Genomic DNA, 72089 nt, shown 5'->3' with positions numbered 1-72089 from the left:
TTATTTATATTTTTCATGTTTCTCCCCCAAACATACTAAGATGGATCATTGCAGTGCAGCTTGACTCCCTTTTTTACCTGCCTTGACTCTGATCAGGTAGAGGTTACTTTCACATAGGGCTACCATATTTTAAAAAAGACTCAGGAGGCAAAACCCTGCCCAATTCCATCTCCAGTCCTGCTCCATTCTACCCCAGCCCCATCCAGTTCTGCCTCCATCCCCACCCAGTTCTGTCTTTAGCTCCGCCCATTCCATCCTCCAGCCCTGCCCCCAGAAAGCCCCCTCTCTTTGCGACGAGCTCTGGCCGCGTTTGGAGGGCCTGAAGCATGTGTGGATGCGTGTGATGTCACCCACGCATGCTCAGAGGCCCTCCAGATGTGGCTGGAGCTTGTAGGGGGCTTTCCAAAACCTGGACAAATGCCAGGTTTCGGAAAGTCCCGTACAGTCTTCTAAAAAGAGGACATGCCCAGATTTTTCTGGACGTCTGGTAACCCTACTCTCACACAGTGATCTCCCCCTGCCTGGAATCTGTGAACCCTGCCAGATTGGGGAGTGGATGTCCCACCCTAACAGTTGAACTGGGACAATTTTCCCTATGAGGAAAAGCTAAAGAGGCTAGGGCTTTTCAACTTAGCGAAGAGATGGCTGAGGGGAGATATGATAGATGTCTATAAAATAACGAATGGAGTAAAATGAGTAGACGTAAATCACTTATTTATGGTTTCCAAAAGTACAAGGACTAGGGGGCATGCCTTCAATCTATTAAGTAATAAATTTAAAACAAACTGGGGAAAATATTTCTTCACTCAATGTGTAATTAAACTCTGGAATTCATTGACATTCTAAAAGCGGTTAGTGTAACAGAGTTTAAAACAGGTTTGGACAAGTTCCTAATAGAAAAGTGCATTATTAAGATGAGCTTGAGAAAATCGACTTCTTATTCCTCAGATAAGCAGCGTAAAATATGTTCTACTCTTTTGGGATCCTGCCAGGTGTTTGTGACCTGGTTTAGTCACAGCTGGAAACAGGATTCTAAGCTTGATGGACCTTTGGTCTGTCCCATTATTGTAATAAGAACATAAGAAGTTGCCTCCGCTGAGGCAGACCATAGGTCCATCCTGCTCAGCGGTCTGCTCCCGCGGCGGCCCTTCAAGCCCATTGCCTGAGTAGTGGTCTATATCTATCTATACCCTTCAATCCCCTTTTCTTCTAGGAATCTATCCAAACCTTCTTTGAAACCATTTAATGTGTTCCTGTCTACCACAGCCTCCGGAAGTGCGTTCCATGTATCCACCACCCTCTGAGTGAAAAAGAACTTCCTAGCGTTTGTTCTAAACCTGTCCCCTTTCAATTTCGCCGAGTGCCCCCTTGTACTTGTGTTGCCCCATAATTTGAAAAATCTGTCCCTGTCTACTTTTTCTATGCCCTTCAGGATCTTGAAGGTTTCTATCATGTCTCCTCTAAGTCTCCGCTTTTCCAGGGAGAAAAGTCCTAGCTGCTTTAATCTGTCGGTATATGAGAGATTTTCCATTCCCTTTATCAGTTTAGTTGCTCTTCTCTGTACTCCCTCAAGTACCGCCATGTCCTTCTTGAGGTACGGCGACCAGTACTGGACACAGTACTCCAAGTGCGGCCGCACCATTGCACGATACAGCGGCAAGATGACTTCCCTCGTCCTGGTCGTGATACCCTTCTTAATGATACCCAACATTCTGTTTGCTTTCCTTGAGGCTGTGGCACACTGCGCCGATGCTTTCATTGTTGCATCTACCATCACTCCCAGGTCTCTCTCCAGGTTACTGACCCCTAGTGGTGTTCCCCCCATTTTGTAAGTGAACATCGGGTTCTTTTTCCCCACGTGCATGACCTTGCATTTCCCTATGTTGAAGCTCATTTGCCATTTTTTCGGCCCACTTTTCCAGCTTTGTTAGATCCTTTTGGAGATCTTCGCAGTCTTCCCTCATTTGAGCCCTGCTGTATAGTTTGGTGTCATCTGCAAATTTAATGACCTCACACTTGGTCCCCGCTTCTAGGTCGTTTATGTAGATATTGAACAGGAGCGGACCCAGCACTGACCCCTGTGGAACTCCGCTCGTAACCCCTTTCCAGTCCGAGTAATGGCCCTTTACGCCAACCCTCTGTTTCCTGTTTGCCAGCCAGTTTTTGATCCATCGGTGGATCTCCCCTTGCACCCCATGGTTCCATATCTTCTTGAGCAGTCTCTCGTGTGGTACCTTGTCGAAGGCTTTTTGGAAGTCGAGGTAAATGATATCTATGGATTCCCCTTTATCCACCTGGCTGTTCACCCCCTCAAAGAAGTACAATAAGTTTGTGAGGCATGACCTACCCTTGCAGAAGCCATGCTGACTCGGTTTTAGCTGCCCATTGTTTTCGATGTGTTCACAGATGCTGTCCTTAATCAGTGCCTCCATCATCTTTCCCGGGACCGAGGTCAGGCTCACCGGCCTGTAGTTTCCTGGGTCGCCCCTTGAGCCCTTCTTGAAGATGGGCGTGATATTTGCTATTTTCCAGTCCTCTGGGATCTCTCCGGTTTTTAAGGATAGGTTGCATATTTGTCGAAGTGGCTCCGCTATTTCGTTTTTTAGTTCCTTGAGTACCCTTGGGTGAATGCCGTCCGGACCTGGCGATTTGTCGCTCTTTAGTCTGTCTATCTGCTTGAGTACATCCTCTTGGCTTACCTCTAAATTGACCAGTTTATCATTTTGGTCTCCCATTACGATTTCCTCGGGTTCCGGAATGTTGGTTGTGTTCTCCCTTGTGAAGACTGACGTGAAGAACTCATTTAACTTGTCAGCTATCTCTTTCTCTTCTTTTACTACTCCCTTTCTATCTCCATCATCCAATGGTCCCACTTCTTCTCTTGCCGGTTGCTTCCCCTTGACGTATCTGAAGAAAGATTTGAAGTTTGTTGCTTCCTCTGCCAGTCTCTCTTCGTATTCTCTTTTTGCTTTTCTAACCACTCGGTGACATTCCTTCTGGTGATCTTTGTGCACTTTTTGGTTCTCCTCTGTTTGGTCTTTTTTCCATTTTCTGAATGATGCTTTCTTGTCGCTTATCGCCTTCTTCACTGCATTTGTTATCCACACTGGGTTTTTTGTTCTATTTTTTTGCACCATAATGTTTATGTCGTTATGATTAAGCCCTTACCATCTGAAACACTGGGTCATCTCATGCATGTGAATGTTCATAAACAGGTAAATCATTATAATTGTGCATAAATAAGAATAGTTAATTTTTTTTTCATCCAAGATATTTTATTGGAGAATATAATTAGAAAAACAGTAGATGCTCAAAAATCTTAACAACATAGAGCTTAAGAAAGCAAATTGTTACATTAAATACTACAAAATTCAAAAGTTGGAAGCACAATGCATTAAAAAAAAGAGGGGGGAGGGGGAAAAAACTAATTATACCACTATGCCATTTTCTCAAAAGGATTGAGACTAAGAAGGATCACAAAAAGAAGATAAAAGGGACCAATACTTGTGAAAAGTTAAATAGTATAAAAGAATGATTAAAGAAAAGCGTTATAAACATTATTCCCAAATAATTCTCCTACGCTAAATAGCAAAGAACTTTTCAGAATAGTCAATTCTCTGTTTGATTTTGATCTACATAAACGTTCTAACACAGATCTCCCACCCTCTGCTGCAAACTTAGCCGACTACTTTGCCACAAAAATTCATAGTTTGAGATCGTCTCTTGTAGGTACAAGCATAGACCTATCAATCAATCAGTTTGCCTTAGAAAATGAAGGTTCAACTGCTGATATGATCTGGATTCATTTCAAAAACCCAGATTGGAACCAATTTACTCTAAATATGCAAAATCCAACTGCCTACTAGACAACTGTCCACCGACTATCATGAAATCAGCTCCCCTCTCCTCCCCTCATTCTGGCCAGTTAAATTGTTTTGAAAATCGGTAAAATGTGTAAAAGCCTAAAAGGTAACGACGATAAGAGGTAATTGTCTACTGCAGTGTTTTTCAACCTTTTTACACCTATGGACCGGCAGAAATAAAAGAATTATTCTGTGGACAGGCATCGGTCCGTGGAACAGTGGTTGAAGAACACTGGGCTATGTCGTGGGCCAGACCCCGCCCATCTCTACCCAATCTCCACCCCAGACCCCGCCCCCATAATAGTACTAATTGCACCTTGCGCGTCCCGTGCCTCATCTGGAAGCCTTCCCTCTGACGTTGCAACGTCAGAGAGAAGGCTTCCGGTTCAGGCGCAGGATGCCCGTAGGAGCCACTGCCCGTGGCTTTGAGCACTGAATCAGTGAGGAAGAGGGAGCTGGTTCGAAGATAACGCCGCATCGATCGCACTGTGGACCTTCAATTGAAGAACACTGGGCTAAGTCGTGGGCCAGACCCCGCCCATCTCTACCCAATCTCCACCCCAGACCCCGCCCCCATAATAGTACTAATTGCACCTTGCGTGTCCCGTGCCTCATCTGGAAGCCTTCCCTCTGACGTTGCAATGTCAGAGAGAAGGCTTCCGGTTCAGGCGCATGATGCCTGTAGGCGCCACTGCCCGTGGCTTTGTGCACTGAATCAGTTAGGAAGCGGGAGCTGGCTCGAAGATAACGCCACATCAATTGCACTTTGGACCAGTGGTTGAGGAACACGGGGCTAAGTCATGGACCAGACTCCGCCCATCTCTACCCAATCTCCACCCCAGACCCCGCCCCCATAATAGTACTAATTGCACCTTGCATGTCCTGTGCCTCATCTGGAAGCCTTCCCTCTGACGTTGCCACGTCAGAGAGAAGACTTCCGGTTCAGGCGCAGGATGCCCGTAGGAGCCGCTGTCCGTGGCTTTGTGCACTGAATCAGTTAGGAAGAGGGAGCTGGCTCGAAGATAACACCGCATCGATTGCACCGTGGACCGGCGGTTGAAGAACACTGTTTTGGGCCTGATGCACGTGCTGGTCCTGTGGACCGGCAGGAAATTTCTGTGGACCGGCACTGGTCCATGGACCGGTGGTTGAAGAACACTGGTCTACTGCATGAACATCAAACACACAAGAAAAGACTTTGTAAAATAAGGACACATTAGCAACTGAACATATTTTTATGAACAATAGGTGCTAAAACCTTACCCTTAATATAGAGAACAAAAGATTAATTTTGGCTTTTCTAGTCCACATATGATAATTATGGAGGGATCTATTTTATTCCTATGGGATCTGCTGCAGAAAGGCCCCCTAAATGAAGAACACACAATAAAATACCAATATTAAACTCAACTGCCCCAAAAATCTTTGGCATAACCAACTTTTCAATTCATGACTATGGGTTACATAAAATGGGACAAAACAACCAGACAAAAAGCACAATTGGCCTCAAGAGAAGGGATGTTAAACACTTTTATTAAAATGACCAGACACGGCCCATGTTTCTACTGAAAGTATTTCCCAGTAACTTCATCAACTGTCCCCTAGTCTTTGTAATTTTTGACAGTGAAAAATTGATCCACTTGTACCCGTTCTACTCTGCTGAGGATTTTGTAGACTTCAATCCTATCTCCCCTCAGCCATCTCTTTTCCAAGCTGAAGAGCCTAACTGTTTTAGTTTTTCCTCATACAAGAGGAGTTCCATCCCCTTTACCATCTTGGTCGCTCTTCTTTGAACCTTTTCCAGTACCGCTATATCTATCTTGAGATAAGGAGACCAGAATTGAACGCAATACTCTAGATGAGGTCGTACCATGGAGCGATACAGGGGTATTATAAAATTCTTAGTCTTGTTAACCATCCCTTTTTTAATAATTCCTAGCATCTTGTTTGCTTTTTTGGTCGCCACCACACACTGGGCAGAAGGTTTCATCATATTGTGTATGATGACACCCAGATCCTTTTCTTGGGCACTAATTCCCAAGGTGGACCCTAGCATCCGGTAACTGTGATTTGGGTTATTCTTTCCAATGTGCATCACTTTGCATTTGTCCACATTAAATTTCATCTGCCACTTGGACGCCCAGTCTTCCAATTTCCTAAGGTGTGCCTGCAATTTTTCACAATCTGCCTGCGTTTTAACAACTTTGAAAGCAAGAAATTAATTCTAGTTCCAAGTATCTAACTTAACCACTAGACTATTCCTACTGAAGGCCAGTAGCATAGTAAAGTGGGGGAGGTGGACTGTCCCAGGCACTGGCACAGCTCTGCCCCCTCCCACTCCACAATTGTGCCTTCCCTTCCACACTCCCCTGTACCTCTTTAAATCTTTGCGCCAGCCTGGCTCCCTCTGAAATCACTTCCGGGTTGCTGAGCCAGGAAGTGACATCAGAGGGAAAGCCAGTGCCAGCGTGAGCAGCAGGCCAGAGAATGTGCTCATGCTGGTGAAGGTTTAAAGAAGTATGGGGGTGGGAAGGGAGGGTGTGAGTCTGGCATGGGGGTGCGGAAGGAGCAGGAGGGCTGAGAGGATGGCATGGGGGGGCGCACTGCCCCAGGTGCTTCCTACCCTCGCTACACCACTGCTAATGGGTTTAATGAATGCTAAAAATCACGGAGCAAGCAACTCCTATCAACTGTTTCATCGTGCTTTATAAACGCATCTCTTTATTGGGAATTCGATATATTTTGTTGTCGAAATTCATTTATACTCTTTATCTTTTGCAAACCGCATAGAACCTAGCAGTGTTTGCGGTATAACAGTGAGTTTTATGTTATGTTATGAAATAAACACAAATATGAATGCAGAAATTTCATGTAATAATAAGATATTTAAATTAACTTGGGGTCTATTGACCAATTTTGTTAACACTGATTAGCTGGATTATCCTATTCGATTTGCACATCCAGGGAGGGGGCATATTATATTTCATTGTATTAATTGACCAAATGAAAGAGTTCAGGTTCTTGAATGGGGGGGGAGGGAAATGTTTTTGTAGTATTTCTTTGAACTATTGTAAGTGCTGATTTGAAGTCAGTTGTATGTATAATTCAATTATCTGTTTTTGTATAGAAAAATTAATAAAGATTTATTTAAAAAAAAACAACAACCCAGTTTCATCATGCTTTATAAACACAACTCTTTATTGGGAATTTGATATATTTGGGGAATTCAATATATTTTGTTGTCAAAATTCATTTGTACTCTTTATCTTTTGCAAACCGCATGGAACTTAGCGGTGTTTGCGGTATAGCAGTGAGCGTTATGTTATGTTATGAAATAAACACACACATTTAGAGGTCTAAAAAATTTTTTTTAAACTACATGACATGAAACGGTACAGTCCTGGTGTTTTGATGCCATTTTCACATGATATTGCACTTCTACCAGTTAATGATAAACTCTTATTTGGTGTTTCAGCTACTCAAGTCTCAAGTTCAAGTTTATTAGGTTTTTATATGCCGCCTATCACTAGGGCACCCTGCAGGAAACTACCCTAATTGGCAGCGGAGTTAAAACAAATTTAAGGTGGTATTTTTCAGCCAATACACAACTGATCTGTGGCCTTTCATGCCAGAGGACGTAATCAACACCAGTAACGCAGCACAGCTTAAAAGTCCTGATACCCCGAACAGAAATATTTTCCTGCTTTAAAAGGGTATAAGACAAACCATGCAAACGAACATGCACACTCCATTCACCCACTGCAGTCACACATACCCTCCCTACCTCCCCCCCCATTGTATGGTTTGTGTTGTCTGGTGTGCCTGTTTTCCCTTGTATTGATGTAGGGCAGGGGTCTCAAAGTTCCTCCTCGAGGGCCGCAATCCAGTCGGGTTTTCAGGATTTCCCTAATGAATATGCATGAGATCTATGTGCATGTACTGCTTTCAATGCATATTCATTGGGGAAATCCTGAAAACCCGACTGGATTGTGGCCCTCAAGGAGGGACTTTGAGATCCCTGATGTAGGGGGAGGGGCATGCCATGTTGCCAAAAAGAGAAATTATGGAGCCAATGTAGGAGGCAGTCCTGTAATCTCTTGCTGATTTTTGTTTTCTTGGTGATGCCTTTGTTTGCCTATTTTTACCTTGCACCATGCTTGTTTCTCTTGTTGACTCTTTAATAAAAATGATTTAAAAATAAAAAAAAGGTACAGTATAAGGAAAACGATTTTCCCACATTGCTTCTAACTCTTTAAGGGAATGAGTGCCAAGCCAGTTTGCCTGTGCCAAGGCCTGCCCTGACTTGGCTCTGTGGCATCTGATAGGGAGAATTACAGCAGGAGGAGCTGCATTTAGGGAGAATTCACTTTGCTCCTGTGTGACTGAAAGGAAGACAGAGAGGCTGGTGGCGAGTAAGGCTCACTCTTCACTTGGCGTAAGTGCGTCTTATCTTCCTTTCCCCCCCCCCTAGGTTTATAGTGAAACCTGAAGGCCATGTTTTGTGCCACGAGAGACTGTTACATGACAGTCAGATTTACATATAAGCTGGACAAGCTACAGCTTAAGAGTCTCACGTGACAAGGGACCTCACACTTCACTAGCATAGAAAACTATTTAACCTCAGAGTGTGGCGCAGTGGTTAAAGCTACAGCCTTAACACCCTGAGGTTGTGAGTTCAAATCCCTCGCTGCTCCTTGTGACCCTGAGCAAGTCACTTACTCCCCCATTGCCCCAGGTACACTAGAAAGAGTTTGAGCCCACTGGGACAGAGAGGGAAATATGATAAAGTACCTGAATGTGAAACCACTTAGGATATAAGTGGTATTTAAATACATTTACTTCCTACTTAACGGAGGGGGCCTCTTTAATGTTACAGCTAAGCTGAAGGACTCACAAGATGCATAAATCTAGCCCTGACCAGGAGCCGTTTGCTGTCTTAGTTATGAACATTTGAGAAAGTGCAAGAATGAGACTTTGTTAGCATCCATTTTTGTGCAGGCCCCAGTTAGTGTATGTCTGGCTCAACACTCAAAATCAGAAGGACTTTGCCTTCCATCTCCCAACTGAATGCTCAGGCCGTGGTTAGAGCCTCCAGAGAGATAGTATTCAGCTAGTCTGGTCAGTTTCTGTGAAGGAGGGCTGGTGACCCATGACTGGAAAAAAAGATTTGGGGCTCAGGTCCACCTAAAAACATATCTGTTCCTGAAGTACTTAGGTAGCTGATTTGTACAATCTTATTCCACAATAACTGATCTCTACAGCTGTTAGTCACTAGCTTTTAACTTTGCTAGTTCTACTCAATTTGTAGTATTTTAATCGTTGTAAACCGCATAGAACTTCATGGTCCTGCGGTATATAAACTGTTATTATTATTATTATCTCTAGGCCAAGTGGCACCATGGTGGGAGAGGACTAAAGGAATACAGGCTGTCTTAACTTATCTCTGCCATGCTCTTGTCCTACCATTTAATGGAGGTTTCTTTCCCTCCCTGTATTTTATCTTCACAATATAAAGCGCAGTTATTTTATGAAATGGTGCTACCATAGCAAACATACTAATAATTCAACTCTAATTTGTGACAGAACAACTAATTGGGGGAGTGGCAATATGCCACACACATAGCATGCCCTTCTTTGGTGGCAGAGGCAGCTCTGGCATAGCTGTCCCCACTTTCAGTAGTGCCACTGGGAAAGCATACCCCTCTCTCTCTTGCAACCAGAATCACCTTCTTGCACTCCTGTTCAACTTCCTCCTTTCTATCCTTCCCTGTCTCTCTCTCTGTCTCAACTCATTATGGAGTAGAGGAGTAGCCTGAGAACGGGGTGGGGTGAACCAGGTTCAGTTCTCTCCTTGTGACTGGGCAAATCACTTAGGGCTAGATTCACAAAGCAAACCAATCGTGTTGTGACCCGATTTACTTACCTCTCTGCCAATCCGTGCATGCAAAGTAGGCCGGGATGCGATTCACAAAACAAATTTTGTGAACCAACTGGGCTGGCCGATCAACCTAAGAAGAGACTGCTGGGGACCAATTGCAAACGTCCTTTCCGACTCTCCATTGCCGCCCTGCGCTCTGCTGCCCCGAGAATTATCTCTCTGCCCCGAATCTCTCCTGCCTGCTGCTCTGCCCCAAATCTCTCCTGCCTGCTCTCCCCTGAATCACTGCCCTGCTGTCCCCTGAATTTTTCCTGCCTGCCGCCCCGAATCTCTCCTGCCCTTCCCCCCCCAAAAAAACCCGCAGCAAATGAACACGAACGCATGCGCAGACCATCTACAGGGAAAGCAGATGGTCTGCGCATGCATCTGGATCGCACACTAGCGATCCGTGTCAGTGCATGGGGCTGTTCCTCCGATTGCCCCCATTAGAATATTGTGGCTTGAAGAATCCATCGGACCTGCCTGGATCGGTCACACAATCGAGCAGGTAGGTGAATCTAGCCCTTAATCCTCCATTACCTGTATATAATATGTAAACCACTTTGATTGTAACCACTTTCCCCTTATGATCCAGCACCCTTTTATACTCACCTGTTTGGCACCCTTTTCTCTTTCTCTAATACTCGGTCTTCTTCCCTCGTTTCTCCCACCCAGCTCCGCCAGTCTTTCTCCCTCACCCCTTGCTCCAAAAGTACAGTTTTCCCGTCTTCCACGCTACTCAGCAGCATTCATCATTCTTTTTTACTTTTTCACGCAGCAGCATTCTCACCCCTTCTCTCCACCTCCAAGCATCTAAACTCTTTTCTCTCTTCCCTCCCACCCAGCAGCATTCCGATTTCATTTTGCCCTTTATCCAGCAGCACTCATCCACCTTTCTCTCTCCCCTCTTCTCCTGTGTCCCATGGGTCCTTCCCAGCTCCTCTCTCTCATAGTTTTCAGTAATGCGCTATCGTTTTTCCCCCCAGAGTTGGGCACATAATTTTTCTGAATGGGAGGAAAGTACTGCCTCCGTTTCCATGAGCTGTTCCTAACCTTAACATGAGCCCAGAATGTCTACTACTATTATTGCTATTATTATTTCTATAGTGCTACCAGACGCACGCAGCGCTGTACAGTCACAAAGAGTAAGAAAACAGTCCCTGCTCGAAAGAGCTTACAAGACAAACAGGATGTCATGGATACAGTTAAGGGGAAGGGTTAATCAGCTGGCTGGGTTGGAGGGCAGTGGAGTAGGGAGAAGGATTCATAGACAACGGCGCGAAAGACAAAGGCGCGCCCGGACAATTGAGCGCAGCGCGGAGGCGTGCGCTGCTCAAAATTACTGTTTTTAAGGGCTCCGATGGGGGGTTTTGTTGGGGAACCCCCCCACTTTACTTAATAGACATCGCGCCGGCGTTATGGGGGGTTGTAACCCTCCACATTTTACTGTAAACTTAACGTTTTCCTTAAAAACAGGGAAAGAGTGAAGTTTTCAGTAAAATGTGGGGGGTTACAACCCCCCAAACCCCCCACAACGCGGTGTGATGTTTATCCACGCCCCCCCGTCGGAGCCCTAAAAACAGTAATTTTGAGCGGTGCACGCCTCCGCGCTGCGCTCAATTGTCTGGGCGCGCCTTTATCCTGGCACGCTTTTGACCTGACACCAGGAGAAGGATTGAAGGCTATATCAAATAGGTGGGTTTTCAGTCTGCTTTTAAACAAGGGAAGGGGCTTGATGGATAAACTCGGGTAATTTATTCCAGGCATAGGGGGCAACTAAATGAAAGGAATTGGCCATGGAGGTGAAAGGAATTGGCAATGGAGGAGAAGGGTAACGCTAAGAGTGACTTAACTGAGGAACGGAATTCTCTGGGAGGTGTATAAGGAGAGAGGAGCGAGGAGAGATATTGAGGGGCAGCAGAAGGAACCCACTTGTAGGTCAGCAGTAAGATCTTGAACTGTTTGCGATGGCAGATAGGGAGCCAGTGAAGTGACTTAAGGAGAGGGGTGACAGGAGCGTAGTGAGGTTGGTAGAAGATGAGTCGCGCAGCAGAGTTTTGCACAGATTGCAGGGGGGAGAGGCGATACTGAGGGACACCAGTTAGGAGTAGATTGCAGTCATCTAAGCGTGAGGCTACAAGAGCTTGGACAAGGGTCCGGGTAGTGTGCTCAGACAGGAAGGGGTGAAGGTCTCACTCTCCTTTATTCTTTTCATTTAATTTCTACTTATCATCTTTTCTCACTCCTCCCTAGGCTTTTCACATCTTTCATTGCTCAGCTAACACCCAACCCCCTTATCTATTTTTTTTTTTTTTAATCTCAACCCTTCTACCTTCTTCCCCTGTTCATTCACCTCAAAAACATTCCTCTCATATTTCCTTTTCTATTTTCAATTCTTGCAACCAACCTTCCCTTTCTGCGTTCTTGCATCTGCCTTCCTAAGAGCCATTCTCCCTTCAGTCTACTCAGTCTGCGGCCCACCTCCATCCTTAGCATCTGCCCATCTTTCCCCAGTGCCAGTAACATAAGTAGGATGATTGATGATGGCGTAACTGTGTCGGTATCAATAACTCTATATTGTAACACCTCGCAGAAGCTCTTTGTAGCTCTGTATTGTAGCATCTCTACAGAAGCTCATGTAGCGTAACACCTTTACAAAAGCTCATGCAAACCTCTCTGAATTGACTCCCCAGTCATTGGTAGCGGTATAGAAACTCTTAACAAACATAAACATGCTTAAATTACCTATTTAAATCCCCCCCTTTTTTTTTTTTTTATTTTACAAAACCGCATAAGAGGTTTTTAGCATCGGCCAGTGCGCTGAATGCTCTGCTCTGATGCTCTTAGGAACCCTTTGACCGTCTGAGCAATGCAAAGCATTCAGCGTGCCGGCTGGTGCTCAACACCTCTTGCGCGATTTTGTAAAACGGGGGGGGGGGGGGGGGAGGGAGGGGTGTGTAAAATTTTTTTTAAATAATACAAATGGTTAATCAAATTTAAACATTTCTTGCAGGACGCAACATGGATTTAGAAAAATATTTCAACAGAATCAATTATCGAGGAACGCACACAAAATTAGACTTGGACACGTTGACTGAAATCTTTCAACATCACATCAGAGCTATTCCATTTGAAAATCTCAGTATCCACTGCGGAGAAACTATTGGACTAAACGTAGAAGCCACTTACGACAAAATTGTCTTGAAGAAACGAGGTGGTTGGTGCATGGAGAATAACCATCTTTTATCCTGGGTGTTGAAAACAATGGGATACGACATCACACTTCTCGGTGCGAACATTTACATTTCGACAGATGACACTTACAGTCCTACCATGTCTCATCTCTTGATTAGAGCGCTAATTAATGGCAAATCTTATATAGTCGACGCCGGTTTTGGAGCTTCTTACCAAATGTGGCAACCCATAGAGCTGGTTTCCGGAAAGGCATACCCTCAGATGCCTGGCATTTTTTTCCTGACTGAAATCGACGGGGTTTGGTATTTAGACAAAGAGAGACGGAAGCAACAGCTTACCAACCCGAGTTTCTCGCAGTCCAGTCTTATAGAGAAGCACGAGTATAAGAAAATCTATAGCTTTACTCTTGTGGCCCGAGTTGTCGAGGAGTTCCTGGACATTTCCACACACCTGCAGATAGCGCCCGACTCCCTGTTCACAAATAAATCTATCTGTACCCTCCAACTCAGCGATGGGCTTCGTGCATTGATAGGCTGGACACTCTGCGAGATTAAATATAATTACAAGGAGAATGTGGACCTGATGGAGTTCACAACTGTTAAAGACGAAGACATGGAAAATACACTAAAGGAGAAATTTAAGATAACGCTTGAAAACAAACTTATACCAGTTAATAACAAGATGAACATAGTAAGGTACACAATTTAGTTTAGTGAACAAAGGTGTCGCTGGGACATTCCCCTCCCTTTTACAAAACCGTGGAAGCGGTTTTTAGCTCAGGCCAGCACACTGAATGCTCTACGCTGCTCCAGACGCTCATAGGAACTCTTATGAGTGTCGGGAGCAGGACATTCAGCGCGTCAGCCGGCGGTTTTGTAAAAGGGGTGGATAATGCAGAAGAATGAAGCAGCTTTCATTTTCTGCCTTTTTTTAAATTTTTATTTCAATGACTTGATTTCATAATGAAAAATAAAAAAATAGTGCCTGTTTTTAAAATTTTGAAGTGTGGGTAATTTATTAAATATTAAAATAAAGTCAAGTAATTTATAAAGGAAAAACAGGGAGGTGGTTGGCATCCTATGTTATAGGAGCATGTATAAGGCTGTATAGCTATATGATCAGAACCTTGAATTGGTTGCAGGAGAGAGTGTGCATTGTTCCAGCCATTTATTTTTGGTTGGGGGGCAGTGGCGCAGGGGTGTTCTGAGTGAGCACCCTCTTGCCAATTTTCTCTTGTACTGTGTTTGTCAGGGGTCATTGGGGAGGGCCGTCATTCAGCGTTGGGAGACTTTTTTGGGGGGACAGATATTTTGAAAAAAAATTACCCCCCTCCCCCATCAAAACCCCCCCCAGGCAGACCTATTACCAACAGGTCTAGTTCACCAGTTGGTTTTTCTGATCGCTAAAACCCCCCTTTTTTTTTGTTTAAATAGCTAAGTGATGTTAGTGGATCAATCGCTTGGCTACTTTGTATGGGGTTTTAGCGAATTGGCATGGCCGGATCTGAAAATGGGCGATCAAAGGGGAGAAATACACGGTGGGCCGTTTTGTGCTTTGGGGCGGTAAAAGCAATTGTTGCTAAAGCTATGAAAACAGGTTTAGCAACGATCGCTGACTTTAGTGCATCTAGCCTTTAAAGACCTAACTTGTCAATCAATTTTTTGGGCCTCGTTAATACAAAGCGGTGCTAAATCAACTGTCAACTTTTGCGCATTCCATGTCTACTTTACTATTTTCAATCTATTAACTTTAGCAAATAAGAACATAAGAATTTGCCTCCGCTGGGTCAGACCAGAGGTCCATCGTGCCCAGCAGTCCGCACCCGCGGCGGCCCATCAGGTCCATGACCTGTCATGTTATCTTGATTTAGCCCTATAGCCCCCTTGTTTTTATCTACACTCTTTCCATACTCTTATCTACCCTTATCTGTATCCCTCAATCAATGTACCTGGGCAATGGGGGATTAAGTGTCTTGCCCAGGGTCACAAGGAGCAGCGTGGGTTTGAACCCACAACCTCAGGGTGCTGAGGCTGTAGTTTTAACCACTGTGCCACTTTCTCTCCCCCCCAATGAATTTATTCAGGTACTCAAGCTATTTTTCCTGTCCTGGTGGACTGGCAATCTACCTAGTGTACCTGGGGGGATTGGACAGGGTCAGAAGGAGCAGCGTGGGTTTGAAACCACAACCTCAAGGTGCTGAGGCTGTAGCTTTAACCATTGGGCCAAAATAAATGGTAATTTTGTGTTAAAATAATATTTTTCTGCAGTTTTTAACTGCACATGTAGAAGTTATTTCAGCTTCAGTTCATTGATTCGTGGATTCATCAAAACACAACCGGGGAAGGGGGCTAACTTTTGCATACAGCTGTACATTAGCCATTCACAATACAACTAAAACTGCTAAGCCCTGGATGGTACAAGATGAATATGTGAATGGAACTTGGCTGTCCTGAAATGACTAGCTGAACATACGGCAGGAAGAACCACAAATATTAACATTGGCAGAGACCCACTGAACATTTGCAGTTAAAACTAGCATCTTTATTGCAACGCTTCAGTTTTCCAACTGTCTCCTGAAGCGACCCTAACAGGCTCGATTATCAGGATAGCCTTTATTTAAAATATTTCCCAATCATCTCCTGGAAGCACACCAAGCCAGCATTAGGACTGCTAAAATTTAATATGCATTAGATCTATAGGCACAGGATTTCCGACTTTTGCAAATCTACCAGTATCTTTTCACCAAAAAACGTCAGATTGAAAACCTCTTGCAAGAACATAAGAAGTTGCCTCCGCTGGGTCAGACCAGGGGTCCATCGCACCCAGCAGTCCGCTCCCGCGGCGGCCCATCAGGTCCATGACCTGTAAGTGATCCTTTGTCTAAGACCCTTTAATCCTCATGCTTCTTCTGTCTATACCCTTCAAGGCCCAGCAAGAAGAGGAGGCAGATCTTCAGGCACCGGCACCAACCCACAGGACATGCCAGTCAAGTAGAGAAGGCTTCATCTAAGGCAAGACAAATGTTGGGTTGCATCCGCAGAAGTTTCGTCAGCCGGAAGCCTGAGGTCATCATGCCGTTGTACAGAACCATGGTGAGACCACATCTGGAATACTGTGTGCAATTCTGGAGGACACATTATCGTAAAGATGTGTTAAGAGCAGAGTCGATTCAGCGGATGGCCACCAGGATGGTCTCGGGGCTCAAGGATCTCTCATACGAAGAGAGGCTGAACAAATTGCGGCTCTACTCTCTCGAGGAACGTAGGGAGAGGGGAGACATGATTGAGACGTTCAAGTATATCACCAGGCGTATCGAAGTGAAGAGGGCATCCGCTTAAACTCAGGGGAGGGAAATTTCACGGCGACACCAGAAAGTATTACTTCACTGAAAGAGTGGTTGAACACTGGAACAAGCTTCCGATACAGGTGATCGAGGCCAAAAGCGTTCCAGATTTTAAGGGTAAATGGGATGCCCATGTGGGATCCCTGAGAGGGTGAAGTTACGGATGGGTCAGTTAGAGCGGGGGCTCTAGAGCAGACTTAGGGGGTGGGTCTGTGGAGTGGGCAGACTTGATGGGCTATGGCCCTTATCTGCCGTCATTTTCTATGTTTTCTATGTTTCTATGCCGGTGCCCAGGCCCAGAAGACGGTAAGAAGCTGTGGGGAAGGGGGGGTGCCGGAACGCGGGGGGGGGACGACTCGTAAATCTAGCCACGCTCGGTTTCCGAGGTGCCGATTTTGCGAATGTTTTGCTCGTCTTGCAAAACACTCGCAAACCGGTGCACTCGTAAATCGAGGTACCACTGTACAGCTATTGTATGTAGAAGGTGGCTACTTGTTTCTTGTAATAAGAAGTGACAACAGCACACACCTGTCTCCTTTTTTATAACATTTATTAAAAACTATTTTCAGCTGGGGGCTCTACAGGACTCTGACCCTCTCCCCCCCCCCCCCACATATCACTCTTATTCAGAGTATATATATCTGATGGCTTCCAATCAGCAGGAACCAGCATGTGACAAGCAATGGAGAAAATGCTCCTAAGACACATTTATTTAACTCAGCTAATCAACACTTTTTTTTAAATAACCATCACTATCCCAAACACTGTCACTACCCCTACTTCATTTCAAAAGACAAACCACCTCATATTCAGCGTTATTTCGCTAGCAAGGAAGGGCTAATTTGTGCTAAGCTGGCTATCTCCTGCTGAATACTTTGCATGACATAGCCGGTGAACACCAAAATTCGCTGGCCGACCAGCTATGTTTAGCAACCTAAATGCCAGGTTGATCTTTGAACATTATGACTTTGTGTAACATTCACATTAGACACTCTAGTCACTCAGACTGTGGAATGGAGGTAAAATGTTGTCATTTAAATCCACCTTAATAATTAAAGTACACGAAGGGCATTTTAAAAGTTCTCTGAAAAGCTTTCTGTTTATAGACGCCTTCAACCTATAAAAACACCTCAAAAAAAAATTCTATTTCTTTCTTCATACACTTCTCCCTCCGTATTCATGGAGATAGGGGATCAGCATGGCCACGAATACAGAAAAACCGTGAATAAACTTTGTATGTTATTCGCAGTTTTTCTGTAAAAAGCCTGAAAAAAAAAAAAAAAAGACAAAACCGCAAATAAAATTACTCGTTCCTGTCAAGAAAGTGCCGCAATTTCCTTTGTACAACGCTGAGAGGATCGATTTTCTCTGTGCGTCGCTTGGAGGATTGATTTTCTCTGTGCATCGCTGGGAGCTTCCTTTGATGTAAATTTGGGAGGGAGCCTGCGCACAAAAAAACCGCAAATAATCGAAACCGCGAGCAACGAAACCACAAATACGGAGCGAGAAGTGTATTTTTCCCTCCCCTATCCTTATTGTGCTTCCTATATCTGTTACCTTATGTACTAGTTAGTATACGTACTTGTATTGTCTAAAATAGTTGGGTGAGAATTATTTTTAAATTATATAACTTTGTTTTTATTAAAAAAAATTTTTAATCTTGTACTTCGCTTAGAAACACGCGATAAACGATCAAATCAAATTTTAATAAAACTTGAAAACGGGACATTTTCTAAGCAAAGGTGATCTCCAACGCTCGAACAAGTAGAGGGGCTTTAATGCCCACGCTAACTAAAATGTGATAAGCAAAGGATATATAACATCCATAACATGCACACACTTTTTATAAAAGCATACGCCAGTCGTAGGACAGAACAGTTATGTCTGAATAATTTTACTTTTATGGCCATCTTTCAAAGAGCAACTTTCATGAGAGAAAACAGAAAAGGTTTATTGGCTGGGAAGGTGCACGACACAATTTAGTTATCGCATGCCCAGTTTCTCCCCTGCTTAAGTGATGTCAGCTCATCCTGGCCCCTTGACGGGAAGCAGAGGAGAACAGCCACCTTCAGCACTTGCCCGATAAATAAACCTTTACTTTATCTTGCTGTGGTAGCTGCCCTTGAAAGAGATCAACGATTATTCAAGACAATAAAGGCTTCACCAGACACTCAGTTTAAGATCTCCTCCGCACAATGTGGAGTTTAAAACCTTTTTCTTCCCTTCCAGAGGGGGAGTTTTGTAGGAGTCTAGAAGCAAAACTGGCATGTGGCATAAGCCTTCAAGGATATCCAATGAAGTTGATTGTTGTGCTCGAAAGCTTGTGCTCCAATAAGTCACGGTGCTGATTTTGCTACTTCAGTCTAACTCGGTACTCCCTCTGACAGTGTAATCACCATGGAAGGCACCAGATTCTGTCAAACAAAGCTGAAATCCTTAATGCATCCGATGGAGGTGGACCCTTGACCCCGAAGGCCTGCGCTTCGATACATCTATTAGCTTAAGTGCCACCAGCCTCTGCATTGTTTTTTTGGTCCAGTTTCTTGGTCATTACCGCTTTCCTCGTCATCAGCTATTGCACTTTGGTCTCTCTTTTTTGCATATTTTTTCCGGATTGATCCCACTAGGGTTTCATACCTGCAGAGTTTAGAAGGAAAACAATAAATATCAAACCTAAATTGGGTGAAGCAGTTTAGTTAATAAGACCTGATGTGCCAAGGCTTTTCTTCCACTTTTGTGTCTACGGGGGACTCTTAGTGAAGTAGATTCTACCTCCCACTTTGGTAAGTGAAAGGACACACAAAACATGTTAGTTATACAGTGTTCCTGTGCGAATTCGCGGACTGCTCCGACCGCCTCGTCCTGTAGTAAAGTCGGGCTACACCAATCAGGACCTGCATGTCAAAGCAGCTGACTTTACTACACGAGGTGGTCAGAGCAGACCGCGAGTGATTTTCTTTACCCGCCAGCGCTCCAGCTGCCCTGTCCTGCCTCCCCTGCCTTTTGACAGGCGAAAAACTGCATTTGCGATTTTTCAAAATGTGCGGGAGCTCCTAGAACAGAACCCCTGCAAATTTTGGGGGGAGTACTGTATATGTACAAGATATAGACAAATCTATGTATGTGTTTGTAGATGTATTACGTTACACGCACTGTGGGGCAAATTCTATAAGAAGCGCCCAAAAGTTAGGTGCCGAAATAGGCATTGTTCAGCTTGATTCAAGTAAAACTGGGTGCTGTTTAGTGAATCGCGCTGGGCGGCACCTATTTTGGAGGCGCCCAATAAATAGGCCAGCTCTAGGCACATCTTCTTTCCCAAAGGACCCTTGGTCACAAGGGGGCACCCGCTCAAACTCAGAGGAGGGAAATTTAATGGTGACACCAGGAAGTATTTCTTCACAGAAAGGGTAGTAGATCACTGGAACAAGCAGGTGATCAAGGCCACCAGCATGCTTGACTTTAAGAATAATTGGGACATCCAGTGGGATCCCTACGAGGGTCGAGTTAAGGAACTAGGTCACTAGCACTCAGACTTAATGGGGTGGGTCAGTAGAGTGGGCAGACTTGATGGGCTATAGCCCTTTTCTGCCGTCATCTTTTTATGTTTCTAACTAAAAGTTAGGCGGCCATGCGAGCGCATAAGCACGCTTAAGAGCAGCGATTCTGTAGCAAGGAGCCTAACACGAAGCCACGCCCACCATGCATAGCGCCTATTTTTTTTGGAAGGCCACCTAAATTTTTAGAGGCGCCTTGTTACAGAATCGCGCTTTCTTGAGCTTGTTATTCAATTTAGATAGCCGCTTATCTAGTTGGCGCCTCCAAAATAGGTGCCTAACATTAGGCGCCGGTTACAGAATTTGGACTTATTTGAAGCGTGACAAGAGCATGTGGTGATCTGCACACAACTACTATTCCGTTCTTCCTGAATGTTAACATTTTTTCAATTCCAGTTCTTCAGACTTTCATACAGGAAATCATTCTTTCCCACAATACATACGCTTTATTCATTTATTCTAGTTATTCATATACCGCCTATTATCTAAGTGGTTTACATTCGGGTACTCAGTCATTTGTCCCTATCTGTCCCAATCTATCTAACATACCTGGTTTAAAAGTCACACAGCTTGGCTACCCGGAAAACCAGACATCCCTGGGACTGTTAAGAGCAAAATCTGACAGCAGCCCTGTTCTATCCGTAAGGAAGATCCAGCCCAAAGCGCTGCTCTCCCCATCCCCCCCAAAAAATAACTGTCATCTAATAAAGCTATTTTCCCCTCAGGAATGTAAATGAAATTGCAAAACACAATTCTCTTTTTCTCATGTCTATCCTCAAGCATGCAACATACCTCCTGGCCATTTCTTCGTCCGATATATCAGCTTCCATTTTCTCTTCCTCTTCCTCCTCTTCTGTTTTGTTCTTGTTGTTCATTGTTATCATTAACTTCTGAAAATAAAATCAAGAAAAGTCTCAAGAATTTATATACCGTTTAAAACTAAGCGATTTACATAATTTACATACATATTTAAAATAGACACATGATACAACAAATACATAATAAAATAGACATGTGATAAAATAAACATACAAACAATCCTCAGAGAGATAAACATAAAAAATCATGGCTAATTCATCAACTTTACCAGAAATGTCTAAAAAAAGGCATCAACAAATAACTGTGTCTTAAGTAATTTTCTAAACCTGCCCTTCGAATCTATCGAGCAATTGGACACTAGCCTACCATGGAGAGGCGCAGCAGTGAAGAAAAAAAAAAAAAGTGATCAGGCAGCCCAGAACTTAATTCATCCTTTCCAAATAACGGAGCAAGATCCTCCAGACATTAAAAAAGGGGACAAATCTTTCTTCAGGTATATTAGTGATAGGAAAAGGAACACAGACGGCATAGTACGCCTTAGAAGACCAGACGGAAACTATGCGGTGGCGGATTCTGAAAAAGCCGAAATACTAAATGAATATTTCTGCTCAGTCTTCACCTGTGAGGCACCGGGACACGGACCACAATTGAAGGCAAAACAAATTGCGGAAGACCCGTTTCAGAATTTTGAGTTCACACCTGAAGACGTCTACAGCGAGCTGACAAGGCTCAAGGAGAACAAGGCCATGGGACCGGACAATTTACACCCAAGAGTGCTTAGAGAATTGAGAGATGTTCTGGCGGAACAGTTGGCCGTGCTCTTCAATCTCTCACTAAGCACGGGGAAAGTTCCGTTGGACTGGAAAATAGCCAATGTCATTCCTCTGCATAAAAAGGGTTGCAAGGCTGAGGCTGTGAACTATAGACCGGTGAGTCTCACTTCAATAGTGTGTAAACTCATGGAAACACTAATTAAGCATAAATTAGACACGGTCTTGAATGAGGGGAATCTCCGGGACCCCAGTCAACATGGATTCATCAAGGGTAGATCCTGCCAGTCCAATCTTATCAGCTTCTTTGACTGGGTAACAAGAAGGCTGGACTCGGGAGAGTCCTTAGACGTCGTATACCTTGACTTCAGCAAGGCTTTTGACAGCGTTCCACACCGCAGACTGCTGAACAAGATTGAATCGATGGGGTTAGGAGTAACACTAACTGCATGGGTTAAAGATTGGCTAAGTGGCAGACTTCAGAGGGTGATGGTTAACGGTACCCTCTCTAAAACGTCGGAAGTGACCAGCGGAGTGCCGCAGGGCTCAGTCCTGGGTCAACTCCTCTTCAACTTATTCATTAGGGATTTGACTCAAGGGCTTCAAGGTAAGGTAACCTTATTCGCTGATGACGCCAAACTATGCAATATCGTAAACGGCTACAATCTACAGGACACTATGGAACAGGACCTCCGTACTTTAGAAAGTTGGTTCTCTATCTGGCAGCTGGGCTTTCAACGCCAAGAAATGTAAGATCATGCATCTCGGAAATGGAAATCCATGCAGAACTTACACCTTGAATGGAGAAACTTTTACCAAGACTACGGCAGAACGAGACTTGGGAGTGATCAGCAAGCAAGGCTTTCAGCTTTGTACGTGCTGAGCTCACAGCTCAGCATGGCTGTTTCCCGCTGCGACGCCGGACTTGTATTTAAGCTGCTTGCCTGCATCGCCAGAATTTAGGCCCATCCGCAGCATACGTCAACTAAAGTACAGGTATGTAAAACGAGAGGAGCGAGAACATGGTAAACAGAAGCAGGTATTTTACCTGTAAATCAGGCAAACTCTTATTGGAAATCAATAAAACCCAAAACAATGCAGAGGAGCTGTCAATGTACAGCGGCGCACGGATCCAATGAGTGAACTGAACATCAAATATGTCATACGTGAGCTTCATGAATAATTAAGGATCTTCGCAACACCTTTTCTTTTCCCGCACTTCAGTTATCGTAAAAAAACAGCAATTGTTCTTGATGTTTTATTTCCCTGAAAGTGCTGAAAAGTGGAAATGACAAAAATGAATGCTCTAGAGCAGAGCTGCCCAAGTCTGGTCCCGTGCTCTATGGCTGCAAGGCTCCTTACTCTGGGGCACCAGACCTCCCTCATACAAAGGCCGGGAATGCAGAATTGATTCCATTCTCGGTAGGGGATGCCGATCTATCTCTGCTCTTCCTCTTTTCTGCCCCCTCTGTCATCCCATCCATCATCCACCCTTCTTTCCCCCCTTTTAGCCCAGCATCTGCTTCATTTCTCTTTCTCCCCCTTCTATTCAGCGTCTGCTACATCTTTCTCTTTCCTCCCTTCCATCTCTATCCTCCCCCTCTCCTCCTTTCCATTCAATGTCTTCCTCCCCTCTCCTTTTCTTTACATCCATCATCTGTCTTTTTCTCTCTCCCCAGGCATTCCAGCTTGTCTTATCTTTCCCCTTTCATCCAGTGTGTCTGATCCCTCCCCCTTTCTATCTACAGTCTGTCTCCTCTCACCTCCTACATCCAGTATCTACCCCCTCCCACCTGAAACCTCAGCCGCCGCCAGACTGATGCAAAGCCTTCTTTCCGATGTCAGCTCTGACTTCGGGGGAAGACTTCTGGGTCGGCTACATATGGCGTGCTGCAGGCTGCCTCCAACCCCTGCTGTTATCTGGACTCAAATGAAGTGGTGGAAGGGAGTGCATTTTTGGACACAGAAGTCATGAACTGGGGAGAGAGGAAGGGAGGGAAAGAGATGCTGAAGTGGGGGAGGGAATAGAAAGGGAGAATTGGGTGTGGTTGTGTCAATGAGCGGAAAAGAGAGATGGTTGTGTACACACGGCAAATGGAAGAAAGAGGAGAATTTTTGGTTGTAGGGAGGGAGTTACAGAATATGATAGGGAAGAAAAAGATGAGAGTGAGAAATGTGGCAAGGGAACAATGGGACAGATTGAAAGGGATGCAAGAGGGAAGAATGTTAGACAGTGGTGAAGGGAATGGAGGGAGAGATGTGGCATGGTGCTGGAGAGGGGTGATATAAGGAGAAATGTTGGGCATGGGGCTGGTGGGCAGGCACGAAAGATGAGAAAGAAATAAATGCTGGACCATGGTAGGGGGAACCAATGGACAGCAACAGAAGAATTTACAGAAGATGGGAAAGTGGAAAAAAGAAACTGGGACCAACTTTATGGAAAAATAAGTCTCCAGACAACAAAGGTAAAAAACGGAATTTATTGACTAAAATATGTTAGTTTTGGGAAATGTATATGGCAGATGTCTTTGTTTTGTGTTCAAAAGAAAAGGATATGCATTTCTGGTTTTATTTCTACAGTGTTGAAGTACTTGCTGACCCTTGCTGTGACTTGTGGGGATCCCCAAGCACCGCCAGCAGAGGACCTCCTCTAGAGATGGCCAGAACTCCCCTCCACCAAGCGCAGCAGTCGCTGGCAGCATCCATGAGCCACTGAGGTGCCAGCATCTGTGACTCAGGGATGCTACTGCTGCCTGCCAAGCTTGGCAAAAGGGACCCCCGGCCAACTGCAAAGGAAGTCCTCAGCTGACAGCTTGTGGGTTCTCATCAGCTGAGTATTTATATTTTATATTTACATTAGAGGTTCTGGTAGAAACCCATTTACAAAGTATGTATTCTTCCCAATTAATATTTCTAAATTAATAAAGTCTCTTTGCTTATTTGTAAATGGGTCTCTACCAGAGCCTTTAATTCAGTAGCATAATTAAATAAAATAACTATTTCTGAAGTTTATAGGGAAGGGTGGGGACGGAGGGGATTCCTCGCAAGGACGGGTGGGGACAGAGGGGATTCCTCGCGGGGACGGGTGGGATTTTGGCGGGGACGGGTGGGATTTCTGTCCCCGCGCAACTCTCTAGTGCAGACATGAAGACTGCCACTCAAGTGGAGATGGCTTCATCTAAGGCACGGCAGATGATGGGTTGTATCAAGAGAAGTTTTGTCAACAGGAAGCTTGAGGTCATGATGCCATTATACAGAGCCATGGTGAGACCTCATCTAGAATACTGTGTGCAATTCTGGAGGCCACATTACCGTAAAGATGTGCTCAGAATTGAGTCGGTTCAGCGGATGGCCACCAGGATGGTCTCGGGGCTAAAGGGTCTCTTGTACGAAGAAAGACTGAACAAATTGGAGCTCTATACTCTCGAGGAGCGTAGGGAGAGGGGAGACATGATTGAGACATTTAAGTACATCACAGGACGGGTCGAGGTGGAAGATGATATTTCTTCTAAAAGGACCCTCGAACACAAGAGGACATCCGCTCAAACTCAGGGGAGGGAAGTTTCGTGGAGACGTCAGGAAGTACTTCTTCACGGAACGAGTGATAGAGCATTGGAACAAGCTTCCAGTACAGGTGATCGAGGCCCGCAGTATCCCAGACTTCAAGAATAAATGGGATACCTATGTGGGATCACTGCGAGGGTCATACCAATGAATAGGGTCGCTAGGATAAAGACTTAATAGAGCAGGTCAGTAGAGTTAAGGGGGCCAGTAGACTTAAAAGGGTGGGTCAATGGTATTGGCAGACTTGATGGGCTGTAGCCCTTATCTGCCGATATCTTTCTATGTTTCTAATCTGCAGAAAATCTGATCTTTGTGCTCTGAACCTGTCGTATGAAATACAGGCAATCTATCTCCCTGATTGACTTGGAAGCCGAGACCACTGTCGACAAGAAAGAAGATACAGTGCGGAGGAAAACACCCACATCTGTAAAACGGAAAAAAGGTTCTCTACACAAAAGAGCTGAAGCTCCAAAATACACCGTGCTAAGACAACGGTGACCAGAAAAACTGTTATGAAAGTCAGGTCCAGAAGAAATACATCCTATACAGGGGGAAAGGGAGCCTCACCAAGTCCCTGTAAAATGATGTTAAGAGTCCACAAAGGGAAAAGAAGACGCAAGGGAGGATGCGAATGAAGCGTCCCCCTCATACACCTGGTCAGATCTGAAAGAGCAGTAAGCGAACTAGCTCCTCTGTGTGCTCAAAAACACGCAAAGCCTACAACCAGGCCCCTGCCAGACTTCTGACTAAACCCTGCTGAGGAACACCAGGACTACCTAACTGGGAGCCTGCTCCGGCTTCACCTGATTCCTAGCACCCCCCTGTGAGAAAAGCCTAACAGGCTTTGGCAGAAGAAGCCAAAAAAGAGAGTACTTCGAGTGCAAAAGTATTGAGTTAACTACCTCCAAATAACCGCTCATCATCAAGGCTGAGCGCTCAAAGAGTCGTGCCGTAAGGGTTCTCCATGGACAGGGGCCCCCGACTGAGAAGATGTTGATGAAAAGGGAACCAGAGCTTCATGTCCCACTAAAGACATGGACTTCCAGAAAGCATTCGACAAAGTTCCGCATGAAAGACTTCTCAGGAAACTACAAAGCCATGGAATAGAGGGAGATATACAAAGGTGGATAGGCAAATGGCTGGAAAACAGGAAGCAGAGAGTGGGCAAAAATGGGAAGTTCTCAGACTGGGAGAAAGTGACTAGTGGTGTGCCCCAGGGCTCGGTACTTGGGCCGATTCTATTTAATATATATATCAATGACCTGGAAGGCGGAATATCCAGTGAGATCATTAAGTTTGCAGACGACACAAAGCTATGCCGGGAAATCAGATCGCAGGAAGATAGCGAGGAACTCCAGAGCGACTTGTATCAGCTAGAGAAATGGGCAGAGCAATGGCAGATGAAGTTCAACGTGGAGAAATGCAAAGTAATGCATTTAGGTAGTAAGAATAAGGAACACGAGTATAGAATGTCAGGAGCAACTCTGGGTAAGAGCGAACAAGAAAAGGACCTGGGTGTACTGATAGATAGGACCCTGAAGCCGTCGGCACAATGTGCGGCAGCGGCAAAGAAAGCAAACAGAATGTTGGGCATGATAAAGAAAGGAATCACGAGTAGATCGGAGAAAGTCATAATGCCGCTTTATAGAGCAATGGTCAGACCACACTTGGAATACTGTGTACAACATTGGTCTCCCAACCTAAAGAAGGATATAAAACTGCTGGAGAGGGTGCAGAGACGAGCAACGAAACTAATAAGAGGTATGGAGAAATTGGAATACGAGGAACGACTCAAGAAACTAGGATTGTTCTCCCTTGAGAAGAGGAGGCTGCGAGGGGACATGATAGAGACGTTCAAAATACTGAAAGACATCGATAAAATAGAGCAGAAAAACAAATTATTTACATTGTCCAATGTGACACGGACAAGAGGACATGGTTTGAAACTAAGGGGTGACAAGTCCAGGACAAATGTCAGGAAGTTCTGCTTTACGCAGCGAGTGGTGGACGCATGGAATGCTCTTCCACAGGAGGTTATTAAGGAATCCACTGTGCTAGGATTCAAAGGCAAATTAGATGCACATCTCCTTATGAGAGGCATAGAGGGATATGGGTGATTAGAACAATCAGGTGTATACCTGACTGGGCCTCCGCGTGTGCGGATCGCCGGACTCGATGGACCATGGGTCTGATCCGGAGATGGCAATTCTTATGTTCTTAACAGCATACCACGGGCAGCGAGGCCAATCCGGAGTTACTAAAGACACCAAGACAGGATGTGTCGCTGTCCGGCAGATGACCCGACCAACCAGAGGCCCTGGAGGGATCATTATACAGGAACTGTGAGCCAGCCAGAGCCAAACCAAGGCAACCGGCCCTAGCTTCCATGCTGCTTGTCGACCGAAAAGGCACACGGCCTTCTAGATCTCTGGTGAATCCAACAAGACCCACCAGAGCTAATCCCAGTTCTCCAACAGTAGACCACCGGGGAGGGGTCTCAAGGCACTGAAGCCCCCGAGAAACGAAGTTTAAGTGAAAAAATAAGAAACAGACGCAGAGCAACAGCAAAAGACTTCTGCTCAGACTGCTTGCAGAAACTGAACCTAATTCTAACACTAGCGGGAGTGCAGCATGTGTTCTGGAAAGATGTGGATATCTGCAACACCCGGACTACGGGTTGGAATTGAACATCTAGCGTATGGAATCTGGAAGGGACGTAACAGAATAATCGATTAAGAATAGGTCACACTGACTGTGAGCCAGCCAAAGCCAAGGTACTAGGTCATTAGCACTCAGACCTAATGGGGTGGGTCAGTAGAGTGGGCAGACTTGATGGGCTGTAGCCCTTTTCTGCTGTCATCTTTCTATGTTTCTATGACTGATCTGCGACAGCAAGGTTGAAAAAAAAGAAAAATTAAGCCAGTTCATTGAAGCCATGCAATTGGACTAGTCCACTAGGAGCAGCATTTTGGTGCATTATATTTTGTTCAGCAGAGTGCTCTGAGTTAACTGTAGGAAAAGGTGCTTCTTAAGAGCTGCACTGCCTTTCTTGTTAGTGGACGCAGTGAGTTGCATAACCATAACCATCTTCTCTCATTTTATCTTTATTGGCCTATAAGGTATCTAAGCAGTTTATATCGAGAACAAAGAAAAAAATCAACAATTTATATAGGTCAATAACAAAAAGATAATGCATACAAACACACACACATACATATCACATTTGCATACCGCAAAACCTTGCAGGTCTATGCGGTTTAACAAACTAAGAAGACTGAACGATCTCAGTGATTAACAAGTCAATTTGCTGGGAATTTAGCAAATAAACTTGATTTTAACAATTTTCTAAAATGCATACAAGATGAAGAAAGAGATAATAGTCCGTGAAACTCTGTATCCCAACTAGCTGCTTGGTAAGACAGTAATCTCTGTAAAAATTTCTTATATGAGCAACCACGGGCAGAGGGGGAAAGCAAACAATGCAGTGGCTCATTAAGCAACTGGAATTGATGAATGCAAATTGATCAACTAAATAACTGGGTGTGTAACCATGCAAGGCCTTATAAAATACGTGGTTCCAAACTTGAAAAACACCCTAGAGCCTCTACTGGCAACCAATCAAGTTCTTTATAAGGTGCAACATGATCTGTTTTCTTCAGATTAAATAACATGGGTTTCATGGTTTGGCTGTGTTCGGATTAGGTACCGAATAACTGTGAAAACAAACGAGTTTTGAGAATTCTCTTGAATTCCTGCAGGGTGGGCAGATTCCTGATGTGCAAGGAAGGTCGTTCCAGAGTTTGGGACCAACATAGCAGAAGGCAGAGGGCCGGGAAGAAGAGAGACTGATATCGGACAGGGGAGGGAGTGCAAGTAGGTTGTTTTCAGCAGAGCATAGAGAATGGTGGAGGAGGTAGGGAATGATCAATCTACTAGGACGGGGGCAGTAGATGATTTGTAGATCAGTGTTACTAGTTTGAAGGTGTTGCAACCGGATAGGGGGAGCCAATGTTCCCAAGTAAAGGAGTGATGTGGTCAAAACAGTATACAGAATGAAGGAGTTTGACTGCTGTAGATTGAACGAGTTGTAGCCTTTTGAGGAAAGTTAGAGGGAGTCTAGCATATAAGGAGTTACAGTACTCTATCAAAGAGATAACAGAATGTAGAAGGACTGGGGATAAGAGAGGTTGTACGGATCTGATGTGCTATAATGCAAAAAAAGGGAGGATCGGATGACTGTGTTGATTTATGGTTTGAAGCCAAGTTTATGGTCCTGTCAGAAAACTTGAGTGGATGGCCAGCAACTAATGGGTGTGTATGTGTGGGGAGTTTGACTGAGTAAAAGAGAAAAGCAGATACATTCGCATTTGGAGGGATTTAAGGCAAAAAGGCTTTCTTTAAGCCCTAGAGAAACATGGGAGAGGCAGTCAGTTTACTTGAGGAATTTGTGGGATCTGAGAACCGACAGAAAAATCTGTATGTCATCGCCATAGCAGAAAAGGAGGCCTCCATGGTCTTGAATTACAGGCCCTGTGCCTGCTTCCCGTTTTACACAAGAGTGGCAAGGAGCGTACGACAGCCAGCAGAACATATTTAACTGTCAAAACCTCCTCCCTTCAATAATCCACTAGTACTAAAGCTATCAGTTTGCACCAGGAACCTTCCCTAAACTGAAGTGCTGCACGGATGTATCCCTGGTTCTAATTCACCTTCAGCCTTCATTGGGTGGTTACATACCCGGGAGCAAAAAAACACCTATACTGCAGAATCAGGGGATTAACTTGTATTTTTTTGCCCAAAGTATCTCATCAAGGTAAAATATACAAGAAATTAATTCTACGAGTCCAGCCTGACAAAAATGATAGCTGAACATAAACAAATCCAAAGGAACAACTCTCTATAATGAATACAAGATCAGAAAAAAAAAAATCATTTGACCTTCTTTCAGAACTCTGCTGGGTTGTCCTTTTCTTGTAAGGACATCCTTACATCTACACTGCAAAGAAAATATTAAAGCTCCTATGATTCTTACGGATAAAAAAATTGACAGCTTTGCTGATTTGGTTCTTGCCACAGTTACTACCCCAGGGCAACAAGTAGTCAGCATGCATATTTATGATACTACAAATGAAATCACTTTGTAGAGCTGTAACGAAGGGCTTAGAGAAGATTTTCAAGTCACACGATGGTCCAATACTACTAAAATTACTTATTTCTATAGTGCTACCAGATGCATATAACACTGAACATTAAACATGCAAGAGATGGTCTCTGTTTGAAAGAGCTTACAATCTAATTATAACAGACACAGCGGACAAAAAGGTGAATCAATATAATAACAAAGATTCAAATGAATTTTTTTTTCTATTATACTATATAGATACAAAAGTTGGACGATGAAAAGGCAGGTCAGAAAGAGTTGTGGTGTGGTGTTGGAGATGACTATTACAAATATGGACAGCAAGAAAAATCAAACGGATGGGTCTATGACCAATAAAACCTAAATTCTCACTAGACATTTCAGTCTAGCCATATAAGCTTCAAAGTGTATTTAACAAAATACCTCAACTTCTGGATTAAAACCCTTGAAGGACATTCTGCCATAAACCAGGTCTTCGCAAAGTACAAAACTTCTTTCTTCTATGATTAAAGACCTTGAGGAGAGAGGAAATAACAACAAAAATAAGCATGTTAAAAATAAAAAGTTCAGATTACTAGATGCAATAAACTGACTGCAAAATCTCAGCTCATTCTAGAAAAAGTGTTAAGAGGAATCAGGGAAAGAGGAGCTGAAGAATGTATTGCAAAATGGCTCCTAGCCCCTCTTAAGGCTCACCTTCACTGTCCTAATTCAAATCAGTTTAGCCACTTGAGCTTGATAAATGGGAAAGAGTAGGTAAATGAAAACAAAGCAAGTTATTTCATATCCTAAATGCCAAGAAATGGCTTCATTAGCTTTACAAGCACTGTCTTCAAATCTGAAAATTAACTGCTTTCACATGACTGTATGCTAGCCTCTCATATACATGCTCACTGTGGGCACCCCAAAGAGCTGACATTGAACAGGGTCTCAAGGAGCCCAAAGTTGGCAAGCACTGAATTGATGGCTCTCGTTCCACCTCTAATCAAATCTTTGCTTGGCTGCCATGGCCATAAGATTCTTGAGGGGTGTTCCAATTCTCAAGGGGTGTTTCATCTTCTTCTTACCCATACTGAGTTGGTATGTGAAGGCATAGGATGAAGTTAAGAGGTGATAGGCTCAGGAGTAATCTAAGGAAATACATTTTAACAGAAAGGGTGGTAGATGTGTGGAATATTTCCCAGTAGAGGTTGTGGCGGCACAAGACAGGCATGTGGGAGGGAGAGCAGGAGATAGTGAATCCTGTAAATGGGCAGAATGGATGGGCCATTTGGCCTTTATCTGACGTAAGGTTTCTATGATAAAATCATGGTTGTTTGCTAAACATTTTCTTTAAAGTCTATATTTCTTTGTTGATTATTTAGGTTTCTTTCCCCCATAGTATGTGAAGGGACACGTATCATGAACCTTGATAATTTTCCTTAGGCATTTGTTGTTTAAAGTTGTAAGAAAACCAGGCCCTGTTTGTCTTTCCTTCTTTGACATGTATGTTTAAACAGAGATGTTGTGAAGTGAATTCAATTGTTTTGTTAAGCCGTATTTACAGACAGATTTAGATTAGGGGCTCTGCTGGTTAAGGCTTTTTCTGACCCTCTGTGGACTTCAATCTCCAGATAGGAAAAATGCTGATGTGTTTGAAGTTTCATGTGACCTGTGTCCATATATGGTTTGTGTTTACGTCACATGCCGACAAACCTGATTCATATAAAAGATGTGAAACTCATAATAAAATTTGGACATGTTTTGGAAGACGATTTCTGGTCTTTAAGATATGTCCCCAGGTACCTGACTTCCAAATGACAGAGACAGAGAAAGTATGGGGCAGGAATTGGAACCAAAATCCTTTTCAGTTGGGGGCACGTCCGCGATGGACAGATGATATCACCAATATTTTCTGAGTATTTCTGAATTTTTTCTGTTCTTTAATACTCACTAGGTAGTGGTGACCTGTACCCACCCTTTATTTTAAGTTCAAGCTTTGGGTTCTATTATGGAGTTTTTTTGGGAAAAATCTCGGGGTACTTTCGGTAAGCGCCCCTCGTAAATATAAGCAGCTGCCATTCTTTCGGGAAGAATGAAATTATTTATAGAACCCCCCTGCCCACTCTGTCATTTGTAAGGTTAAAACTTTTATAGAGTATAAGATTTTATTGTCTTTTATTACTGTACCTCGCTTATAAGGTAAGATAAGCGAATATTGGTTACTCCTAGACAAATGAGACTTGTACGGCTGTGTGTATGTATGACATTTTTTCCTTCAGCTCACATCTTTCTGTGTCACCAATCTTTAATACTGAGGTAGGACGTGCTGTTATGTGGAATGAATTGAAAGCGCTGTTTGAATCAGTCTAAGATCTTTCCCTTGTAGTTTGTACACAAGCACTATTTCTTGTCTTCCTTTTGATCCTGACTAATTTTGTGCGTTTCTTCTACGGCTGCTTCCTTTGTGTTCTGTGCTGGATCATAAACAAAAAGAAACAAGAAAAAGAAAAAATTCCGTTTTAAAGGTTTTCTTTCTTGTGCAGAGCAAAGCTAATCTGTTCTTTGCTTTCATTATCAGGATCCGTGTATGAATGTTTTTGTCCCTTCCCCCAGACTTCTCTGTTTGGGTTTCCACTGACCCCCTATAGTGTTTCTTTGAAGTTATTCATTCTTGTTTTTATCAAGCAGTAAGGTGAGATTCCACTGCTTGTCTCTTGACTTTTCTCCGGCATTATCAAAACCACCATCTCTTCTTATAATACGCCCATCGCTCTTGTTGTCAAAGCTGATGGCATTCCCCGTTTCGTCCTAGATTTTAGGGCTGTTAGTGTTTTGGTAATTCTCATTGCACTTATGTTTCTTCCACCATTCCACCGGCAGCCAATTATTTTTTTTCTGTCATTGTCCTAAAGAATGTTTTATTTTAGTCCCTGTTGGTGAGGCTTTTCAGCTCTTTTTTTGCCTTCACCTTTAAGCAACAGTATACCTAGTGTGGAATGTCCTTCGGGCTATTCTACAAGTCATGCACTGCCCCTCATGGTCCTATTCTCATTTTGTACAACTTTTTGTGTTCCATAATTCAGGAGACCTGTCAGGCTGATAGTTTGCACCTTTTATAATGGTTGTCTGTGTGTGGTCACAAGGTGTCATGAAATAAACTGCACTGGTGTAAATCTGAAGTGAAATACCTGGGTTTTGTCCTGTCTCATGGTCAGAGGAAAATCTGCACTTTCTGCATTGCTGCTGTTCTGGGTCTGCCCCACCCAGCTACCAAGAAAGACATGCTTACTTTTCTTGCTATGATTGGTCACTGCCGCCAATGGATCTCTGCTTGTTCCTTCTATGACCAGATTTTGAGACAGACCCTGGTTTCTGAAATGACTGCTCTTTTCAGATGGACTTATGAAATGTTGGACATTTAAGATGTGCTTTGGTTTCTAGCTCAAGTTTGGGTTTTCCTGCTTATGCCCACATGTTTTATCTCTTTGTTTGGGACTATTGTAACACCATGAAGGGAGAACATGGCGGTAAGTTACGCTCTGTTGCCTTTTTTTTTTATAGTCACTCCTGTTCAAGAAAGCCCTGGCTGCTTGTGCTATGGTGGTAGAGATGGTTACTTCTCTGACCCTAGGTCACCCCATTACCCTTCATACTTTTCACAATGTACAAGCCCTTCTTTTAAATGGGCTTTTGGGTCTCATGGGTGAACAGGATTCTCTTCCTCTCTTTTTTCACAGCTTCCTCTGAATTTGATGCCTGGCATTTGGCAGGTGCCCAAAGCCGCCCTTTTAGACGGACTTTGGTGCAAAGAGGGGAAACCCTGGATACCAGCTGCTAGCTCCCCCTTATTCATTGCCCAATATCATGGTATTGGTTATCGTAGTGCTCGCTCGACATTTTAACTTCTTGCTAGTGATATTTTCATTCTTGACCTTTTGCTCCTTGATACATATATATATATATAGCTCAATAATTACAACTGACACGGTTGTGAATTGAAAATAAATTGGAAAATACAATTCCTTTCTATTGTTTTAGCTGAAATTAGGATGTTGCTAATTTAAAATGTTTTTTCCGGATTTATACATAGCCATCCCAGATCCGTTTTGGCACAGATATTTCTAATGTTTTCCATGGGTCCTCTTTATCACTGCAGAGATAGAGACGCTCCAAAGAGACATTAGCTTTATGCCTTTTTCCAAATATGAGATGGTTATGATATACATTATTTGTAGTTTTGTTTTTTTTATATCAATGTGTTTATTTGCAGAGTTAAATTCAGCCCTGCACACTTGACAGATGGAGTAATAGCTCCACGCTTAAAACTTTATGTTTTGTCTGTGTCATGTCTACTTGTTTTAGTTTAGTGGGTACCCCAGGATACATAACATTGGCCACTTCTAGAGCTCTTTTTCCACTTCTTACTAGCCTAACTGCGCAATGTTCTTTTACTTATAGCTTTTATATTCTGAATATAGTTTAGTTAAGGGTTATATGTTTAAGAAAAAGTTTTACTTTATACAGCGTTTATTTCGTGGTGTTCCCTACATATGATCCATACATTTCTGAATACATTCAGTACATCAGTATGGTCTCTCTGAGGTGCATAATAGTTATATGCAGCACGCAAAAACATATCCTTTTGGATTGTTCAATTAAGAACCTTAAGTAACTGAGTATTGTCTCTCTTTTGCCATAGCTATATCAAATACATGAATTGGTATTGTTACATGTTGCCACATTCAGTACAGGCAACATGGTTTCTCTTGTTTTCTATCTCTTATTTGGATCACATTGGAGTACAGCTGCTGAATGATATTTGGAATGCTTTTCAAGCATCTCTTTTCAAGTATCTCTTTCTGTATGCACAGACATCTGGCTGCTCTCCCTTTGAGATTCTCACGGGATGACCTTTCCCCGCCCCATGGGTAGATTTTCCCTTGATACAGGAGAAATACGTCCAAAAGCTAATTGAAATATTAGGGTTTGTTCAAAGAAACGTGTCTTGCACTTCTCCTTTCTCTCCACAGATTCCTACCCATTTTTTCCAGCCTGGTGATTGTCCAGAAGCTTTCCAAGGATCGGAAGCAGACGGATTTCCCCTTTGGCCTTCCCACTACTGTGATCGCTGTGACCAGGCCCGCTGCACTCACTGAGGAGTTTCCTGTTTGGATCCACGCAAGTCGCTTGAAGAGGGTTAACCTAAAACCCCAGAAGCAAGTCTTCCCTGCGCAGATTTCACCTCCTCCAGTGTAACAACATGATGATTTCATTGCAGCATTCTACCAACTTTATCATTCTCTTACTGGCAACGCTGCTGCTAGTTTTTCTCCCTGTATGGATCATTTCTAACTGGGTCTACAGGGATGATGTGTTCTGGGTCCACGACACTTTCTGCCCATACCCATTTGTAAATGACACTCCTGCTGTAAACAGCACCCCCGACACCTCTTTGCGAACACAACGTCAAGCTGGACTACTCCCTCGCAAAGGCTGTCCTTCAATTGGAATCCAGAAAAGACTGATAGTATGCTACCCTTTGGTATAATTCCAGCAGTGTGCAAGTTGCCACCTTCTCCTTTGAGTATTGTGACATTGCGGACTGTTCATCAATTGATATCCCAAGGCTGTGCCATTGGTCCTCAGAAATTCCTAAAACTAAGGACATATATATATATATGTTACTGACTCACGTTGGGGGTTAAGTGTGCATTCTGGGGAGTGGTAGGGTGGAATATTGATACTGACTGGGCTTATAAACTAGAAAATACTCTGAAAAACAGTGGACCAAAATGGTAAATCACTGCTTACTTGTATGACCTTTCATAAGGTTGGACACTGTTATAGGAAAAGTGTTCCTGTACAAATTATTAAGCTTTCTCTTACTATTGACAACCCTAGACCTACTGATGAAGGTATGTACATTATGGACATGTGGTTTAAGGGTGGGTCTAGCTATCCGACCCATCAGTTTTCTTATGGGATCTATCTACCTCCACTCATCCTCTCCCGCCATTTTGTGGGGGCCCCCAAAAAAAAATACTAACCCACTGGCCCCTACATTCAATAAACTTACTGACATGATGGCTATTGCCAATCCCACTTTTGAAGATATTGTGGCTGTTAAGGTAGGGTTTTCAGAACGTAACCTTTGGTTAGAATGGATGAAATTCACTGCTGATCAACATAATAAGAGTAATTGTTACATATGTGCTCAAGCTAGACCCCATCTAGGAACCGTACATCTGGACCTCCCTCCTGGTATCCAACCATGCTTTTTTGGGTTATTTACCAATATCTCCTCTAATTTTACCTATCCCCTTTGTGCACTGCAGTGTTCTAAATACCCTTTGTTGCCAAGACAACAAAAGCTTGATATTGCCGTTACCATCTATAAGGGCAATTACACATGTCATGTTTCTAATCTGACACAGGGTAGTTTTGTAGGTAATTTACCCCCAGGTTATTGTTCTGTCTTGGCTCATAGGTATGCCCCATTGTTGCTGCATCAGATTTGATATTTACTGGCTTTATGAGACTTTTGGCTCCCTGTTAAGCTACCCAGCCAGTGGATAGGCCAGTGCACTTTAGTTAAGGTTACTATGCTTCTGCATATTCTTTCTGAAAGGCATCCTTCCTATTCACATGGTTTTTCCTCTTTTCTGTCTTGATATAAATCTGATCACATGTATACATAGATGCTATAGGGGTCCCAAGAAGGGTCCCAGATGAATTTAAGGCCCGAGCTCAGGTTAAGGCTGGGTTTGAGTTCCTTATTCCCTTTATTACTATTAATAAGAATGTTGATCGGATTAGTTAAAATTATTATAATCAGCAACGCTTTGTGAACTATTCTAGGGACGCCTTGCAAGGTATTACTGATCAATTAGGCTCCACTTCTCAGATGGTTCTCAAAATCATATGGCCCTAGATATGATTCTAGCTGAGAATTCTGTTAAATTCTCCTCAGTATTTTATGCTGTTGTACTTTTCTTTCTGACAATATAGGTCCTCCTATGGACATTCAGAAATTAGCAGACCTCTTTGCTGAGCTTAAATGTAACTCTGATTTATCTAATTCTTGGGATCAACACTTTAGTTGAATGCAGGGTTGGGTAAAAGACCTTTTTATTGTTATAATCTCTTATTATTTGCACTCTTGTCTTGACTGCTCATGTACTGTGTTATTCGTATTACAGCTCCTAAAAAACCCCTCCTTGAGAGACATATCTAGAGTATCACTCCCTTCCAGCTCATGCTGTGTATTTATGACGTCATTTTCATGACGTAAGAGGGGATTTGAAGGGACACGTATCATGAACCTTGATAATTTTCCTTAGGCATTTGTTGTTTAAAGTTGTAAGAAAACCAGGCCCTGTTTGTCTTTCCTTCTTTGACATGTATGTTTAAACAGAGATGTTGTGAAGTGAATTCAATTGTTTTGTTAAGCCGTATTTACAGACAGATTTAGATTAGGGGCTCTGCTGGTTAAGGCTTTTTCTGACCCTCTGTGGACTTCAATCTCCAGATAGGAAAAATGCTGATGTGTTTGAAGTTTCATGTGACCTGTGTCCATATATGGTTTGTGTTTACGTCACATGCCGTCACATGCTGACAAACCTGATTCATATAAAAGATGTGAAACTCATAATAAAATTTGGACATGTTTTGGAAGACGATTTCTGGTCTTTAAGATATGTCCCCAGGTACCTGACTTCCAAATGACAGAGACAGAGAAAGTATGGGGCAGGAATTGGAACCAAAATCCTTTTCAGTATGGAGTTATTTGGGGGTTTTATAAAATGTTAATGTATCTTGATGTTCAATAATTATGCATTTTCTTATGATGTAAACCATTCTGAGCCTCTGAGTTTGATATCGTATATAAGAATAATTAATGAATTTTTATAATACTTTGTGATTATGATCCTGTAATTCAATATTATTGCTGAAAAGAGCTTCATAGCTTTTTTTTAGATTAGGCGATATAAAACAAGTTGTAAACTGCACACTTATGCTGGCTTTTATGAAACTGCAGTAGAGGGTTTTACTGTTGGGTAAATGCTCATTCAATTCCTATCAGCATTGCAGCATTTACCTCACCAGCCCGCAGTTTCATAACAGGAGCCCTTAGTGTGATAAAATACACATCCTCCTGCATATTAGGGGCAAAGCCGGACTACAAATATAAAATAATTGCGAATAACTTAAGGGCCAACTCTGACCCACCCGCACCTCCCCACTGTACTTACTTTTTAAAGCGTGGTAGTCTTGCGGTGAAGCAGGGCAGGAGTGATCTTCCTATGCTCATGCAGAGCCAGGAACAAAAATGGCTGCCATGAGTTCCGTGGGACCACAGGAACTCATGGCAGCCATTTTTGTTTCCAGTTCTGCACAGGGCAGGAGCGTAGGAAGATCGCTCCTGACCTGCTTCACTTACAAACACAAAGAGTTAAAGTACGATTTGAACCTGGGTCTCTTGGTTTACAGTCCACAGCAGAAACCAAATCAGGATTCGGACATTTCAAGCAAATGGACATCCACATGCTTTGAAGTTGGAGAATGACATGGGGAATTTTTCCCCTGTCCCCTCAGGAACTCATTTCCCCCTTCCATCCCCATGAATTTCGTTGCTATCCCTGTCCCATTCCTGTAAGCTCTTCCTTGAACGCACAAGCCTCAAACACTTATGATATTAAAGTGTTTGAGACTTGTGCAGATAAGGACATCGCTTACAGGAATGGGGCAGGGACAGGAAAAGAACTCTCTGGGATGGGAAAATGAGTTCACGCAGGGACGGGGAAAAATTTGTCCCTGTATCATTCTTTTCTTTGAACTTGAGTGCCATTGTAAAGGAGGTGTTCTTAGGGTATCAGGGTGTGGGTGTCTGTATGTCTCTCTTGACATATAAACATTCTGGCACCTCCCCCTTAACCACCTGAGCCTTTACCATCCTCTCCATCTCTTTCCCCTCTCTCTGTACTGTCACCTCCCCCTTGCACTCCCACTCCCTTTTCTCCAATCCCCTCCCTTTAGGAGCTCTCCCCCTCACACATATTCATCTTCTCTCTTCTTTCCCCTGTCCACTATCAACCTCCTCCCTCCCCAAAACTTCTAAACTCTATTCTAAGCCTTAAACTATAGGGACGACCTGCAGATCTGTCAGGGGCTCTGCTGATGCAGCCTCTTCTTCCTGAGGGCAGGATACGAGCTCCCCAAAGCAGGCTCCACTCCTTATTACCGCAGCTTCAATCTCTCTCTCTTGGTCTTCCTCTTCCCAGGGCAACTTCCACTCTGCATCACTGCAGTCTCTCCCTCTTCTTCTGCTGGTGGAAGTTGGGCTCCTCACTGGCACACTTAACTTTACACCGTCTTTCATGGAACACATATTTACTAACTTATGCATACAGACGAACTGACATATGGATCCTTCCCAATATGTGATACTCCTAGAGCAAAATGTGCATAAAGATGAGAAATGCGAGGAAAAAAACCATCTTTCTCCTACATATATAGCTTTCATGGAATGTGACATCAGACTCACTCCTTTTCCTTCAGCTCTGGCAGATCGAGATACCAGTGTTCATCGCTGATTATCTTCTTTTCCTCCTCCGCCAGTTGCTTCTTGGTTTCTGCATCTAAGCCTCGCTGCATAAACTGGGGGGGGGGGGGGGGGGGGGGGGGGGGGGGGGGGGGGGGGAAAGAAGAGGTGAAGTTACTCATCGTTAAATATACCGAGAACTTTTCCTCCCAAAGTAGACTGTGCCCTTGGTCAACAAATATCACCATCTGGTCCCCGTCAGCCTCCTCCACATGGCTATTAATAGACAAATAGACTGCAAAGGGGGCTCAGCCAAGCACCCCCTCCTCGTACCTTCATCCGCAACAGGTTCTTGGACAGTTTACTTTTCACGTCGGTAGCCATGTTTTGTTTTAAATCTACGCGTGAGACGAGGCCCAGCGGCGAAACGTCAGCGATCTCCCAACCGCACCGCTTCCTACCCTCCTGTTCGCAGAAAAGCGCGCCGGGGAAGAAAACGCAGGCGCACGCGCGTGCTCGCCGCAATGGCAACTGGGAAGGGCACTGGTCGATGAGGTCACCAGGGAGGACGGCCTCCCCGGAAGAAAAGGAAGCCGGCGCGCGCCGAGACGCAGGCTGCGCATGTCGCTGCTGGAAAACGTCGAGAAGGCGAAAGGAAAAAGCAATTGCGTTCGGAGGGGGGGAGGGGGATGAGTGGCGGAGTTAGAACGCCAGCGTTACAGATCAGCCAAATTGCCCGTTCCAGTAGGGAGACACTTTTTTATTTAAACCAATCCTGGATTGCTGTCAAGCTCATTCTGGTGCATTCTGGGAACTCCAGCCTTATGGATACCATATGGCTCCAGAAAAATGAGGATGGATTGAGATATCTGGGCATAACTTCCATTGCTTAACCACTCAAACCCCCCCCCCCCCCACACACACACACACATAACCCCCTCCCATTTTGCTTCCAGCTCTGCCCTGCACAGTTCCATCTCTAGCCCCGTCCCCAGAAAGCCTCCTCTCTTTGCCAGGAGCTCCCACCAGTCTAGAGGGCCTGGAGAATGCTCAGATGGGTGTGATGTCTTCCATGCATACTTAGAGGCTCTTCAGATGTGGCCAGAGCTTGTAGAGGCTTTCCAAAACCTGGACAAATGTCAGGTTTTGGAAATTCTGTCTGAGTATTCCCGGACATCTGGTAACCCTACTCTCTCACACAGTGATCTTCCCCTGCCTGGAATCTGTGAGCTCTGCCTTAGCATTATCTCCAGCCCAGCCAAATTGGGGAGTGAATGTCCCCCCCCCCCCCAACTAGGGTTACCAAATTTTCCAAAAGGAAAATCCAGACCCCTAGACCCACCCCCAGGCCTGCCCAGTTCACACCTTGATTTGACCCCCCCCCCTGCCTCCATCCCACAAGTACCCTGGTAGTCTAGTGGACCCCTCTTTCCTCATTTTCTCCCCCAACAAGACTTCCTTATATCTAACACACAAAGGCCTTGAGTCTATAAAGTCCACCTAACACTAGGAAAGCGTTTGGTATACGCTGAAACTAGGATCCTTGTTGGGACTATATTTGCCATTTGGGTGACGTGGACAGAGTGGGGCAAAGAGGAGGGTTTAGCGCAGAAGGAGTGGGGGATGGAGAGGAAGGCATGGGGGGAGGGGGATGCCACTGTCCTAAGCACCTCCTATCCTTGCTATGCCACTGGGTAAGGCCACTTTTTGCCACAGCCTAGTAAAAAGATCTTTATTAATCATCACATTGGATTACAAATTTATTTTTAGAATTGTTTTAGAATTAACCTTGTGGGTTTCATTTTATTGTGCGTTTTTCATAAGAATAAGCTCTTAGAGTAGGAGTCAAGATGGCGACGGAGCCAGTCGCTTAGCTGGAGGCTCTCCCTGCACTGCCAAAATTTAACTTTTTACGTTTTTTGCCGTTCTTCAAAATATGTTTCCACTTCATCAGGGACAAAATAACTATGAGTCAGAAAAAGCACTAAGCTATAGAAAAAGGAGACTGACTCTGTAATCTACACAACCTAAGAGGAGGGCTCGCTGTACAAAAACTCAGCTCAGAGAAATAAAACTCTGAAGAGGGAGAGGTAACCCCCTCTTGGGAAAAGAGTTTATCTTCCAATCATTGCTTAATCAATAGTAAAAGCGAGACCAGCTCAAAGGTGTAAAAATGTGTTTCAACTGGGTATATATCTCTTAATTGCTTAATTGAAATACTGTATGCAATTAGGTCAAAAGAAATTTCTTGCATTCAGGTTGCCACTAATACTTTAAATGCACTTAGCTTAACTTGGTTGTAAAGCAAAAACGGTTGTTTCTCTTTATCAGAATTAAATCTTTTTTTCTGGCGGGGTCTCCTGAAGCAAACGGGGCCGCGTCGGGACCCTGATGAGTTTTTGCTTTACAACCAAGTTAAGCTAAGTGCATTTAAAGTATTAGTGGCAACCTGAATGCAAGAAATTTCTTTTGACCTAATTGCATACAGTATTTCAATTAAGCAATTAAGAGATATATACCCAGTTGAAACACATTTTTACACCTTTGAGCTGGTCTCGCTTTTACTATTGATTAAGCAATGATTGGAAGATAAACTCTTTTCCCAAGAGGGGGTTACCTCTCCCTCTTCAGAGTTTTATTTCTCTGAGCTGAGTTTTTGTACAGCGAGCCCTCCTCTTAGGTTGTGTAGATTACAGAGTCAGTCTCCTTTTTCTATAGCTTAGTGCTTTTTCTGACTCATAGTTATTTTGTCCCTGCTGAAGTGGAAACATAGTTGCATCTAGTGCAGGGTTGCATTATGGCTGCCATAGGATGGGAAGCACACTATTATAATGAGCAACAAGCTTCAGACTTACTATCAGCTTTTCATTTATTTACTACTGGAGATAACGCTATGATTCCCACTGATTGGGAACATTTAGAAAATGTGCAAAAACGCATAGTCCGTGCTGAGTTGCATGCAGCCACATTGGCTGAATACTGCCGTTTAAAAAGGATTCCTAGAGGACTTAGGATGAGGACAGAACCCAGGTTGTTCTTAGATAATGCAGCATTTCTTGACAAATGGAATGCTATACTTAATAAATGCTCTTTGGACCTCATGCTTTTAGTCATAGAGACCACTAAGAGTGAATTGAATACCTATCAAGATGAACTTCAACAAGCCAAGGAATCCTTACTACAGAGTAGCACTAACACTGATGATTACACTAAATCACTGCAAGATATTAATTCTAAAATTGATGCATTTAGGGAGGATTTGAGAAAAACTAAAATTAAAAAATTACGTAGGGATGAGATGGATTATACAAAAGGGTTTGTGTATGCATGGATGGATAAGACCCGCAACATTAAACGGTTGAAACGTCCCACATATACACACACATCATCAGACACATCAGAAGATGATAAATCCCGACAGGGACCTATGCAGGCTTCATCTCATAATGTCCATTTTCAGGGGGGTTCCAAACCACCCAACAAGAGACCGGTAAGATCCAAAACGTCTCGGCCACAACCTTGACATCTAATATCTTTAATCTCTCCCATCGCGTTTTAACTTCTACAGAAACATCAGTACTAAATAAGGGTCTTTCTTTTGTTCCCACCAGTCACTATGGGGCTTTTGACACCCGAGTGGCTGTGTTTAAATTTATAAGATCCTGCAAACTTAAAAATTTTTTTTACACAGAAGATACTTCTACTGATCCATCTCAAGACAGTCAACCTTTGTTTCATGTCAAATCCTCCTGGTGTCCTCCGGGTGTGGTTGATCCTCACATTCAGACCTTTGAAGATCTAATATTGAGGGACATTGGGGTTTTAGAGAGTAATTCTCGTACTCGCTATAACTTATCGAGACAACAACAAGCTGCAGCATCATCTTTGGCAACTGATACCAGCATCGTCATTTTTCCAGCAGATAAGGGTGGAGGAATAGTCATTCAAGATACCAATTCGTATGTTAGTGAAGCACAACGTCAACTATGTGATTCTACTTATTATACATTGTTGCAGAATGATCCTACACAAGCTATCCAGGACGTTATTTCCCATGTCCTGGTGCAGGCTCTTGAAACCAGTGTTATTACTGATAAAGAGTTTAGGTTTTTGAGTTGCAAACATCCTCGCATACCTGTGATTTATTTTGTTCCAAAGATTCATAAATCCTTGTTGAACCCTCCAGGTAGACCAATAGTTTCTGGAATAGGATCACTCTTGGAACCGTTATCTGCTTTTTTGGACTTGTATCTCAAACACAGGGTTCCTCTGGCGCCCTCCTATGTCTTAGACTCTACTAGCATGATTCAGTTTTTAGCATCTCTCCAGGATATACCAGCCCATGCTATACTTCTGACCTTTGACATCTCAGCCTTATATACCAACATTCCTCAGAAGGAAGCTATTGAGGTCATCAAAATTGAATTACAAGCTCAAGACATGTCAGACATTAGGATTCAATTTTTGCTAGATTTGGCCAAAATAGCATTGGGTATGAACTATTTTCAATTTGAACTAGAATTCTACCAACAGATCAAGGGCACTGCCATGGGGTCCAAAATGGCCCCTTCTATAGCATGCCTTTATGTATCTCAGTTTGAAGAAAAATTTCTATACCCTTCTGAATTTTGGGAATTTTTTCTATTTTGGAAGAGATACATTGATGATGTGTTGGCAGTTTGGATTGGTACTTCAGATGATTTAACACGTTTTTTGATTGGCTTAACTCTTGTGATTCCAACCTGCAGTTCACTATGACCATGGACCAACATCGGGTCTCTTTTTTGGACATCAATATCACACTGACCAATGACTGTTTTTATACAACCATCTATCGTAAGCCCACCGATAGGAACAATCTGTTACAGTATGACAGCTTCCACCCGAAACATCTAAGGAACAAAATACCAACTGGACAATTTTTACGTTTGAGAAGACTTTGCTCTATGGTGGAAGAATATGTTCATAGAGCGGATGAAGTCAAACAAAGATTTTTAGTGAAGGGTTATCCCCCTTCAGTGCTTAAGAAAGCCTACAAATGTGGCTTATATGCCAATTGATCCCTGTTGTTGCAAGCACATCATGCATCAGAAGCCAGTTCATTGGTCTGTGTGTTACCCTATTCCATTCATGCTTTCCAAATCAAGAATATAATCAAAAATCACTGGCCCATTATGCAGTACCATGAGGCCTTTCAAGAAGTTCCCAGATTTGCTTTTTCTAAATCTCCTAACCTGAGACAACAACTTACACATTCTCAGTTCCTAAGACCAGTGGCTTCTAGCCCTGTGAGGGGTCAGCACTCCCCATGTGGACATTGCAAAGTCTGTCATCTCAGTGTCACCATTCAACAAATGTCATTGCCTTCTCGACACAAGTATACTCAGCATGTGACCAACTGCGACTCACACCACGTAGTTTATGCTATATCTTGCCCTTGCCAGCTGGTGTACGTGGGAAGCACTACCCGCATTTTGAAGCTTCGTATTGGTGAACATTTGAGCCGCATACGCACTGCAGTGCAAGAAGCCCCCCTGGTGCAACATTGGCATAGTAAGAATCATGCCACGTCAGATCTTAGGTTTATAGTGTTGGATCGATACTGTAACACCAGGGGAGGTGATACAGCGCGTATGCTGTGGAGGAGAGAGCAGAAGTGGATTTTTCACCTGAACACTCTCCACCCACACGGCCTTAACAACGAGATTGAATGGGTTGCTTTTCTCTAATCCCGTCTGGCTCGAGCAGTGCATTTTTGAAGTTTTTTGCTCACGTCAGTGTTTTTCATGACGTCATCACGTTGATCACATCCGGTTGCCTTCCCCCCTCTGGTTTAAATATCGGAGCGGGTGCCGGCGTTCTTTGTTGCATGAAATTCCTTCTACATTTTGCACGGAATGTACTCTGGTGTGCTCTTTTCTGTTATGACAGCTGCAAAGCATATTATATTTAGCATAGATATGTGGCCTTGTGAAGTCCGTAGCCCATCTCTATAGCGTTTTTGATACTTATATTTTTTGCATTTCAGATATCCTTTGAACACTGCTACGGTTGTTTCTCTTTATCAGAATTAAATCTTTTTTCTGGCGGGGTCTCCTGAAGCAGACACCGAAACGGGGCCGCGTCGGGACCCCGATGAGTTTTTGCTTTACAACCAAGTTAAGCTAAGTGCATTTAAAGTATTAGTGGCAACCTGAATGCAAGAAATTTCTTTTGACCTAATTGCATACAGTATTTCAATTAAGCAATTAAGAGATATATACCCAGTTGAAACACATTTTTACACCTTTGAGCTGGTCTCGCTTTTACTATTGATTAAGCAATGATTGGAAGATAAACTCTTTTCCCAAGAGGGGGTTACCTCTCCCTCTTCAGAGTTTTATTTCTCTGAGCTGAGTTTTTGTACAGCGAGCCCTCCTCTTAGGTTGTGTAGATTACAGAGTCAGTCTCCTTTTTCTATAGTTCTTCAAAATATGCCTAAGCACAGAGAGAAACAGAGGGGTGGTCTTCCTGCCTCCTCGGCCACATCGCTAACGCACCAAACAGCAATTACATCGTTTGCTGTGTCGGTTGCTCAGGGCTGATCGAGGGGGGGGGGGGGGTCGACCTCAATCTCAGATAGCGAAGTTTCGCTTAGCCCAGCTGGTCCGGGAGTTCCCCCACACCCAGGGAGGATGTTGGGGACGCTGACGGCGTTGCAGGAAGTGGCGGGGACGATTACAATCAGCTTACCCTTGACCCCAGAGGCAGTTCCAGTCTCGCTGGATTTTCAACATCAAACACCAGTGACTGGGGGACTTGGAATTCAGAGTGACTCAGGAAGTGGAACTTTAAATATAGATTCAATGATTGGAGCTTCTTCAACGATTTCTGCTTCCCTCCTGAGCCTGCTGAAAAAACCACCGGTGATAAATATGGTATGCTCCTACTTTATTTCAGCTTCACAAACTTCCTCATTGCAATTGAAAAACTTAAAAGGAAAAATTCAACATCAAGACCAGAGATTAGACCAAATTGAAAAACAGGTCTCTGATTTACAGAATTCCTCTAATCTTCATGTTAAGGACAAAGCAATGTTGGCCAGGAAGATTGAGAATCTGGAGAATGCAAATAGGAACTTAAATTTAAGACTGATGAATTTTCCAGTTTCCAGACTACAATCACCCAAGGAACTTTTTCAAGTTTCTAACTTCAGTCTTAAAGTATTCAGAGGCATCTATACCCCCACTACAGAAATTACATTATTTAAATATTCCTAAGGAAATAAAGCAGGACTTGGAAAATCATTTGACAGAACTAGATATAACAGATATCCTTGAATCCTCACAATCTGAAATTTCTGTAAGGGCTGCTACACTTCTTGTGACCTTTGTTTTTTTACAAGACAAAGAAGCAGTTCTTCGTCTATTCTTTAGGACTGAGAATGTTGAATTTTATGGTTCAAAAAATAGCTATTTTTCCTGATGTTTCCAAATGGACGCAATTGTGTTGTAAAAAATTCCTAATGTTACGTCAATCAGTATTGGGTTTAGGAGCTACCTTTCAGCTATGCTTTCCATGTAAATGTATTAACTATCAAGCAAATAGATTTGTCTTTTATGAACCTGATCAATTGCAATTTTTCCTGGAGGGTAAAGCGGCTTCCGTAGCCCCACAGATGCCTACTGACATCACTGTCCAGACCGTATAGTAATAATACAACCGATTTGCTCTGTACTTATGAGTATATTGATATGTTTCCTTTTTCCCTGAAAGTCAATTACCCTTAACTGTGCTTGATTCTCCTTAATTGTGGACTACTATCATAGTATTGTATATGTAATGAGTGTTATTATTTCCTAATTGAATATTGTTCTTTTTCTTTATCAAAGGTATTTTCTTTTGATGTTAAACAAAGACAAATTTTAAAAAAAGAATAAGCTCTTGATAATAAGTCAGAATTGTTAAGTAGGAATAATGAAACTTTGGCGTGCTTTTCACGGTTCATCTTTAATTGACAGACACGTCTGTTTCGCCTTTGTTTTCAATTTTGCATGAATTACGGGAGGATTGTAAGTTAATTTTATTGCATGTAAACCTTGCAAAGGTTCTGCCCACGTTACTTTATGGTTTTCACCAGCTAAATTAATGTGTCTGCTTGTGAGACATTCTACAATTTCCATTTCATAGCCGTTGGATTGTAGCAGCTTCAACGATCCTAATTAAAGTCTACTCAAACAGATAAATTCTACACCTTTGTAAATTTTGCTTTCATTTGCTGGTAAATAGTCTGGGCCAGATTCACAGTTTTTGTGCATCTAATCTGCCATTGTTTATTGCTTGCATAGCCAGTGATTATCAACTGAGAATACCTCTCCCTCCCACCCAGTTTGGCCATCTACTGGTTGGAACTGGTTCCCTTTATAATTTTGTGCCTATTTTAAGCGTGCCAAAATCCGATGGGGGGTCAATGCCTCAAAACAGAATGCAATTAGCAGCAAAGCAAGCAGAAAACACACACTTTAGGTGCCTGATTTTGGACTTTACCACTTCGCAGTGCACTTTGCAATATCTGTTTCTAAAGCCCCATGTGCTCTGTGAAAAATTACTCTGTCAATGCAAAACAAAGTAGGATATTACCAAGAAGTATCTCTCATGTAATATGATCCATGTACAGGTGCAGGATGAATAAGGTTTAATTGGATTAAAGTGACTTCTTTTAAATCAAAATAAAGTATCAGGATATTGCAGGGTTGTGTCTAGTTTCCCGTCTCTCTTTTTTTTAATCATACATACAAATGATGAGACCTTGCTGCAATTTATAAGGATCATTCCTACTGCAGCTTGCTGGTGTTATAATTTCTGTTGATGCAAAGTGAGCGTGAAGGGCTCTGTGTTGTAAGGCCCACTGATGCAAACATAATTCGTCGTTTATCTTCGCTGTTTACGGCGTGGAATCTCATTATAAAACCCATCATATCTCCACATATGTTATATTTTACAAATAGACCTTCAGAGAATATTTAGTGAAAATACATTTTCAATAATGTGATAGTGTAACGACAGAGCTCTGCGATGTGTTCCGGAGCAGGTCTCTGGTGGAAATGGTAGGTGGGACGGTGGGTTTGATGTGTTGGCCTATCAAGCGTGGCAGCTGTGCCTCAGATCTGCCTTATCTTTTATGTGCAGCGAGTTGGCTGGTCTTAGTTTAGTGCCTTACAGGCAAAAATCAAAACTCCACATTGGCAGCCTTAGTGGTTGTTATCCTAGTGCGTTCAAAGACTTGAAATATACAGGGTGTCGCATGAAGGCTAAGGTGCTTGGAGGATTTTTGGAGAAAAGCTTTTAAAGCGGTACCGTGTCTGCCTTTCATTAGCATTAAAGAAGTAATTTCCTGCCCTTGCATTAAAAGAACCATACAAAACTGATTCTCCCCTGAACATGGGTGGAATACTTGATATATTTTTTTGTAGAAACCATCTCTCATTAGTGTCTTGAATATGCAAAAAACTGATAGCTGATAATGTGAAGCAATAAAGTACCGTTTCAGTGATATGCAGAAAACAAAAACATGACTTGTTTTACCGATGGAAAAGTGTTAGGAAGTTGATAGAATCACATTTGCATGTATGACAATACGGGGGGCTTATTAGACCTAGCCAGGGCTGATCGTTAGTCCGTTGAACTCCAGGAAGGCAATAAAAATCCACCTCTTTCCTGACCCTCTATGGCCTAGATTCACTAACCTCACAGATCCGATCCGTGGGCGATGTGATCCGATATGTGGCCGGGTGCCCGATTCACAACGCGTCCTCATGCAAATTATGCCGATAGGAGGCACACCACAAACCGACCACATGGATTGCTGAAGAGCGATCCTGATGCATGCGCAGACCATCTTCTTTGCCTGTAGATGGTCTGCGCATGCGCTTGCTCTCCATGCTTTTTTAAACTTTTTTACTCGCGAGCCCGTGGTTTTAACCCGTGGGTTTAAAGCGGGGCTGCAGTGCAGTGCAGCCCCGCTGTAAACCCATGGATTAAAACCACGGGTTCGCACTGCTGAAGACTCTCTATCAGGATAGGTTCAGGGCTGCATAAGTCTAACTGCAGAACTTCAACTCATTACATGCCAGCAATCTCCTCCTGATTGAGAAGTCCTACTCTCACAGGCTCAAAATAGAGCCCAAAAACTTGACGGCAGAGAGCAGGAGAGTCGGGGAGGCAGAGAGCAGGGTGATTGCTTTGGGGGAAGTATGGGATATCAGGGCTGCGGGGCAGAGAGCAGGGCGGTATGTATGGGGGAAGTATTACTTTGATTTCAGGGCTGCAGGGCTGGGATTTCAGGGCTTCAAAGAGCAGGTCAGTCGGCAAGGACGTGAGCGACTGGTCCTCAGCAGTCGCTTGTTTTTGGATCGGCCGGCCCAATCAATGTTCCTTCTTGAGTTTAGTGAATCGCTGCCTTCTTACTTTGCATGTCGTTTCCCCTCATTTGCATGTGCAGATCGGATCGGAGGTTGATAGGCCACAAGATTAGTGAATCGGGTCGGGAAAAAATTGGTTCGGTACATGATCGCAAACACGATCAGTGAGCTTAGTGAATTGGGTGGGAAGAGCAGGTGTAACCAACAAAGGTCGTTTTGGTCGTCCATCAACGTCACGCACACAAGAGCACATTGACAGGGTGGATGTCTTGATTAGAGAAGACTGATGGATAACGGTGTCTCGGTGGCGAGCCAAAAGCACGTGGGACAATCGCACGTTGACAAAGCCGATTGGACAAATGCATGCAGGACGTCAACGCACCGGATTAAAACTTAACTTTTTAAAAATTATTTATTTATAATTTCAAATAACAAATCAAGATACACTTGTACAGAAAGTGATTACAGCAAAAGAAAACTTAACATTTAATCCATTTTGAAGAACAAATATTACTAAACCACTCAAGTCCACAATAAAGATCCATGATATAACACAAACGGAATACAAGAAGAATATTAAACTTAGGATACGTGGAACATGGTTAACTGATAATCAGGTGTCTAATATATTAAGGTTCTCATTTCTTTTCCTTTTCCAGGGGGGACATAGATAGAAAAGCCGTTAGCTGAAATGGCTCAAAGAAAACATATTTCTGAGAATTATATTGTACTATACATTTGCAGGGATGGCGAAGATAAAAAGTGCCTCCAAGAGCTAAGACTCCAGGTTTTAATAGTAAGAACTCTCTTCTACGCCTCTGTGTGTCCTTTGCCAAATCTGGGAACATTTGTATTTTAAGATCAAGAAACTTTTTCTCCTTATTTTTAAAGAATAATCTCAGAAGCCAATTTTTGTCCAATGCAATAGCTAAAGTCACAATCAATGTTGCAGGTGTTGCGCTTTCTTTATCTGACATCTCAAGTAAAGCAGACACATCAATTGGATTTGATTCTTTTCTTGATGAAGTTGATTTTTATTCGGCAAATAATAGACCTGGGTGAAAGGAGGCATTGAATCTTTCGGAACTTCTAATATCTCCAGCAAATAACGTTTTAACATTTCTCTTGGAGTAACTGTTAGGATTCGAGGAAAATTAATCAATCTAAGATTATTATTCCTAGAGAAATTCTCAAGTGTCTCTATCTTCCTTCTTAAATTAACATTGTCTTTGATTAAAGTCTCTTGAAGTAATTTGGAAGACTTAAGTTGGTCCTTAATATCCTGGATATCTAATTTTTGATTCACGCAGATCTTGTTTTATCTGGAAAACTTCTTTATCCTGAGATTTTATTTTAGCATCAATTTGAAAATAGTTAGTGTTCACTGTTCTGACCAAATTGGCAGTCAGATCCCACAGAGCCTCCAAAGTCACTTCCTGGGGCTTTACAATGTTAAAAGTCTGCAAATCTGGTAATGAAAAGTTTAGCTTACCAATCAAGGGCTTCTCATTCAAAGGCTTCTCTCTTCCTTGTTCCTCCTGGGTCGGTACTAGGTCCAATGCTGTTGTATCCCTGTGGGCATTCAGGCTCTGCTGTAAGTCAGAAGAACCTGAGTCGTTGATTCTCTCGCTGTCCCCGGGAACCTGGGGGAGAGAGCGCATGCCGACTTCCGACTGCCTCTCTACCCCCGGGGAACTAGCGGCACAGGGATTAGGAGGAGGAACTCTCACGTTGGGGCTCAGCGAGATCTCGTGCGCCCGAAACGAAGCCTCCATTCCGTCTCCCGGAAGCGTCTGGGGCTGTGGCAATACCGACGTTCCCATGGCGCCCTGCATCCGCCTCAACAAGTCTTCAATATTGCCAGAGGAGAGCACTCCAGAGCGCCGCGGTGTTCCAGGGGCACCCTTTCCTCTCCTTTTTGGCATAGCTGCTAATCGCCGAAGGAAAAAAACGCCGGTAAGTAAATTCAAGAGATGAGACTTGCGGGCAGTTGCTCAGCAAACCGTGTCCGCGGCCATCTTGGATCCTTAAAACTTAACTTTAAAGCGCTCTGAGGGTGTGTGTGGAGGGAACCTCCCCACTTTACTTAGAAGTGTTGACACTGCCATTGGGGGGGGGGGAACCCCCCCACTTAGAGAGGAAACTAATTTTTCCTTAAAAAAAAATAGGGAAAAATTACACTTTACTCTGTAATGGGGGGGGTTTCCCCCACCAACCCCCAAAGCACGTGGCAACACTTCTAAGTAAAAAAAGTGTGTGTGTGGGGGTCCTCCCCCACATCCCCCTTGGAGAGTTTTAAAGTTAAGTTTTAATCCGACGTGCTAACATCCTGTGCGCATTTGTCCGAGCGGCTTTGTTGGCGCACGGTTGTCACACGCGCTTTAGTCTATGTACCTGGTGTCTCAGTTGGCTGCAAATTTGGATCTGCATTTGCTATAATGCACGATGACTTGGAATATAGGAAAGTCTTTGCAAGAGGGGTTCCCAAACAGCTGACCGATCCATACAAGCAACAGCGTGTGGAGGCTGTGACAGTCGTTCCTGAGACGGTGTGAAGAAGATCCGAGTATTCTGGAGAGAATTGTCATTGGCGATGAGACATGGTTGCGTCACTGCGACCTGGAGAGCAAAAGACAAAGCGTGATGAAGTGAAGGAAGCGGTGCTCACCTGGCTTCAGGAGCAGTCGAAAAACCTCTTCTCTGCAGGAATGCAGAAGCTAGTTGAACGATACAACAAATGTGTCATCTTGCATGGAGAATAGGTGGAGAAATGATATGTTCAATTGCTCACAGTTATTTCTATTAAAGCCGTTACGTGTATTTTGCCTTTTCTTTCTGATTTACCCTTGTAGCATAAGAACATAAGAAGTTGCCTCCGCTGGGGCAGACCAGAGGTCCATCTTGCCCAGCGGTCCGCACCCGCGGCGGCCCATCAGGCCTAATTGCCTGAACAGTGCCCCTGACTAACTTTGTAACTGCCACTAATCCTCTAATCCTATCCCTATAACCTACCTCTACTCCTATCTATACCCCTCAATCCCTTTGTCCTCCAGGCACCTATCCAAACCTTCTTTGAAGCCCTGTAGCATGCTCCTGTTAATCACATCTTCCGGCAGCGCGTTCCATGTATCCACCACCCTCTGGGTGAAAAAGAACTTCCTGGCATTTGTTCTAAACCTTCCCCTTTTCAATTTCTCTGAGTGCCCCCTTGTACTTGTGGTTCCCCATAATTTAAAAAATCTGTCCCTGTCTACTCTTTCTATGCCCTTCATGATCTTGAAGGTTTCTATCATGTCTCCCCTAAGTCTCCGCTTTTCCAGGGAGAAAAGCCCCAGCTTCTTCAATCTGTCAGTATATGAAAGGTCCTCCATACCCTTTATTAGCTTAGTTGCTCTTCTCTGGACTCTCTCAAGTACCGCCATGTCCTTCTTGAGGTACGGCGACCAGCACTGGACGCAGTACTCCAGGTGCGGGTGTACCATTGCACGGTACAGTGGCAGGATGACTTCCTGTATTTGAAGAAACCAGATATAAACTTTTGAGGGGGATAAAGATTTTTTCCCCTGACATCTCTAGATGGATTCAAGACAAAAGAAATACATCTTTAACAATGTGACAAGAAGTAATATATTCAGATGCCCATTATCAGTTACGTTTCCCATGTAAATGTTGGTTTATTTTAGAGACAGAATATATTTTTTTGGATCCAGTTCAACTGTGTAGTTTTTAAATACTCAGAGACCTCTAACATCTGGTTCATGTTGAGAATAAGGGAGGGAGTTTGAGGTAAAAGCAAGAAGTAATTTCTTCCTTGGCTTCTGTATGGATGTTTAATTACTTTTTAATCCCAGCGTCCTATGGGTTGTTTTTTTTTTTTTTTTTTTTTTTTGTATCTTTGTTCCACACAGTTGTAGATTACTAGCACAATAATATTGTGGATATTCTTTTTCCATTTATCATTAATTTTCTTTTGTGAGCTTATTTCGGCACAAAGATTGTTTCTTTAATACTTACATGAAATTTCAATAAAAAGAATAAAACTGAGAGAGAATGAGAGAGATGTAGGGATATATTGTGGAGAATGTATTCACTGGAAAGGCAGACTCTTACCCCAGCCAAAAAAGTGAAGAAGTGCGTCCCTAGATCAGCTGGATTTCAGGCCAGAATGATATCTGAAACAAGAGAGAGCGAGCTTACACATATTGGGCCAGACTCTCTATAAATGGCACTCAAAATTAAATACTCAGAAAAATCAACGCTAAATGCTATTCTATAAAGCAGTGTCTCGCAAACTTCGTAAAGCTACGGCACACTAAACGGAGTGGCCGTGGCTCGAGGCATGTGGAAGTGCGCCGGTGTTGGGATGACATCACACACATGTGCGGCATTATCATATTGATGTCCGTGCATGTGCGAAGACCCTCCAGACGGATCCTGAGCCGCCATGGGGGGGGGGGGTGCCAGAAGGGAAGGCGACTGGAGAGGAGGGGCAATGGTGCCGGCTGACTGCCTACAGGATGTGCCTCTCTTTGGCCATACCCCCTTTTTGAGGTAGGCGCACTGCCAGATGCATACATAAATATTAATGAGCGCCAAGTAACATCAATAATTGGTTGCTAGCACCCAATTATTAATGTCCTTGAGGTCATTAAGCAATTAATATGTGCCTACATCTCGGGCACATAAATCTGGTCGCCATATATAGAACCTGGGGAGTTTATCTCTCTATGTGGTTCCCTGTCTCTGTCTTTTTGTTAAGAGGATATTGTTCATTCTAAGCTGGGAGAAAGCAGAACTGAAAGGTATGAACTCAGTTAGCTGAACGGGAATCCTACTACTGCTAAAGTGTTACCAGATGTACGCAGCCCTGTATATTAAGAGAAGGTCCCTGCATTGTTGCCAATGGGGTAGGGGGTAGTGTTTCAAAATTGTGCTTTCGATCATTAGAGATAGGTAGGTTACTTGGATTCCTGCAGAGCTTGCTTGTCCCTCACTACTGAAAATGTGATAGTGAACCAACAGCAGCCCCCACTGGTAAGACTGTAGGTGAAGGACTTCTAGGTTCTTAAGTGCAGTTTAGGTGGCCTTCTAGATTCTTAAGTTCGGTCTTTTGACTGAATCCAAATTTTACAGAACAAGTCCTTTTATTAATACATTTTGGTTCATCTTTTATATTTAATTTTTTTAAAATGAACGTATTTAAAATACCAAAGAATAAAATAAGTTTCAGTGAAATAATCCTCCCAGATTGACTAACACAATTAGAACATTAGTAAGCCATAAGAGCTAAATTCACGGCTGCAACACTCATGATTTAGTTCTAACTTTCTCCACTTGACTGGCGCCACTACCGCACGAAGCTGGTTGGTAAGAGTTTATAGGGGTCGATTACGCCACTCTATTATCAGCTTTTGACAACATAAGAACAAGAATAGCCTTACTGAGTCAGACCAATGGTCCATCAAGCCCAGTAGCCCGTTCTCACGGTGGCCAATCCAGGTCACTAGTACCTGGTCAAAACCCGAGGTGTAGCAATATTCCATGCTACCAATGCAGGGCAAGCAGTGGCTTCCCCTTGTCTTTCTCAATAACCGACTATGGACTTTTCCTCCAGGAACTTGTCCAAACCTTTCTTAAAACCAGCTATGCTATCCACTCTTACCACATCCTCTGGCAACGCGTTCCAGAGCTTAACTATTCTCTGAGTGAAAAAAATTTCTCCTATTGGTTTAAAAAATATTTCCGTGAAAGTTCATCGAGTGTCCCCTAGTCTTTGTAATTTTTGATGGAGTGAAAAATCGATCCACTTGTACCCGTTCTACTCCACTCATGATTTTGTAGACTTCAATCATATCTCCCCTCAGCTGTCTCTTTTCCAAGCTGAAGAGCCCTAACCGTTTTAGTCTTTCCTCATATGAGGAGTTCCATCCCCTTTACCATCTTGGTCACTCTTCTTTGAACCTTTTCTAGCGCCACTATATCTTTCTTGAGATAAGGAGACCAGAATTGAACACAGTATTACAAATGAGGTTGTACCATGGAGCGATACAGGGGCATTATGACATTCTTAGGGCTCCTTTTACTAAGCTGCACTAGCGGATTTAGCACGCACTTAGCATGCACTGTATTGCCGCGTGCGCTAGATGCTAAAGCCACCATTGACATGGTGTTAGTTTTTACGTGTAGCGTGGGGGGCAGCGCATGCTAATCTGCAGCGTGAACTAAAAACACTAGTGCACCTTAGTAAAAGGAGCCCTTAGTCTTGTTAACCATCCCTTTTTTAATAATTCCTAGCATCCTGTTTGCTTTTTTGGCCGCTACCACACATTGGGCGGAAGGTTTCATCATAGGTGGACCCTAGTATTCGGTAACTGTGATTCAGGTTATTCTTCCCAATGTGCATCACTTTGCATTTGTCCACATTAAATCTCATCAGCCACTTGGATGTCTTCCAATTTCCTAAGGTCCGCCTGCAATTTTTCACAATCCACATGTGTTTTAACAACTTTCAACAGTTTATTGTCATCTGCAAATTTAATCACCTCACTCGTTCCAATTTCCAGATCATTTAGAAATAAGTTAAATAGCTCCGGTCCCAGTACAGACCCCTGTGGCACTCCACTGTTTACTCTCCTCCATTGACAAAAATGACCATTTAATCCTTCCCTCTGTTTTCTATCCGATAACCAATTCCTAATCCACAACTGAACTTTGCCACTTATCCCATGACTATGTTTCTGTTTGAAGTGGAATTTGTGAATAGTTGCACAGCTCGGCAGTCTTTATTAATTCTGTCTGCTTAACAACCCATCATGTGAAAGAAGACCAAGAGAACGCTGAAGGAAGAAAACAGATTTTTAAACTGAGGATTGGAAATTGCTATATTATCTTGTTTCTGCTAAAGATAAGTCAATTTTCTTGCTTTGTGATACTGCAATATCAACATTAAAGACATTCAACACTCATCAGCATTATAATACTCATAAGGACCACAAATATTTTAAATTAGAGGGAGAGGAACGATAGGTTTTGCAGAAATTAAAAAATGAAAAGCAAAAGACAATTCTTTCAAGCATCAATAAGTCCTGGAAATAATGCCACTGAAGCAACTTATAAACTAGCTTATATACTCGGGGTTGGGGTGGGGGGGGGGGAAGGAAGCCATTCAGTGATGTAGAAATTGTGAAAGAGTGCATTGTCGAAGTTGTAGGATGCTTAGACCCCGATAACGTTTCAAAGTACAAACAACTGCGTCTTTCAAGGAGAACCGTAACTGATCGGCAGCATGAATTAGCCTTCAACTTAACAGAACAACTTGAGGCAACAATTCAAAAGGAAAATATATATTATTCAATCACTCTGGATGAATCAAGTGATACTACTGAATCGGCTCAGGTCATAGAAGATTTTTCTTTGGTACGAAGAGCTACTCGCTTTAGGCACTCTGGTGAACAGAACACGAGGAATAGATATCTTCAACAACTTTCAAGATAAATGTGAAGTTGGACTGAATTTGGAAAATTTAGGGCTCCTTTTGCTAAGCTGCACTAGCGGTTTTAGCGTGCGCTACATTGCCACGCAGGCTAGACACTAACGCCAGCATTGAGCTGGCGTTAGTTCTTCACGTGTAGCGTGGGGTTAGCGCACGCCTTAGTAAAATGAGCCCTTAGTGAGTGTATATACAGAATAAAACATTCCATGACAGAAAAAATGAAGGGTTTATTGCACATTAAATCCAAAAGCGCTCACTTTTCATTGCATCTTGCATCAGCAAAATCTTTGTGCTAAAGCTACTATTTTAAGTGACACTTGAAGCAAGTTATAAGTATTGTTAACTATATTCACGCAAATGCAACATGGCGTTGTTGGTTTCGTAACCTGCTAAAGTTGAACGATGAGGTATTCAACGTGCATTTGCCATATCATTCTAAAGTGCATTGGTTATACGGGGTTAGGTGTTAACCAAAATGTTATTTCTGCAAGAACAGATAGTTAAATTTTATGAAGAACAGAATCAACAATGTGAATTATTGAAAGATTTCTATAGGAATTGCGGCATTTCTATGTGATTTCATGTCAAATCAAAATGATTTGAATATTTCTTTGCAAGGTAAAACTCAGGCTTCCTTTTATGAAACTGCGATAGCCGTTTCTAGCGCGGGGAGCCACGCTGAATGGCCTGCGCTGCTTCTGACGCTCATTGAGTTCCTATGAGCGTCAGGCCATTCAGCGTGGATCCCCCGTGCTAGAAACGGCTATCGCAGTTTCATAAAAGAGGGGGTAAGTCTATATATGACATGTGGCAAAAAAAACCCAAGCATTAAAAAACAACCAAACAACTATCTTTTTTCAAAACACTTCTTCAAAAGGAAATTTTGGATGAATATTTCCCCCAGTTAGCAAAGGTCATTGATGAGCAGGATGATCTATACAAATCATTTGAAGAATATGCAGATAGGAGAATACAGTAGTGACAATGAAAGGGTCACTGACTTTGAGAATCATGACATCACACTCAAATTAGCATTTCAGCCTCACCTAATTGATATCGCCAAGGCACCTAAAAAACTACAGATGGAATTAACCGAGTTCTCAGTAGATGGCATTTAAAAGTCATTGTGTGATGCTAAGAAAGATTCAATTGAAATATGGAAAAATGCAGTAGATTACCCACGCTTTCGGCAACATGCCCGAATAATGCTTCCTTGCTTTTCAACTACATATGGTTGCAAATCTACATTCTCCTAAGAGTCGAGTCAGTTCAGCGTATGACCACCAGGATGGTCTCGGAGCTCAAGTATCTCTCATACGATGAGAGGCTGAATAAATTGCGGCTGTACTCTCTCGAGGAACGTAGGGAGAGGGGAGACATGATTGAGACGTTTAAGTATATCACCGGTCGTATCGAGGAGGAAGATGATATTTTCTTTCTTAAAGGACCCTCGGCCACAAGGGGGCATCTGCTAAAAATCAGGGGCGGGAAATTTCATGGCGACTTCAGGAAGTATTTCTTCACCGAAAGAGTGGTTGATCAGTGGAATAGACTTCCTGTGCAGGTGGTCAAGGCCAGCAGCGTGCCAGATTTTATGAATAAATGAGATGCGCATGTGGGATCTCTAAGAGGGTAATAGTGGGGGCAGAGTCATCGGAATAGGCAGACTCGATGACATATAGGATATCTGGGAGAATAAATTTAGGGAAGGGGATCTTTAGTGTGGGCAGACTAGATGGGCTATGGCCCTTTTCTGCCATCATTTTTCTGTTTCTATGTAACCCAAATCAAGACACCCTTAAGGTCACAAATGACTTCTACCCATCTAGAGGATCAACTAAAACTGTGGACCTCCAAGCTGCAACCAAATATTTAAATGCTTTCCAAAAATAAAGCAGACACAACAAAGTCATTAAGAGGTTAGTTAACTATAAAATTAACAAATAGTTTTAAATAGTTTTCATTTTTTGAAATTATTAAGAGATTCATAATCGAAACAAAAATACGTCTAAAATCCCGCCGAAATCGGCACTTGGACGACCTAAAAGACAGGTCGTCCAAGTGCTGATAATCGAAATGGGTTTTTAGACGTATCTAGAGGCATTTTAGGCCTCTGAATCCCACTGTGCGCCCAGAGCTGAAAGGGACATTTTTTTAAAGGAGTGGTTAGGGCAGGAGGTGGGTTGGATGTGGGCCAACCTAGACTTAGTCGTCCTGCAGGAATAATCAAAAGTTTAACGAGACTGCCTAGATGGAACTTATATGTTGTGGCTTTGGCGATCTATAAACAGGTATAAGTGCCCAGAAGGTATCCAAAGTAACCCGATAATCACTGCAGGGATAATGTAAAGACCTCCAGACACTCCCCCAGTGATCACTGACCCACCTCACACTGCCATAAAAATTGGAATAAAAATATACATACCTGCCTCCGGAAAATCAGCACCTGGCATAGGAAAGCTTAGTAGAGCTACACAGAGTTGGCTTAAGTCAGGGGTGTCCAATGTCGGTCCTCGAGGGCCGCAGTCCAGTCGGATTTTCAGGATTTCCCCAATGAATATACATGAGGTCTATTTGCATGCACTGCTTTCATTGTATGCTAATAGATCTCATGCATATTCATTGGGGAAATCCTGAAAACCCGACTGGATTGCGGCCCTCGAGGACCGACATTGGACACCCCTGGCTTAAGTAGTCTGGGGGGGTGGGCTAGTGAACTACAGAGAGGCCCATAAGTAACTCTAACCACTGCATTCATGGTGGAAAATATGAGTCCACCAAAAAAACCCCCAAACTCTACTGTACTGCCATATAGGTGGCACCTGCAGCCATAAGGGTTATTGAGGTTGTAGACAGGTGGGTATAGTGGGTTTTGGGTGGCTCATCATGACCTGCAAGGGAGTTGTGGTGAGATGTTTATGTGGCACCCTTTTTGTGAAGTTCACAGCAGTGCCCTGTAAGGTGCCCCACTACTCTGTTGCCATCACTTTGCTGGCCCCTACAAAATCCAAAAGGTCTTGTTCTGGGCATTTGGGACTTGGACAAATTTTTGGTCGAGAATGTGGTATACAGATAGATGACTTGGCGGCAAACAACTGGACATATAAGCAGATGATTCTAAAAAAATATGTATTTTGGACGTATTTTTCGAGAATGGACTTTAGATGCTGCAGACTTTGGACACTAGCGCCTTAAGTCCAAATCGGACTTAGGTGTTTTTAAAAAAAATTATGCCGCTCCACATGCATAATAGCTAGATTTTTGCAAAATAATGTAGATTTTTAAGTATATCTAATTGAAGTTTCTTGAATGCGGCCTTAATTGATTACAGCTAAATTAATGTGGCCTTCCAACATGAAAAAAATTCCCTACCCCTGACTTAGAGGCAGGGCCGGATTTTCCTATAGGCTAACTAGGCTTCAGCCTAGGGCCTCAAGATCAAGAGGGGCCTACATTCAAATTGTTAGCAAAATTAAAATTATACTATTCTAAAAACAGTGAACACTAAAACACTGAACCGAAAATAAGGAGAAATTCTAGGCTTCGGGATCGGAACCGGCTCCGGCCGCAACGGGGCGCCGACTCGGCTTCTCCCTTTCTTTTTCTCGCCCTGGGAGGAGGATCGGGGAGGGAAAGACGTCAGTCCGGAAACAGCTGGGCAAAGCCCAGCCCTGCGGGGAGAGAGGCAAAACGTGGATCCGTCAGGACAGGGCGGCCCAGACTGGCATCGGGGGTGGGGGGTTTCAGTGGAAGGGGGATGGGAGGCAGGCAGGCTGGCATCGGAGGAGGGGTGGGGGGGGTTTAATGGAAGGCAGGCAGGCAGGATGGCATGGGGGGGTGTTCAATGGAAGGGGGATGGGAGGCAGACGGGCATCGGAGTGGGGGTGAGGTGAGGAAGGACGCACTGGGGGCACTATGGACATAGGAAAGGGCAATGTTGTGTGTTATGTTTGATTAGTTATTGTTACAAGTACTATATATGGTGCTGAGAATAAATGTCCAAATAAGTGTTCTCGACTTTTTTTTTTTATTTATTATCCGTGTCACATTTTTTATAAAGGTTAGTACCAATAACAACATGTTTCATTTAACATATTGATATATATCACAGTAATGATGTATTTTATTATCTCTCATGTAATTTACAAACTTAAAAATGGGAGGTGAAAGGGCCTCATAAGTGGAATAGCCTAGGGCCTCTTTTCATCTAAATCCGGCCCTGCTTAGAGGGAACAGTGCATGGGTCTATCAAGAATGCAACCCCTAGTGATGGAAACCCCTGACAACAAGGAAAGCCTTTTCAAGATTTGAGAGCTTAGAATGTGATCCCACCAAGGACAGAGGAAGTTCCTGCATAGAATATGCACAGTGCTGCATATGTCTAGTAGGCTGAAGGTGTTGTAAATCCAATACATTGTTTGTAAATCGGCATGTCAATGCGGATCCTAATGTAATTGTTGTGAACTGCCTAGAACTCGATGGGCATGGCGGTATATAAGAATAAAATTATTATTATTAGTAGTAGTAGCACTATAGAAATGATTATTAGTAGTTGAAACATAGAAACATAGAAATAGACGGCAGATAAGGGCCACGGCCCATCTAGTCTGCCCACCCCAATGACCCTCCCCTACCTTTCTCTGTGAATAGATCCCACGTGTCTATCCCATTTGGCCTTAAAATCAGGCACGCTGCTGGCCTTAATCACCTGAAGTGGAAAACTATTCCAGCGATCAACCACACTTTCAGTGAAAAAAGAATTTCCTGGTGTCCCCGTGCAGTTTCCCGCCCCTGATTTTCCACGGATGCCCCCTTGTTGCCGCGGGACCCTTGAAAAAAGAAGATATCTTCTTCCACCTCGATGCGGCCCGTGAGATACTTGAACGTCTCGATCATGTCACCCCTCTCTCTGCAATCCATCAAGTCCGGCCTCCGTGTGTGCGGATCCCCGGACTTGATGGACCAAAGGTCTGATCCGGAGATGGCAGTTCTTATGTTCAGTGTGCTGCTGAGAGGAGACAGCAAATGGCCCCCGGCAAAGCAGAGCCGAGAGGCAGTAGAGCAGTGGTTCTCAATCTTCCTAATGCCGCAACCCTTTAATACAGTTCCTTATGTTGTGGTGACCCCCCAACCATAAAATTATTTTCATTGTTATTTCATAATTGTAATTTTGCTATTGTTATGAATCGTAATGTAAATATCTGATATGCAGGATGTATTTTCATTGTTACAAATTGAACATAATTAAAGCATAGTGATTAATCACAAAAACAATATGTAATTATATAATGTGAAATATTTATTTCTAATTACAAATAAATGTATGTGGGCATATCTGCATGTGGGCGGACCCGCCTGGAGATGGATAGAGGAGCGGTGTCTCAGTTCCTAAGACCAGTGTTCTTTAACCTTTTGACACCTATGGACCGGCGGAAATAAAATAATTATTTTGTGGACTGGCACCGGTCCGCGGACTGGCAGTTGAAGAACACTGGGCTAAGCCGTGCCCATCTCCACTCAATCTCTGCCCCCGCCCCCATAATAGTACTAATTGTAACACCATTTTTTCCATTCATTTTTCATATATACATACAATATAATTGTATTAACAACACATAATGGTTAACAACAAAATTAAAATACACAAAGCACACTTTATGCTTTTTAACATTCATTCCTATCAGAAAACAGATAACCCCATGCAAATGCAGGACCAAAAACTAAAAGTACTAATATATACTAACAAACCCTAAGATGCAAAACTCTGCAAGCAGTACAACCCCAGAGGAAAAGAAACAAATGCATTTCTTCCTGAACAGACAAATCAATCACTAAAAAAAAAAATAAAAATAAAAGCATTTCCCCTACTGTTGTTGTCTCTCTCCCTCCATGTGCCTTGCCTTCTCGCCTGCCCCCTGGTGTTATCTTTGGGTCAGTCCACTGTGCGATCAACGTAGTGTCTTTGGCAGGGCAGGATTAACCAATAGGCCCAGAAGGCACATGCCTAGGGCCTGAAATGGTCAGGAGGGACCCGATGAAGGAGGGCATCAGCATTGATTTTTCCAAACGGCGATGGGCCCCTCCAACATCGATCGGAAACAAGGGCCCCCCCTGATCGGCAACGTGGATTTCCCCCCAATCAACAATGCGGCCCCCCCCCCATCGACGGACAGTAAGACAAGCAAGCAATGCGGGTAAGGAAGGCAAGGGGAACTGTAATTTTGCAAGCGGTGCTGCTTGCCCAAAGCTTGCCTCTGACGCAGCTTCCTGTTTCTGCCTGGGCACATGGAGGAGTGGGGCGAGGCAGGGGGCCCAGTGTACTTGTGTGCCTAGGGGCCCTTGACAAATTAATCCTGTCTTGGTCTTCGGGCCGGCTCTCTGAGTGCTGCATTGCACAAAGCTGTGGGTAGCGGTTCCTCGCGCGCGTAGAAGCCTATTCCCACGGCTTTGTGCACTGCAGCACTCAGGGAGCCTGCTCGAAGACGCCACGTTAAAAAAACCTACTGGCAACGCACGGGGATCTGAGGCCCCTCCCCTTTAAGAAAGCATTTAATGGACTAAAATTGTCTAAGATAAGTCTAGCAGGAGAACACATCTCGCTGTTTCTATTTGTTTAAAGTCATTAAATGTAACAGAGAGGTATTGTTCAAGTCACTTAATTCCCCATTGCCCCAGGTACATTAGATAGAGTGTGAGCCCACTGGGACAGATAGGGAAAAATGCTTGAGTACCTGAATGTAAACCACTTAGGTAATAAGTGGTACAGTGTAATACTAAAATAAAAATCAATGACTCATATAAGGAGGGAGATCCAGTGTTGGAGAGACAGTGGCCTCTAGTGGAGGGATCCAGAGATGCTGAAAGGCGGCAGCTAGAGAATGACAGGGAGAAATTTTCCCCCGTTCCCGCAGGAACTCAATTTCCCCACCCCGTCCTTGCGAGTTATGTCGCTGTCCCTGCCCCATTCCTGTAAGCTCTGCCTTAATCGCACAAGCCTCGAACACTTATGATTTTAAAGCTTGAGACTTGTGCAGATGAGGACAGAGTTTGCAGAAATGGGGCAGGGGCAGGAAAAGAACTCGCCAGGACGGGACGGGAAAACGAGTCCCCACGGAGACAGGGAAAAATTTGTCCCCATGGCAGCATCAGAAGGGGTGGAGCTAGTCACAGAGGTGGAGTTTTGCTTCAGAGGTATTAATACTGTATTCTTGGTGCTTTCTATGAATTTATAGTTGCTAGCCAGTCTTGTTCACAGTCACACTTGTTTTTATGGTTTTCTCAAGTGGTGTTGGGGGGAAGAGAGGGGAGGGAAATCCTACCTTTTAACAACCTTCTTTGGGTGGACACCCCAAATACCAAGCTTTCAGGGAATAATAGAGAATACGCTAAGGGTTGCCTGCCAGGTCAAGCGTGGACCCGGGACACCCCCACATGTTGATTGAGTATGGGCTTGGTGTGATATGGCTCCTTTTTTAACATTTTAGTATTTATACATTGCTTATAGACTAAAGCGGTTTACATTCAGGTACTCAAGTATTTGTCCCTACCACTGGGCTCACAATCTGATTAACGTTCCTAGGGCAATGGAGTGTTTATACTGAAAAGTTCTCAGCCCTAACCAACTTCCTAAATTCTGAGTGTTAGTTTGCCACTGTAGCTGAAAAGATTGTTATTTTATTTTGCAAAATGCCAATTTGCAGAATCATAATGCTAGTTTTTGACATTGTTTCAGATTCATTGATTGAACCTTGTCAAGGAAAAATGTGGAATTTTCAGGTGTGGAATTTTCAGGTGTGGAATTTTCAGGTGTGGAACTCTGAGCCATCATGAAGTTTCTATCCTGCACAAGAAAATTCCAAAGAAAATCCATGAATGTATGATGCAAAGAATGAGTGACAAATGCCCATCATACTCCACAGTGGAAAAGTGGTGTGCAAACTTTCAGTGTGGAGATTTTGAGGTCTGGGAGGCCTCAAACAGTGTCAACTCCTAAAATTGTTGACCGTTTCCATGACCTGATTTTGTCAGATCAGCGAATATCGGCTAAAACAATTACTGAGACACTGCAGATACTCACGAGCAGATAGGTATGCAGAAGCTTTCAGTCAAGTGATACCCACATGTTTGAATGCTAATGAGAAACGGCGTCAAGTGAACACTTCCTACTTTTTGGAACGATTGCCAACTTTTTGGAACGACTAATTACTGTTGATGAAACATGGTTATACCAATATGATCCTGAGACAAAACAGCAGTCCATGCAATGGCAGCACTCAGGCTCTCCAAAACCAAGGAAATTCAAGACCCAAAAGTCAGCAGGGACAGTCATGACCACAGTGTTATGGGATTAGGAAGGTATTGTAATGACTGACTATCTTCCAGTTAATGCAGAATACCATTGTAACTTGCTGTGCTGATTAAAGGAGGCACTGAGAGAGAAAAGGAGAGGGAAGCTGAAAAAGGGAGTTCAGTTTTTGCAAGACAATGCACCTGCTCACAAGCCTGGCAAAACGATGGATGCATTGACCATCTACCCTACTCACCAGATCTTGCTCCATCTATGTTCTGTTTCCAAACCCTAAAAAGAGTTTGAAAGTGTGACAATTTTGAGTGATTTGGAGGTGATTTCAGCAGTTCTTCAGTGACCAGAGTACTTTTTGGAAGGGTTACAAAAACTTCAGATATGTGCTGAACATAGGGGGTGGAATAACTTGTAAATGTCATGGCTCCACATCACTCCCTTTTTGGCTGGGCTGAGAACTTTCCAGCACCCCCCTTGTAAGTGACTTGCCCAGGGTCACAAGGAGCAGCTCTGGGTTTGAGCTTGAAGCCTCCGGATGCTGCTGCTGTAGCCCTTAGCCACTAGGTCACTCCTCCACAGATTTATCAAACAGTCCATTCTCTTAGATCTGTGGGTTTGCAGCAGTTAGTGGTGCTGGCAAAGATACATGATTCAGAAACACAGGCGAACACCCTTTCTATTGGTGGGCCTATGTTGTGGAATAAATTTCCAAGCAGCTTGTGTTTTTTTGTCTAATCTGACTGAATTCAAGAAGCGGTTCAAATATTTTCTCTGGCATTCATTTTCAAAAGAGAAAAAAATGTCTCGAAAGCAGCACAAAGCGACAGATGGACAGTATTCTCGCCAAAATGTCTAAACTGTGATTTTCACAAAGGCAGAACTGGGACGTTTTATCACTGAGTCCGTCCGAATAGCAAGGGGGCGTGTTGGAGGTGAGTTTGGGGCAGGACTTGGGCAGGCTTACAATCTGAATGTTTTTTCTGTGATGATGGATCAGAAAAAAAAGGTCCAAGGCAGAAAAGATTGTCCTCACAATTGAAAATGTGACAGTAAAACAACACCCTCTATTGGTGAGACTGTGGGTGGAGGACTCCTGCTCAGCTTAGAGGGAACAGTGCTTCACGACCAAATCAGAAAAAGGTGCCTTAACTGACCAGTAGATTTTGCCTTTAAACAAGGCAGATTACATCTATACAGTACATAATTAATTAATTAAAACAATACATTTGTCAAACTCACAACATAACCTTCAAGATAATCATATAAATATCAAAGACATGACCTTCCTTAATCCCCCAGTGACCACTGAATCCCTCCCCCTCCCAGATGTGACAGTGACAGCAGATACCAGACTCCAGATATTATGGCCATTCTTAAGAAAGCAGTAAGCAAGTGGATGGATTAGCCCAGTGGTCATAAGAACTTAAGAATAGCCTTATTGGGTCAGACCGTGGTCTATCAAGCCCAGTAGCCCATTCTCACAGTGGCCAGTCCAGGTCACTAGTACTGTCCAAAACCCAAAGTGTAGCAATGTTTCATGCTACCAATACAGGGCAAGCAGTGGCTTCCCCCCGTGTCTTTCTCAATAATGGACTATGGACTTTTCCTCCAGGAACTTGTCCAAACCTTTCTTAAAACCAGCTATGCTATCCGCTCTTACCACATCTCTCTTCCTGGATTTGTACCTGGGCCCCTTTATGTGAAGTCTACTACACTAACAAAAAGAAAGCGTATTTATCAAATAACAATTAAATAAACATATCATTTAAATTATTGTGATATTTGTGAAAAGTGCTCAGTGCCCTTGTCTCCAGTTTTGGGACCATCATTTCACTTTTCAGACCCTATGGGGTTCATAATTAAAAAAAAAAAAAAAAAAAAGTCTAAAAAGTGGCCTAAATGGCTACTTGAACGATCAAAAAGCCTGATCGTCCAAGTACCCATAATCAAAGCTGGTTTTAGACGTATCTAAAACCAGCTTAGGCATTTCCCCTGCCACTAAACGCACAGAGAGAAAAGAGGCGTGTTTAGAGGAGGGGAAAGTGTGGGTGGGAGGTGGGCCGACCTACACCTAGGCGTGCTGCAGATATAACCAAAACCTTAGGCAGGTTGCCTAGTCGGCACTTATACGTTTTGACTTAGACAAAGTCAAAACAGGTCTAAGTGCCGAAAAGGGCCGCTGAGCTGTTCGTGGCTGCTGCGATCAGCTCAGCGGCCTCAGCAACCTGCCTATCCCCTACAGCAATGATCGCGGCAGGAGAGATGCCTCATCTCCCCTACCCCGATGCCATCACTCCTCCACCTGAACTGCCACGACCCGCAGCAGGAGAGATGCCCTATCTCTCCTACCGCGGGTCTTGGCAGTTTTTGGTAGAGGAGTGATGGCATCGCGGTAGGGGAGATGAGGCATCTCTCCTGCCGCGATACATCACCCCCCTCCGACAACATCAGGGCAAGAGGGAGCCCAAGCCCTCTTGCCCCATGGCACCCCCGACCTCCCCGATGACATCGGGGCAAGAGGGAGTCCAAGCCCTCTTGCCCCACGGCACCCCCGAACCTCCAATGAAGATCAGGGCAAGAGGGAGGCCGAAGCCCTCTTGCCCCATGATCCCCAACCCCTCATGATTAAGTTCAGGGCAGGAGGGAACCCAAGCCCTCCTGCCCCGCGATCCCCAACCCCCCGAGTCCGATCCAGCCAGGAGGGAGCCCAAGCCCTCCTGGCCTCTCGCCCCCCACCCCCTACAAGATCGGGCAGGAGGGATCCCAGGCCCTCCGGCCCTCGACACAACCCTCCCAATGACCGCCCCTCCGAACCCCTGATCGGCCTCCCCCGCCAACCTGTGACCCCCTGTCGACCTGCAAACCCCCCACCCCCAATCACACCCCCCCATACCTGTTAAATGTTGGACGGACGGACGGGTGCCAAGCCCGCCCGTCCAGCAGGTCAGCCGGCTCCGGAATGGGGCCGGATTGGCCCAGGCGGCTGAAACCCCGCCCATAGGTGGGGCCTAAGGCGCCTGGGCCAACCAGAATAGGCACACTATTAGAGTTGCAATGAAAACTGAAAGTAGCACTTATCTCTGTTTCGTAGAAGTGACGTAATCTTCTTTGAAGGATATGACTGCAAAGCGGCCCAGCAGGATTTTTCTTTTTATCTTCTTGCCTTTTAAAGTGAATCGTGCTCCAAAAATATGAACAGATGAATTGCTCCTGTACCTAGACCCAAGCTTTGCCAAATTAGGCTTGCTCAGGAGGAGTATTAACTGTAACAAAATTAAATCAAAAACTTAGTAAAATCCATAACAAAGAAACCTAAACCAAGCACCTTCCCAAACCACTAAAACAAGGGTAGGGAACTCCGGTCCTCGAGAGCCGTATTCCAGTTGGGTTTTCAGGATTTTCCCAATGAATATGCATTGAAAGCAGTGCATGCAAATAGATCTCATGCAGATTCATTGGGGGAAATCCTGAAAACCCGACTGGAATACGGCTCTTGAGGACCAGAGTTCCCTACCCCTGCACTAAAATGTATTTTTCTTTTTAATTTGTTTTATATTTAAACTATCCGTTCACTTCTAGATTCGGCAGCTAAACAAGGAAGGGAGCACCAGGAAAATCCATTGCCTTTCAATTAAACCATTACTTGTGCTGGAGTGAGCAACCCAAACCGGAACAGGCGACTGTTCCTATACTAGGATTTGAACCCACCACCTTGGGAAGATGGCAGAAGTGCTGATAACCGGGTAACATAAATTATATGTTCATAATAAGCATATTACATTGGTAATTGAGCCTTGCAATGTCATTCTGGAATAAAACCTGCTTTTTGGAAGACTAATGCTTATTTTTAAACTGCATTGAAATGCCTCACCAGAATTTTGTCAGTTTTAATTTGATTTCTAATAAGTAATGAAACACATAGCGCGCTGGAAAAGATAAAGGTGAGGTTCGTGTGCTTTCAGTCTTGCAATAATAGAAATAATTACTTTCGTCAAGACCCCGGTTTCCAATTAATTTCTGTAAAATACAATGTTATTCTGTTTTCATAGATACTGTAGCTCATATTGAAACTCAGTTTTGACAATATGTGAAGCCACCTCCGACCTCCCAAGCAATCCCGCTTTTACAATCAGGTTAACAAGTAACCTGGCAAATATTCTGAACTACATTGCAGGAAACAAACCGACAGCGCCAGTCGCCTACATCGTTAAGATAAAGTGATATGAAAAATCAGTTTTATGAAATGCACATATCTCTCTGAGTATTTCACGGTACAGCTTGTGCTGTTGGTGATGTTAATCACACGGCATCTACTTAGGTTGCTATTTGCAAGTTCTTCTGCAACGTTTAAATTGTTCATTTTCTTAAAAAAAATAATTTCCTTTCTAAATGTTTTTCTCTTACATAGTCTAAGGTTGTTGTTTTTTTTTGTTCTACAAAATCCAAAGTTGTGTAATTCATTTGACAGTAAATTAGCGAGTCTCTCTGAAGCTAATGAATTTCTTAAAAATTTAAAGTTTTGCTAAAGGCTCTAAGTGTAACATCAATGGTAAATTAAGCTATAACAGTTGATGGGCTGTGCTCAAATTTTAATTTAACACTTCTGCATTGTGGTCTGCATTTTTTAAAAAAAATCTGCATCATTAGGTTCTGCAGCCTCTTGGTTTCAGGATGATTCACAGATTTTCTGCTGCTCCATTGATAGGATTTAGGTGAATTACCATACCAAGATCCCCCCCCCCCCCCCCCCGTGGTATAGTTTTCACTGCCATGCATGGTCTCACCATGCTATGTCTGACATGCAGTGTTTTCTCATACAATGTTTTACCGCACTTTGTCATACTGTCACCATTTTTGTCGTACTATACTAAGAACCTAAGAATAGCCTTACTGGGTCAGACCAATGGTCCATCAAGCCCAGTGGCCTGTTCTCACAGTGGCCAATCCAGAACCCTAGTACCTGGCCAAAACCCAAAGAGTAGCAACATTCCAGCATCTCAAAGAATAGAAGATTCTGGAGCTGAGATTGTGATGTCATAATGCCTCAGAGCCAACCTCATCAGTGATGTTACAATGCCTTGATTGTCCTATACTTGACACACATAAGAGTATAAGAACAGCCATATTGGGTCAGACCAATGGTCAATCTAGCCCAGTAGCCTGTCCTCACGGTGGCCAATCCAGGTCCCTATTAACTGGCCAAAACTCAAGGAATAGCAATATTCCATGCTACCGATCCAGGGCAATCAATGGCTTTCCCCATGTCTTAACAACAGACTATGGACTTTTCCTTCAGGAAATCGACCAAACTTTTCTTAAAACCAGCTACGTTATCCGCTCTTACCACAACCTTTGGCAATGCATTCCAGAGCTTAACGTATGTAAACTAACCCATTATACTCTGAATTGCTCCCTCAAACGCTTTGCCTCGACCCTGAAGAAAAGTTTCTATAGTGAAACATGCATGTCGGGAGAGGTACAAAGTTGAACTAATCACTATGAAGTTAAGTGAAATTCCTCTTTCTAATAGTACTTATACTAATATGAAGATTTTATACATATAAAGAAAAGGACTAAAAATAATGAATAAAAATTAATAAAGATTGGACTGACGAAGAGTGAAGCAACTGAGGCGGTTTCTTGGTGCCCGGTTGCAGTCAGAAGGTCCATACAAAATAAACAATTCATATAAAATAGAACTGTGTGCACTAATAATTTACAAGTGTACCGCTGTTGTTTAGACTTAATATTGAACAATAGTTTGAAGATTCAGCAGTTGACTTATTTGAATTGATGGGAGAATGATTTTAGGCATGCCGTAGACTGCCAGAAGAACTAACAAATCAATTCTAGAAGAGATCAAAATGGCTATGTCACTTGGAGCCCAAATAATGAAGTTATGACTGTCTTATTTTGGTCACACCATCAGACGAGAGAGATCACTGGAGAAGGACATCATGTTTTGGAAGATCGAAGGAACCAGGCGAAGAGGGTGATCTGCAATCAGATGGCTGGATACACTGAAAACAACCATGGGGACGATGCTGGAGGATCTTTCCGGACTAGCACAAAACTGATTTCTTTTTAGATCTGCAGTTCATCAAGTCGCTAGGACTCGAGCACGAGTCGATGGTAGAGATCACTGGAGAAGGACATCATGTTTGGGAAGATCGATTGAACCAGGCAAAGAGGGTGACCTGCAATCAG

The 72089-nt window shown here is 43.4% G+C and overlaps 2 protein-coding genes across 2 annotated transcripts; one reads left to right on the top strand and one right to left on the bottom strand.

The window, feature by feature from the left end:
- Positions 1-8219: 8219 nt before the first annotated feature.
- Positions 8220-14148, top strand: NAT1 (N-acetyltransferase 1). The gene is made up of 2 exons (XM_033942787.1): positions 8220-8298; positions 12794-14148. The coding sequence occupies exon 2, from the start codon at positions 12802-12804 to the stop codon at positions 13681-13683; it is 882 nt and encodes a 293-aa protein (XP_033798678.1). The 5' UTR covers positions 8220-8298; positions 12794-12801; the 3' UTR covers positions 13684-14148.
- Positions 14149-18270: 4122 nt separating this feature from the next.
- On the bottom strand, positions 18271-40252 carry MPHOSPH6 (M-phase phosphoprotein 6). The gene is made up of 5 exons (XM_033940082.1): positions 40022-40252; positions 39692-39804; positions 30589-30679; positions 20665-20762; positions 18271-18955 (listed from the first exon to the last, which is right to left on the bottom strand). The coding sequence occupies exons 1-5, from the start codon at positions 40070-40072 to the stop codon at positions 18814-18816; spliced, it is 495 nt and encodes a 164-aa protein (XP_033795973.1). The 5' UTR covers positions 40073-40252; the 3' UTR covers positions 18271-18813.
- Positions 40253-72089: the final 31837 nt, after the last annotated feature.

Source organism: Geotrypetes seraphini, chromosome 4, assembly GCF_902459505.1.
Source record: "Geotrypetes seraphini chromosome 4, aGeoSer1.1, whole genome shotgun sequence".
In the NCBI taxonomy this organism is placed as follows: domain Eukaryota; kingdom Metazoa; phylum Chordata; class Amphibia; order Gymnophiona; family Dermophiidae; genus Geotrypetes; species Geotrypetes seraphini.
Note: the sequence above shows the minus strand (reverse complement) of the source record. Positions and strands in the feature narration are given on the sequence as shown.

Bases quoted from the DNA above. Each gene is read 5' to 3' on its own strand.
- NAT1 (XM_033942787.1), top strand. From the start codon at position 12,802: ATGGATTTAGAAAAATATTTCAACAGAATCAATTATCGAGGAACGCAC.
- MPHOSPH6 (XM_033940082.1), bottom strand. From the start codon at position 40,072: ATGGCTACCGACGTGAAAAGTAAACTGTCCAAGAACCTGTTGCGGATG. The intron at 20,763-30,588 runs GTATTTTGTTAA...TTTTATTTTCAG, and splicing joins GTTTTAATCCAGAAGTTGAG to AAGTTAATGATAACAATGAA. The intron at 18,956-20,664 runs GTATGTTGCATG...TAAACTCTGCAG, and splicing joins GACGAAGAAATGGCCAGGAG to GTATGAAACCCTAGTGGGAT.